The 72089-nt window shown below is 39.0% G+C and overlaps 2 protein-coding genes across 2 annotated transcripts; both read left to right on the forward strand.

The window, feature by feature from the left end:
- Nucleotides 1–10604: 10604 nt before the first annotated feature.
- Nucleotides 10605–35375, forward strand: trpa1b (transient receptor potential cation channel, subfamily A, member 1b; the record flags this gene model as incomplete). Its single annotated transcript, XM_088001644.1, is given in 29 exon segments — nt 10605–10766; nt 10768–10796; nt 11066–11168; nt 21241–21403; nt 21605–21780; nt 23093–23200; nt 23321–23429; nt 23853–23998; nt 24675–24811; nt 25455–25503; nt 26758–26857; nt 26955–27055; nt 27681–27856; nt 29100–29264; nt 29425–29539; nt 29681–29847; nt 29965–30055; nt 30191–30250; nt 30342–30431; nt 30742–30812; nt 30921–31077; nt 31176–31265; nt 31436–31605; nt 31695–31824; nt 31974–32156; nt 33164–33232; nt 33643–33744; nt 33821–33939; nt 34598–35375. Coding segments are annotated over 29 exon segments (3552 nt in total), but the record flags the coding sequence as incomplete, so codon positions are not given.
- Nucleotides 35376–36417: 1042 nt separating this feature from the next.
- msc (musculin (activated B-cell factor-1)) lies at nt 36418–39227 on the forward strand. Its single transcript, XM_088001201.1, has 2 exons — nt 36418–38394; nt 38586–39227. The coding sequence occupies exons 1-2, from the start codon at nt 37981–37983 to the stop codon at nt 38661–38663; spliced, it is 492 nt and encodes a 163-aa protein (XP_087857327.1). The 5' UTR covers nt 36418–37980; the 3' UTR covers nt 38664–39227.
- The last annotated feature ends 32862 nt before the right edge of the window (nt 39228–72089 follow it).

Here is a 72089-nt window from a genome sequence, read left to right on the forward strand (position 1 = left end):
AGCTTAATAATCTCTTCCTCTGTGTCTCGTTGCTCATTATTCTCAAACATTACCATCAGCTGAACTTGTATGCACAAACTTGCAATGCAACTCAGGCTTGTCTAGTGTGTTGATGTTGTTAATCTTCAAAAATCCTTCGCTGCATCCGAAAGTCAGTGATGAGCGACTTCACATTTCAGTCGCCGTTAACCGCTCTCATGTCTGGGGACGTGCTGCGGAGATGGTCAGCTCTACTTACGACTGAGTGTACAGCACGAGTCAGAGTTAACAAGCTTTGTCCATGTCAAACAACTAACCCTGACTCATGATCGGCTTACAAATGCACACCCTGTACTTGAAGTGTCCAAGTAAAAGTAGGAGAGTTGAACAGTTAATGGCCTGGAGGAGAAGCCACTTAAAGTCTTGCTGAAATTTAAAAGGCAGCAGTTTGTAAATGCTAACTTTTACTTGTGGCTAGTCAACGTTAAGTGTTTGACCCTTTCCTGGCCAATTAATCCACAGAAATACTAACCCTCTCAACCATACTTTTTTCATAGGTTTTTATTTGATATACTTACAAAAAGTAGTGCCAAATTGTGGACTAGAAAGAAAACTGCATTGTTTTGCAAGATTTTTTTTTTATAAATAGTGATTTGAAAGATGTGGTACCACTGCTACTCCTCAACACAATCATAAATCCACCTCTGTCACCTCAATAAGCAATCCCTTTCTGCTCACTCATTTCAAAATCTAAAAACTTACAGTAACATAATAAACCTATCTGATGGACTGGCGACATGTCCAGGGTGTACTCTGACAAAAACTGTTTTCCTTATTGCCCATGTCAGACTAAAGGTAGAGATTCAGTGAGTGTTGGTTCTCAGTGTTTGATTGTCTTTCTTTCATTATCTTTTAACATCTGAGCTGAGCGTAATAACCGTCATTACACAACTATAAACAAATCAAGGCATGGGGAGGCAAAGATTAAACAGTAAAATTGTAGAGAGATATTTAACAAATTAAGAAAAACAAAGATGGACGTTGTTAACTGCACCTTAACAGAGGTCCTGTTTAGTGTTTGCCATAAACCACATAATTGATGCAGCGAACAGGAAATAAACACAGCTGAGACAAAACATGATGTTTCTGTTACAATTTGGTATATGTGTGTAGGACTAACTTTGAATCAACCGGAGCACCATCCACACGGTGAAAAATGGGAATATCATGCTTTTGGAAATCTTTTCTCCAATAGAGAAGTTGATTAGATTTAATGGGATGAGCGTTTATAGGAGGACTTAAATTAAGGTTTTCTTTCCAGAAGAAACTGAATATACAGTACATGAAAAATAATGCAGATAATAGAGAGCAGAAACTATATACATGACATGTCAATAACAAAAATTATTAATGCAGTTCAGCTTGAAGAATAGCATTTGAGATAAATGTACTTTTTCTTTAATGCTGGTTGTTCTCTGACTTCAAGCCAAAGTTATTTGTTTTGGGCCTCTGAAACAGATGATGACCCTTCAGGTCACTCCCTGAAGTGTGAAAGCGATGTTAACCATCTGCACAAGGCACAGCGCTGACAGATGGATGAATACTGTTAATGCGGATTATGAACCGACTTGGGAGAAAGTGGTCCTTCAGGTGCATCAAAGGATGTGTTGGGAAAAGCAGCTGCAAGGCACATAGTTCTCTTCGTCAGCCCTGATCCAGTATTTCTGTAAAGGCAATAAAAAGCAGCAATTAAAGCCAATACGAATGAAATCTGCCTCAACAACCTTTCTGGAACAGAACAATTATACAAAGAAAAGAATGTATAAACTCAATTAGAAAACTTAAGAAAATGTATTCTAAAAATAAATAAAGATATTTAAAAACTGCAGAGCATAACGCGCTCCCCAAGTGTGTGAGGCCACGGCCTTACAAACTGAACAGATGGTCCAGCTGGGATGGAACAAAAATGATACTGTCTCTGACAAGCAGTAGTGAGAGTGTGCGTCTTATGATTGTTTTTCTTTTTTCTTTTCTTTTTTTTTTCCCCAATTTGGGCTGTTCGAATCCACACAGATCATCACAGGGTCCAGAATGAAGGATTTAGACCCCCAGGGGGTTCCAGTGGTTTTAATGCCCACAGTAGTCTCCAGATAATGCAGTTGAGTCAATTTTCCATTCTTGCAGAAAGTCAGTTATCTGTTTAGTAAAGCTCACCTTATGTTCTTGTTTCTTGTCCCATTCCTCGATTTGTTACCTGCTTTGTGCTTTTTTTTTTTTTTCTTTTTTTTCCAGAACCTCTGAGGAAATATCCTTGTGTTGTAATTACATCTGAGAGTCCTTTTCTGCACCTCCAGAAATGGAAATGTCTGCCAAACCTTCTTCACAATACAAGTCAAGCTAATTCGGATTGGATGTAGAGTATCTGCAGTCATCAATTTTTAAATCCTGACTAAGGTTCTTTGATGGATTTTGGTCTGAGAAATCATAGCAACAAACGACATACATGCATACATAACAGTAGCATCATTAAAAAAGCACATGGTAGTGAAAACCATTTCGGCTCTGAGTTTCCAGGGTCTTCTTCCTGAAGATGAAAAGTGGTACATAAATTCAGTCCGTTGACATTTTACTTTCTTCTCCATTTATTGCTTTTCTTGCCCAGCCTGTTAGTTTACAAGGATGACCATGTCTTGGTAGTTCATAGTTGCACCATACTCTCTCATTCCATCATTTTCAGATGATGGACTGGACAGTTTTGTGGGAGATGTTCAAAGCTTGCAGCATTGCTTATAAACCTAATGTTGATTGAAACTTTTCCACAACTTTATCCTTAATCTGTCTGCCATGTTTCTTGGTCTTTATGATGTTTGCTCACGGATGTTCTCTAACAAACCTCTGCAGAACCCCCACACACTGGACACAAGCTGTTTAAACTCCTACCTTGAGTTCAGAGCTATGGAATTCTACACAATCAATACCTACACCCTGAGTAATCAGCCACTTTGCTGCAAAACAAATGAAGCATTTTTGGACATCCACAGCCTGCCTTTTTTCCTGTTCTGTTGTTTAAAAAAATGGTTGTACATACATACATATATATATATATATATATATATATATATATATATATATATATATATATATATATATATATATATATATATATATGCACTGAGTGCCTGAAACTGAAGTCATATTCCTTGTTTGTGCTCACAACCTTGGCCAATGAACATAATTCTGAGTTTGTTAGCATTCTACATTTGTTCCCTGCAAATCTATGTGAAAATGTCTGCATTGCCATTCATTCAATAACTGAGAAATGCCTGAAAAGCTTGCTTTGAGCTCTTAATTATGTGCTTAGAAGAAACTTAATCCCCAGTATGACTAAAGAGATTCCCAGTGCAAACACATTTATATTCCAATTTGCATCCCCGTTTGAGAGCTATTTGCATTGTCTGTCGAGCTCGTCGCTGCCAAGCAGAAAAAAATCCCTACGAGGCAGAGACAGTAACTGTTGCACAAGGTTCGATTTGAAAGACAATTTTGTGTTTTTATTGGAATTCAGCGATGAATCAAATAAAAACGCAACCTGCTGAGAGGCTTTCCAACCGGGAATAGAGAGTCTGAAAGGGGAATCTGGCATCAGGCCAGCTGCTCTCTCCCCTCTGGAAGAAACTTTTTTAATAAATGATGGAACACCTATGCAGTGGCACATGTTACTGGGACTTCACACCTCCACACACACACACACACGCACGGACACACACAACATATGCATTTAGTCTGCTGTGAACTTCTGACCGGCAGGTCTGAATTAATGCACTCTGAATATTGCTGTTCTCAGCCACTTTTATGTCCCACTTTTTACTTTTTTTTTTTTTAAATAAATGAGTAAGAGAGGTTTTTTTATGGAAGAAAGACAGTTAATATGACATCTTTCTTCTCTAAAATTCACGTACTCAAATCTCACTGCATAAGAACAGCAGACTTGGACACCAAGCAGTTTGTAAAACGGGGCAAAAGTTTAAAGCTGGACATAAATGAAGGAACAAATAAATAATTGAATGAATGAATAATTCAATAATACTTCTGTCACAAAGCATAAGATATCTTCAGTCACTTTATGTTATTATTGTTAACAGACACAGCTGACGGACAGCTTGTAATCATTTTTTGTGGACTGAGAACTCCACTCTGTTCCCTACCAAGAAATCTTCAGTGTTTACATCCTTTATTTAAAAAGGAACAATATGACACATGTTGCTAATTTTGAAACATTTCCCTATTTAACAAGTGGTACATTGATAAAGCTACACAGTGTACTAAAATAGATATAAATTATTAGTGATTTTTCAATTTTTTGTTGCTGTATAAAAGTAGGTCCTCTGTACAGGGCACTACTGTAGTCCCTTAAGAGCTTTTCTAGTAGTTAAACTGATTTATTACCAAATAAATTGTTCAACAGGATCTGGACATCTTATCTGAACAGATAAGTGCACATACCCCCTTTCTGAATGACATGAAATTCAAAATAAATTATCATTAGATAGTCATTAGACAAATGGCCACATTAGTAAAGTCAACCCCTGAATCTAATTAAGTCACAACACTCGTTTTCTCATCACCCATCCTTCCTCGTCTCCCCTTCATCTGCTTTATGCCGTAATTTACCATCCAGTGCAAACACAACCATATTGTTCTGGCAAATGTTTGTTTGACAAATGCAACCGGGCACTGGCAGCAATTCATGCGTCCCATGAAGCTTGGCAGAAAAAACCCACAATGCTTAAAATGCTTCGTCATGCTGAATCCACACACGTGGCTGTTGTACACATAGCGCTTGGAGAACTTACATCCCTGATGACCTGAAAGAACAATAACTGAGCAAATATTAGCTTTGTGCCATAAATCGTTTGATAGGGCGCCATGTATGAATTATATCTGTATACGTTTATTATGTTGGCTTGTTCATTATTATCTTCCAGGAGAATAAACCTCAAAGATCTCTAATTAAAAAAAGAAAAAAACTGTTTTATTTTCATTTCATAATTTGCCTGCCAGAAATCAGACCCCAGTGTGGAGTTTTAGGTGGGAGAAGGTTATATTTGTTGCAATTCTAAAACATTCAAAACAAATATAAAAAGTAGGTTTTTCTTAAGTTTCCAAGGCCTATATGCCAAGGGTTTTATGGTAATCTTCAGTGTTTTGGGAAACCAATAGTCTTCATGTCTTGTGGGGGAAATATATCTGTAATGTTAATATACATAATAACAAATGTATTTCTTACCAAAGTCCCAGAGCCAAAGATTATTTTTTTCTCATAACACTCTGGATCAAAGTGACAAGGGAAATTGGGCCAAAACTTTTTGAACCTCCACCAATTATCGATGAAGACGTCTCACTGAAAATTGCCACGAGGTGGCATTAGAAGGAAAGTTAGGGAAGCAACACAATCATGAGCATGGCACCAACAAAAATACATAGATGGTACTAAAAATATTTCTCCTGTTTTCTCAGTCTCTGCAGCAAGTGGCCTAGGAGAATACCACAAGCCGCACTGACCCAGTAAAAGTAACGTAAGGGGAGTTTTATTTAAGGGCTTACCTTCAGGTGAGTCAACACAGCAATCCTTCACTCTCCATTTGTCCTTCACTCTCCATTTGTTGATACATGTACTGTCATGTACATGTATCAACATGTACATGATACATGTTGATACATGTATCATGTATCAACATGAACATGATACATGTTCATGTTGATGAACATGTATCATGTTCATCAACATGATACATGTTGATGAACATGTATCATCAACATTTGATACATGTTGATGATACATGTTGTTGCATCAACATGTATCAAATGTTGATGCAACATTTGATACATGTTGCATCAAATGTATTCTGCATTTGATGCAACATGTTTAAGGTTAACTAGAAAGCCAGCTGTGAAGATATTATTGAAGTAAATTAGGATTTTGTTACCACAATTTCAAACTGTCGCTCTGATTAAATCAGCTAGACTTCAATAAATTTAGGCCACAGTTCAGTTTTTATGGACCATACATCTTGTTTATTTTTCAGTTTGTGTTTGAAACGACTGCATTTTCTTCTTCCCCTCTGTTTGGACAAAGCAAATCCCAACACAGAGAGCAACTGAAACTGTAAAAAGCAGAATCGGCCCGAGTCTTCTGGCTAGAGTAAAAACCTTATTTGACCAACATGTTGCTGTTGTTTTCCAGTCCAAATACCAAATGAGATGTTTGTGCCAATTAGGGCTATCTCTTTCCCGCATTAACAATAATAATCTCTCTCAGGATTTGTTGTCATTCATTTTCAGGATGTAAACAAAATGAAATCAAAGCTCAAAATATGCGTGTGACAAACAAAATGCTTGTTCTCTACATATTGAATGAGCAGAATGTGTTTACACATTTTACATATTTCTAAAGTTGTTCAAAAGTACAGAAAATATTAACACGTTCTCTCATTTCTCAGCCTGATTTTTTTTATACATGCTTGTGTCCTATTCATCCTTCATTAAGCATTTTTCTCCTGATTTTTCTGAATCTCTTTAACTGTTTAAAAAAGGAACATTTAAATAAATACTACACATCAATGAATAAAAAGGAAATTAGGATGATCAGCAAACTCAGTGGCCACCCCAATTATTATTATTATTATTTTATTTTATTTTTTGTCTAATCAGAGGAGTGGTGGTGTACCCTGACTGAATGGGATTTATCCAGCAATCAGTGTGTCCTCTAAATGGTTTTGAACCAAAATGTAAATGGAGGGTAAGGGACAACTTTCAGCTTTCTTTGCTTTGTGGGTCTCCTACCTTCGTACTTGATGATTTTTTATCAAATCTAGTACTACCAGCAAGGCAGCTCTTATACACAATTTGTACAGTCTGAGACAGAACTGCTATCAGATACTTATTCTCATGGCAGAAATGCTTGTATAATCCGTAGTTAATGATATACCTTATCTGATAATCCTGTCTGATAAAGATTCCCTGAGCAATATTCCCTAATCCTCCACATCAACAAGGAGGACTTAGAGCTTGACTTTATTGTGTCAAGTCAGGAGAAAAAAAAAACAGCAGCAACAGAACAGGCCTGAGCACAAACGTCTCGAAGAAATAAATAAATGCAAAAGGATATTGTAAGTCAAATGAACCAGCTCACATCCCTATTTAAAATGATATTTTTATTATGGTGTGAAAATATGAAAGTATGTCTTTTCTTAAAAATGTTCCCACATATACAAATGTTGTGAAATTGTATCTGCACAATTTAACGAAAAAAAAAAGAAAGAAGAAATGATGTGGGTAGATGCTATTATATTAAAGCATTCAGTCTTCTTTAGTTCACAAATTCCATAAATAATATTAAATCAGATTTAACTGAAAGTTCAGCTGTTTCTCTCGGATTTTCCTGACTCCTCCACATTTGCATGGCTTAGCTAAAGCCATTGTTTACCGAAAGGTTTTATTGGGTCACGAAAAATTTCACTGTACAATGATGTCTGTCAAGGGAAACAAATGTATGAGAAACACCATGCAGATATACCATGAGACAAAAACTACGAAAAGTGGTAACACCGCATAAACATGTTCCTCAGAAATGAGTGAAAAGACAAGATACAAACTGGTCGGGAAAGCTGACAAGAAGCAGAGAGCAACACTACAAGACCTGGAGAAGTTTCCAACAAGGACTGGTTGTGGGCTACAGGAGACAACAATCTCTCTGTGTTCTCCATATGTCAACGCTAAATGGTATGGAAGATAGGTAGAAATTTTTTCTTCGTAAGAGACATCCAGGTGTGGCTAAATTAACCCAAAACCTTGTAGAAATGTTGTGGTCTGACGAAACTACACTTAAAAGTTGTGGTCACAATTTCCAAATTTTTTGTTTGATACAAAACCCGCCATTCCCGAAAGAACATCGTGCTCAGGGAAATATGGTGGCTTGCGTTTCTTAAGGTGGAACTGAACGTGGATAAATATATTTTAACGCAGCACAGTCATTATATCATTTCTGTCCATCTTAAACCACGTAAGACTGACTCAACGAGAGGAAAATTAAAGTGGGCTGATCAGAGTAAATATGAATCTGACAGTAGGTCTGCAGTGTCACCTGAAGAGGGCAGCAGACTAGAGACGTCAACTTCTGCAAGGCAAAATGGACCTTAAGACGAGACGAGCAGTTGCTAATGAAAACTGAATGCTGAACTTAAATCAAATGGTGCTTCAACAAAGTCTGAGTTTAACAGTGTGAACACTTACACTGTTTTCCCTTGCTATAAATCTACTGGTGTCTCAGTTGTTTTTTCTCCTCTCTCTTTTTAATCATAAATGTCACATTATTTATAGCAAATCTCATTTATAAAAGCTAAGGCGTCTCTCTTGTAAATGAGATCTCGGATCTTAATGAGACAACCTGTGTAAATAAATGAATAAAAAAAGGATATGACGTTTGTTTAATTTTTTTTTTAGATCACAATAATATGGCGTTTAGGTGTGTGCCACAATTATACAAGGAAAAAAAAAAGAAAAGAGCTTTCTCTTTCCTTTCATTTATTAAAAATGTTAGTACAGTCGTTGAAATTTGAACCATAGTGAAATCTGTTTTACCTTTAAACCTAGAAACTTTTAACCAGTTTACATGAAACTTCTTGAAGTCATTTAGTTAAATACTGGAAACTCATGACTAAGCCAGTATCCAGTTTTCAGAAAGCTTCATTAAAACAAATTATAAAAACGTCAAATGTATCACATTCGGTGTCTTACTGCATTGCTGCCAGTCGAATGCCCTATCAGGTTACCTCTCCACTGATATAAGAACATCATGTGAGTGATTTGGTCACACGGGGGCAGAATATTGCCTGCATTAGTCGAGACACATGGAAATGGTTTGCTTCCCACACTATTTAAAGCCTTTTTGTGGTGGTGAAGAGAGCAGCCAGATTGACAAGACCAGCAGCAGCATCACACACGTGCAGTAAGTACCTCCTGTCTCCAAGGATATCTTTCATTTTGTACCAAATGTATTTGATTAGAATGATCTTTAAGATATTGCTGAATATTTTGTTTTTATTTAGAAAAATAGATTTTTATGGGCGTCATCTATTTTTTCTCGGCAATTTGATTAAGAATAATGTGCTGTTGTTATAAATTATATCTAATAAGTGTGCAATCTGAGTACAGAAAAGTTTCTCTCCTTTCTTTGTTAAGGATTATAATCAATTTTTTTATTCCTTTATGGCTGATATTTTTAAATCATTTAGATAATTTGGACTGAGATGATTAGATGTTATGATTGCCTAATAATATATCTATTCTTTTATGGCTTCTAATGTCATTCTACGTTTGACACTCTACTATTGGTCAGTTATTAATCTGTTTAAGACTCCTAGTTGTTGCTTTAGAGTAATAAATGTATTATTATTTATATTTGATTTGTAATTCATTCTCATAAAAAAAGGTCTAAATAGAAAATGCCAAATGAATATGTAAAGAAAAGAAGGAAGAAAAAACAGAAAATAATAACAATTGTTTAAGAAAATCTTAAAAGCAGTTTTATGCCAATGCATATCGACCAGCAAACTTAGCTTTGTAAGGCTGTTAGTTCTTAACGACATAACAAGATACTTTACAGGGAAATCTTTGTTTTCGTGAAGCAATTTGTTTTCTTGTTTTGCTTTAGAAATTGCTCAACCAGTGCCCATTAGTGCACTTCCTGGACACTTGGCTCCTTCAAGCAAATGTGCGACAGGCTCAGTTGCCTGAACCCAATGGCACACATTTACCGCAGCTGCTAGGAAATGATGGGCGCGATCACATTTTCTGGTCTCTTTATCAAATTTACAATATTAGAGAAAATCAAATTGTACAGAGGGTTTTGTTGATTATTACGGAGTCGCCTCTGCTGCAGAGGATGTTCTAGAAAAGATAGTTCGATAGGAGAATCAGCTAGAGTTGCGGTAATGCTTAAGTGCAATGTTAACTCACATACAGTACAATGCTAAAATAGATCCAAAATCACTGTTTAGGACGTTCTGACAATAAATAAGCAAATAGGTTACAGCTGCAAGGTGAAAATAAAAAAAAGGAAACCATCTTAATAGACATTATCATTTCTGTTAATGCATAAACAGCACTTTTACTGTGAGTGCTTCTCGTCGTTGGACCAGAACAACATTTTATTAGAATGCAGGAACTCCCAAAGAGAAGTGATTAAAACTGATGGCTTCTGGTGACCACAGCTCGCTGAGCCTACAGTTAACCATCAAACTTTAATCTAAACTGACTCATTCTGTCAACCCTAATAGAAAAGTCCTTGTTAGAGTCAATGTTCAGGGCTACTGGTCCATGTTAGATTGCCTAAATGTTTGCTGTGAACTGTCACTGACTGTGCAGAAATGTGGCTTTAAATCAGCCGGGCAGCAGAAACAAAACATTTCCACGATGTAACTTTTCAGCCAGACGAAGAAGAAGAAACTCCAATGCCCATGTTATCACATGAAACGGCAGCAGTTTCTGAAAGCAAAGCTTCTGCAATATGTGAAGAGGATTCTTGTGAAATTTTACATAGCAAGAAGTAATTTATGATTTGACCTTTGGATGTGACCGATGGACTTTATGCAACACATTATAAGGTCTCTTTCAATCTTGCTCACCCAGGATCACCCTGTCGGCCACCTGGGACGGATCCAAACGCGCTGCAAAAAAGCTGTGAAGGACATTGTTGTTTTCTACAACTGAAGGGCTTCAGCCTCCAAAATACTCAGTGGATCTGAATGCCTTTCTAGGTAAAGACAAAGTCATATACTTTCCCCTTTTGGCAACACAAGTGGTTGGCTAAGTACATGATCTGAATGTCCCGTCAAAGACCAAATCTTTGTTCGTAGCCATGTTTGGTAAAGCTTTTGCATTTTGTCATAACACTTCACCGAGAGACTACTGTATTGACTTGGTTTTCTGTTTCATGCATTCTGGATGTTTGGATGTTATAAATACACAAGTGTCGCAAATATAACGATGTCATTGCTCTCTCCATTGACAATTCATGTGTCTTCAGCTAAATGATGAACTTCAGCAGAGATGTGGCGCGCCAGACCAGTTGTTACACGTACGTCATAGAGGATGAAGATTCAGCCCTGGCAAGTCTAAATGCAGTCGAGGTGAGGATAGTTTTTCGTCGAAAAACTCTTAACTCCCTTATTCCATACATTGAAACATGAGTCGCAATAAAGGCATCAGACTTTACTTCAATTTTTGCTACACAGACTCGAGACTTGACTCACACTAAAGGTCTAAGACTCTATTCTGATGCTCATAATTGTCGACAAAGTCGATGTTTCTCAAACTCACGTTTTGATTTACTTGATAAACGTAAAAATGATGGTAAACATCTTTATCCATAAATATATTAACAATATAATGAATGTCAATGCTTGGTTACAAGACATAAAGAGGTATAAAGCCTTCTCCCTTCTCAGTTATCACATATTTTTGTTATTACATGAAAGGTCATTTTATACAGTAATAAAATCAGAAAAAAACATTGTAACATCTTAGCAGACCATTCATCTTTATTTATCAATTCAAAAATATAAGCTAATCATATTCTATGATTTATTGACTACAAAAATTAAGTTGTTAAAATAAAGCCTTGTCCTTTTTGCTATTCCCTAACACAGAGGTTCCCAAACTGTGGGGCGCGCCCCCTAGGGGGGGCGCCGTGTCATTGCAGGGGGGGCGCGGGAAGCCGTCTGGATGAAAAAAAAAACAAAAAACATGAACACTGTATGCGCTGGGTTTTTACCTTAGAATGGCCAACTCTCTGTTATTCCTATGTCAATTTGATACAGTAGAGCAGGGGTCCCCAAACTTTTTCCTGCGAGGGCCACATAACTGTTCCCTTTTCTGGTCGGGGGCAGGTCTTAGGTTTTCGAGAAAGAAACCTTAGAAAAGTTTTGTTGAGGGGGGGGGGGGGGGGTTGGATTACTGCCAACGACATATTCGCGTTTGTAGATAGATTTTTACCCAGAATGCAAATGGAAAAAAACCGTGAGCGAAACGGTGACTGGTACTGACTAGCATAGACATAATATAAGGATAGACGCCTCATGCACCGCTCTCGCCTATTGTCGCTGACGAGATTTAGGGCGGCCATCTTGGAGCGGTACTCCACTCCAGTCAGCGTTATGTGTTTAACAGGCACAATGACGTATCAGCGGATTTAATCGATCATAACACACTTTTTTGTTACTGTAAACCATATTCAAACATCTATCAAAGCAACATTTATAAACAATTGTATTTTTTAAGTATGTTTTTAATACATAGTTCATCATATTTAAATATGCTTAGTGGCTATAACAGTAGAATAGGAATGGAATATTCTGATATCGATGTATGAAGAGCATATTACAAAGCACACAGCCGTTCATAATGTATTTAATAAATTATTTAGTAATATCAATATATATTTATATAACTATACAAACACTAATAAATAAAGATTAATAATGGCACAAATAAATAATTAATACTGAATTATATATATAAACGTATATATATATATATATATATATATATATATATATATATTCGGATTTTGGACTCGTCGGCTGAGTCCAAAATCCGACTCGGTTAGCTTTAGTGGCTAACCGTGTGTTAGCCACTAAAGCTAACACACGGTCCAAAATCCGATGTGAGATTCATCCGTGCTGCAGTGAATCCGTCTCTCTTTATAGATATCTCCCTCTTCTTCCTTACATCGTGTCTTTAGGAAACTTTCAAAACAAAAACGGAAGATTTAGGATGTATCTTACTTTTGACAGAGTGAAAGAATATAAATAATAGTCTTTACCACCTGTGTAAACTTTGCCGGTGAATGTTATAACACATAAGTTTTATAATATGTGTTATATTGTTTCATTTCTAATATAGGCCCTTGTGTCAGATAATCTAAGTCAATGTTAGAGAATAATAAATGTTTTTAGATTTACGGAATCTCAGTTAGCCTTCATAGCGGGGCTGAACCCGTATTACACCAAGCACTGTAGCTAATATTAGCTGGTATCTCGCCGGTGGACATAAATACAGTAAAATAATATTCTAATCACAATATATACACAATAATATGTCCATCTTACTTGTGAAATGTTGTCTGTGGAGCCCTCGCATCAATAATCCATCGATCAGAACAACAATATCCCTCAGTGCTGAGGCATCTTCTGCTGTTTTGCTTGAGCAAAGTAGGAGGGTATACCGCTCCAAGATGGCCGCCGTATTTCCTGCGCCGGAGCGGTCCATGAGGCGTCTATGCTTATATTATGTCTATGCTGACTAGTATATATTCCATTGAGGGAAACTAAGTTTCATATCTGCTCAAGAGCCCCCCTGGTGGCTGAAGAAAAATCCACATATATATGAAAAAAAACACTGAATGCTCTCTGGTAGTGTTCAGGGGGCCGGACCAAATGAGGAGGCGGGCCGTAGTTTGGGGACCCCTGCAGTAGAGGCTTCCACACTTCCCATATTTGTGTCCTCTGTCACTTTTATCAGCAGTTAAAACTATTTAATCCGTTGTTAACATGTTGTAACCTGTTTTTCCGAGCCGCCTTTAAACGCAACATGAGCGCTACGACGCTCGCGCTGGGTTTCCACCTGTGAAGGAGACCTGCTGCTGCTGTGCGGAGCTACAGGTGTGTTAGAATCACGGCAGCAAACCAGCAAAACGCAAAGAACTTTTCACAGTTTTTCCCTCCAAACTAACCGACTGAGTTGAGTAAAGCTGTTGGATGCAGGTAATGTTAGCTAAAAGATGACTAGCTAGCTAATATCAATACAGAACCTTTAGCTTAACAAGTACCTTGTAGGCTACCGATGTTGGTGTCTATTTTCAGCTACGTACATTCATTTTGCCCCCCAAAAAGTCGATCCCTCCCCCCCCCACACGTGTCGTTTCAACCAGACAGCCATTTGTAATCCATAGGGGGGGCGCAGAAAATGTTTGGAAACCACTGATTTATACAATGTTTTATCTCAATTTGGCTTGGGTAGTTATTTCATAACCTGGATTAAAATAATTTATAATAAACCCACAGCCTCAGTTATAACAAATAATATTGTATCTGATTCATTTAATCTAGCTGGGAGAACACGTCAAGGGTGTCCCCTCTCATCCCTCCTCTTTGTTCTGGCAATTGAACCATTGGCTATTGCCATAAGGAACAATCAAAACAGGGTGTCAGAATAAAAAGCATTGAATCTAAAATTGGACTATTTGCAGATGACATTATTTTAATGCTGTCTACTGAAGTGCTCAATCCCTCAACTACTTAAAACTATCAATAAGTTTGGTTATATTTCCGGTTATAAACTTAACGAAGCTAAATCTCCATCCTATTTTTAAATCAGGCTGAAAGACACAATCCGCCAATTCACACTGCATTTCAAGGGGCAAAAGACAGCCTTAATTACTGGGCCATTAAAATTACTCCAAAAATAGATGACCTGGTTTGTACTAACTACACACCAGTGATTAATTAAATAATGGAATCACTTGATAGATGGTCTACCTTACCTATATCTATGATTGGCCGTATAAATATACTTAAAATGAATGTACTTCCTAAATTCCTATATCTTTTGCAGGCTATACCCCTTAATCCTCCTGACGGTTTTTTTTAAACTAAAATTAAAAAAAAACCTTAACAACTTCATTTGGAACAACAGACTAAACTCAGCTCTTAATGCATCCTGCTGGTTTTCACCAACTGTTCTGTTGTGGGTAAATATAGAAAATATAAACACCACTCCCTTGCCCCTAAATTTATATCTATACTCAAGGAAATACAAAGAGTTACTAAAAAACACTTCAAACCCATTTGTTAAAAACACTATCCGAGTATGGTACGATGTACATAAATTCAAAAATGAAAAACCAATATTATCCCAATTTTCCCCGATCTGGGGCAATATGTCATTTGAACCAGGCAGGAAAGATATGGGTTTTAAAACATGACATGTTAAAGGCTTATGCAAAATCGCAGACTTATTTGATAAAGGGATTGGGATCAGCATTGAAGATTTGAAACAGAAATTCAACATCCCAAATATATATTTTTTTAATTTCTGCAAATTAGAAGTTTTGTCTTGAGTATTCAAAAATCTCTAACATTACCTACTCTTACTTCTGTAGAAAAATTGGCAACGAATTATCATTTGAAGATGTGCCTAATATCACACTTCGATAATAGCATCAAAGAGAGCTCCCAGAAATCCATCCATTTTCTTTACACCCTTGTCCCTTAGAGGGGCCAGGAGAGGTGCTGGTGCCTATCTCCAGCTAACGTTCCAGGCGAGAGGCAGGGTACACCCTGGACAGGTTGCCAGTCTGTTGCAGGGCCACACAGAGACAGACAGGACAAACAAACAACCACACACACACTCACACCTAGGGACAATTTGGAGAGGCCAATTAACCTGACAGTCATGTTTTTGGACTGTGGGAGGAAACCGGAGTACCCGGAGAAAACCCACGCATGCACAGGGAGAACATGCAAACTCCTTGCAGAAAGACCGGGACTGGGAATCAAACACAGAACCTTCTTGCTGCAAGGCAACAGTGCTACAACTGCCCGCTCCCAGACATCCTCAGAACCCAAAAGAAAGGCATAGTCTGAAGATCTAAAATGTAATATATCAGTCGAGGAATGGCAGAGGGCCTGTCTGAAGGCACAGACACAATCCATCAATACTCAATCCAAGTTAATCCAATACAATTGGTTGATGAGAACATATGTTTCCCCAACTTTACTAAATAAATTTCATTCCAACATTCATAAATGTGGAGATAGAGGCAATTTATCTCAAAGAATGTCTCGGGACTTTCTTTGGGAATGTCCCAAGAACTGTGGCTTCACCTCACATTTAACATGGGGACGATGACTAAATTGAGTGGACTAAGTCTTGCTCAAGTTATCAAGTTAAGATAACGAACAACAATAATTTCTATCGCGACGCTTAGGCTGATATTTAGCCCTGGCCTCACAAGTACTGCAGGCGGCATATTTTGATTTATTCAGAGCTCGAACACCGTAAATATCCTCTTCCTTCGCCCTTTTTTGCAGCACAGATGTTAAAGTTTGGTAATCGGGCCTCCTCTTTCCAGAGCAAACGTCCTCAGCCGGGGACGTTTGCTCTGGGGCCCGGTCTTCCAATGCCGCTTTTGACAGTGCGGAGGTTGAGCTTTTAGTCTCAACGGCCTCCTTTGCACCACTAACTTCTCCAGCCGGGGACAGATCTGTCTGAAAACTCATTTCAGACAGAGTCGTCCGATATGAGGTTTCAGACAGAGCTGTCTGAAATGAGTTTTCAGACCGATCACTCAGATCGGTCTGAAAACTCCCACAATGGTCTGACTCAACGCAAACTTTCCCAGCCGGGGAAGTTTGCTGAGAGTTTTGGCTTTTCGGGGAAGTATGTTTAACAATCGGAGAAGGGTTGAAGAGGTAGGCATCGAACTCGTCATACTCAATGGACTCATCCTTGTAACTAGCGGTGTCAAAAGTTACCTCAGGAAGTATCTTATTAAAAATCTTCCTTACCCCTGTGGTGATCAAATATCCAGCACTAAAAGTTAGGGGGAAAAACACGGTGGCTACGATCTGTTCCATATGTAAAATCGTTAAAAAAACACAGAGCTACGTAACAAAGAGATGCTTGGATATAACCTCCTGTTTTGAGATCCAAGCATTCATAACCTCAGATGTTCTTTGATCTATGTCATAGATGAGGTCATAGCTACACTGAGTCACTGCAGTTCTGGGGGAATGTCTTGCTTCTTATCGTTGCTATGGAAACGGTCAAGTCAGTTCTGCATGACTCAAACTATTAACCCTTTGCAACTGCGTCACTTAATCGTTCGAGGCGCCATGACGGACTTCAGAAGAGTATATTTCAGGAGGCTAGGGATTAAAACAGGGATTTTAATGGTTAAATATTAAGTTTAGATTGAAGATGGTATATTAAAACCATTCATTTAAGTGGGATTTTTCATCATTCTATCAGGTTTAAAATTTTGAATCATACTTGACTTAAAAATAATTTAAAAGTAAAATCAAATGTAACTTACAAACATTTGCTGTTGCTGTTGTTGTAAATTGCGACAATAAATTTTGCCTGCTTGGAGAAGAGCTACAAAGAAATAATTTTGGTTTAATAATTTTACATGTTAGCATAAAAATAGAATAAAGAATGATCCCAAAGAAATGATGCTGCCGCTCCATATTTGATGGGTTGTAAACGACCCACTCGAACACATTTGTTCTGTACGGTGCGGAAACATAAACAATAGACAGAACGTAATGTCTTCCAGCTTTTTCTGTGTAACTAAGAGCTTGACACCAACAGCAGCACAGCGTCAGCAGCCCACATTGCTGATAGCCGGGAAGGAGATAAACGAGTCCATTTCTATGCTTTCCTGTAAGCTGGTTATGAGTCCGTTGGTTTTTCACTTTTCTTGTATTTTAACTATTAAACCAACTGGTAAACAATTACCAGTTACAATTAAACAATGTGGGGTTGTAGGCAGTGAGAAAGACGCTCGTAGGCCCAGGCAGACATTTTAGAAGATATTTAATGACTAATCCAGCACAGGTATCCAGAAACACGGGAAACACAGGAAGCACCAAGGAGACCAGATGTGCAGCAACGAGAGACGTATTGACATTAGACAAGGACATACAAATATAAGAAAATAATTCACTTAACTGTTGATACCCTGATGTTGGGTTAGTTTCTGTGAGCTGTGCGGTAACCAATATATATATATATATATATAAAAAAATCATGACCTTTCTGTATCCATGATTTGCAAAATTAGGTTGACTTTGCAGTCTAGTCTTTTCTGTCAGAATAACAATCTGCATGCTTTTCTACCTTTACAATATTCTCAGATAAAAAGAGACTGTATCGGCTGTTGCAGCTCGATCTCTGTCTGTATTTTGAGTGCAAAAGAGTTGGGATTTTCGAAAATAATGAGCATATCTTGGCTACAAGCTGCAGAATGATCAGCAACGCAATAATGTCATGTTAAAGTTGACAATGGAGCTAAGTAGGCATAGTTTCACTGAAGGCTGTTGCTCCATCAGAAATGTCTTTAGAAACAAAAGTCTGTCCTGTCAAAACCAGGGTAGAGACAAAATATCTATGACCGTCAGCGAAAATGGAGCCTGCAGCATCAACATTATTAGTGATTGAGTTAAGCCGGAGACAATCACAGTAGTAATGTAGATCGTGTCATTCTGACGAAAACAGTGTGTTATTTTATCACTCTTAAAAACCACTAAGTTTTGGAGCATAGCATTGGGTTCAATGTGGTGTTGAATAGACAGCTCTTTATCAGGAAATACTATTTCTATAATGATTCTGGACAAAAAAAAGTCCTAATTGGGATATTTTTAGAGACCATTGCAATACTCTTGGTGATTCTATAACTTGACATAAGTCACCAAAAGAATTTCTAGAGCAAGATTATTAACTCCATTTTATGATATTAATAAAACCAACAGTGGTGAAGATCGGACTTGGTGGGAAATATTTGTGGACGTAAGCGGCACATTGACCTATTTAAACTGTGTAAGGTGAGTAGACGGCAGCATGAAGAGACGGTCAGCTTACGACTCTATTCAACATTGTATTCTCATTGAATACACAGTTTTAGTCAAAATCTGAACTCCGGTTTTAAACATGACACTATGATCGCTTCTTGTGACGAAGGCGATTCTTTCCTGTGTCAGCTGATTGGGCCCTAGATAGCTGTTACCTGTGTTTTTTCTTTTGGCTCGGCGTGCTCAGAGGAGCTATTCCAGTTGGACTCACATTGGAGGGTTTATGAGCATAAATAGTCTGTGTAAATCTTGCATCAATATCTCAACCAGGATGAGGTCCAGACGTGGACATTTTGCGTTTTTAAACCATCCAAAGATGGAACGATGTGCTTTGGACATTAAAGTCCAAGAGGGCTTGAGGTTAAGGTCATGAAATGCTGGCCAGATGTTTTCTTGAAGCAGTAAAGCCAGGCCAAACCATAATACTACACCCACCATTATGCATGAACGTTCATGATTGTGTCTTTTCAGTTGAGTTAGAAATGCTTAAACCTTTCAAACAATTTGAAGATGAATATTAAAACAATTCAAGGTGGTCAAAGTACAAAAGCCTCCATCATTTCAACAGTGAAGTCTGTGACAGATTTTCTTGGTCTTCAACTTGGCTCTTGGATGTCTTTCAATCAAAGCAAAACTGATCCAACCATCTCCAATCTTAACACAAAGCTTTAAGGAAAGCCAGATCACCCCATTAATGTCGTCGTCACACACTGTTAGGGTAATCTGGTTTTGCCGGAAAGCTTTTCTGGTCTGGAAGACTAATCTGGATGGATAAAAGGATGAATGCAGAAATTACTAGACAGCTGTGAACAAATGTTTGTCCGGGGTGGCCAGCATGCTGGACAATGGTTCATGTTTTATGAGTCCAGAGATCGACAACTTCAGGATACTTGGCTACAGATCTTCCACCATCTGGCTCTCTCTCTGTCTGCTTTCCTGTCTGAAAACTGAATAAAGGCCACTAGTCCCACAAAGCAGCATATTAAAAAACCCATCTAATTTAATGAATGGTTTGAAGACAGCAGTTATTTGTTTTCCATGTTAGCTAGACATCACATCCACAACAGTTCATTATATAAAGCAGAGGTTCCCAAACTGTGGGGCGCGCCCCCTAGGGGGGGCGCCGTGTCATTGCAGGGGGGGGGGGGGGCGGGAAGCCGTCTGGATGAAAAAAAAAAACAAAACAAAACATGAACACTGTATTTGCTGGGTTTTTACCTTAGAATGGCCAACTCTGTTATTCCTATGTCAATTTGATACAGTAGAGGCTTCCACACTTCCCATATTAGCTAAAAGATGACTAGCTAATATCAATACAGAACCTTTAGCTTAACAAGTACCTTGTAGGCTACCGATGTTGGTGTCTATTTTCAGCTATGTACATTCATTTTGCCCCCAAAAAAGTCGACCCCCCCCCCCCACACACACACACGCGTCGCTTCAACCAGACAGCCATTTGTAATCCATAGGGGGGGCGCAGAAAATGTTTGGAAACCACTAGGGGGGCGCAGAAGAAAAAGTTTGGGAACCACTGCCCTGACACTTATTTCTCATGATTTTCCCTCAGTGAATAGATTATAAATCTGCCATGTTTTTTGTCCCCAATTGGCTACAATCTTCTCTAACACAGAGAACTGAGCAAACAAATGGTTTGATCTCTCTGCTGTAAAAAGCCCCAGTTGCATGCCTCATCCTGTTGATTCTCAGCTATTATTTAGATTGCTGTGATTATTAAATGTGGACTTCAATAATTAATTAGTGCTGTATTTTTTTTCCAGCTTGAACAAAAAGTTCTTTCTTGTTTGTGGTGTTACAGACTTTTGATGTATTTTGTGAGTGTTTCACTTTTTAGATTCAATAAAGCACAAACTCGTGTTTCTTCATGAAAGCTCTCATTTGTGCAATTAGAACCGACTGAGAATACGGGAAATAAGAACTGCAAACCAGTATTGCACTTTCTTGAAACGCAAATATTTTGCTTGCAGATGATACCCAATTATTTTTATTTTTTTTTTGTCCTTTTAATTATTTAGTTGAAGCATTGTTTTTGCAAAAGTAGTTTCATAATTCATCAGTCGACAACTACGCAGGATGTTTTTCTATTCCATGCAGGGGCCAAAAATCTGTCTACTGGCTCAAGTAAAAGTTGTGCGATTTTTTTACGGTCATCACCAAGCTTGTTGTGTAACGGTTTGATGCTGTCAAACATTCTTCTTGACCAAATTGCTCATTAGAGAAACCTTAAGGTTTTTGTTGAAGACATTAGCAATTTTCTCTTATTGGATCAAACAATCAATTTCCCCAAAGGGAGCAAATCATTGAAATTGCTAAAATTCCCAAGAAAATAAGCAATGAATAAGAAAGAATGTTTTCAAAGACAAACGGCTTCTTTTCTCTGTCAGTACCTACGTATTTAGCTCAGATTGCACCAAAAAGTCAGCTTCAAGAAATTAAAGCCTAGGGCCAAATATGAAGAAAAAAAAAAAGCACCCGATACACAAACCAAGCGCCCACAGTGTGGATCAGTATCATGATCATGTTATATATTGCAATCAATATTTCTGTGCAGTTGGCAGAGAAGGGGGACCTGACGCTTCTAGAGAACCTGGTGAGGAAGAGCCCAGAGGTCCTCTGTGAGAAAGATGAATGCGGAGCTAGTCCCCTCCATCATGCTGCTGCAGGGGGCCACGTCTCCCTCATTCGATTTATCACCTCTGTCATAGATCCACAAGGTAAGCGTGATTCAGTTGTATAGTGCGCTGCTTCTTGCTCAATAGGAATGATCATAATCCTGTCTTTGGGTACTTTGAGTAAATGTTTTTCTTTTTTTTTTTCCTACTGTCGGTAATATGACGCATCATAAAGAGATCAGGATTTAGAAACATTTGCATAAATGTCTGTGTTTTCGCTTGTGTTTGCGTGTCGTGTCACAGAGCTGAACAGCTGTGACGACCAGGGCAACGTCCCTCTGCACTGGGCCGTGGAGAGGAACAAAGCAGAGAGCTGCAGGGCCCTCATGGACCTGGGAGCCAACCCCAACATCCTCAACAATGCTCTCCTGTCCCCCCTGCACCTGGCGGTCAGCCTCGGACACAACAGCCTGCTGGGGGTGAGAAGGCTGAGAGTGCACAGTTAATGTCGCAGTCTAACTTTTTGTTGTTTTTGCATTCCTGACATTTCTCACTTTACAACTCACACATATTTTATTTTTAGTGGCTGAGAAATCAAAACCCATCTTTTTAACTTTATTTCAATTTATACATTGTTATTTTAATTTGCATGTCACCCTTCAACTATTGAACAAGTGTTAGAATCTTTGGTAACACTTTATTTGAAGGGCTGTGTATAAGACTGTCAAAAACATGACATAACACCTGTCATGAACATAAAGTAGTCTTTATGAATGTCTATGACAGTTGTCATGAAGTGTCATTCGGTAAATAATGGCACTTTTAATGTTAAGTTGCTCTAAAAGTTGCATTGAAAGTCTATTAAAAATGAAAACTTTGCATTAAATTGTCATAATTTACAAAATCATGCAAAGTTGGCACTTTTAATGGACTTTTAATGCAACTTTTAGAGCAACTTTGCATTAAAAGTGTCATTATTTACCAAATGACACTTCATGACAACAGTCATAGACATTCATAAAGACTCGTTCATGTTCATGAAAGTGTCATGTCAGTCTTATTCACACCCCTTCAAATAAAGTGTTACTGAATCTTTTTTTTTTTTTTTTTTTAGTTGTAGAATAAACAAGTGGATCTCACTTATTGATTTGTGCAGCCCAGAAAACAACTGGTTTAACACTTTTACTTAGGCGCTATTTGAGTAGGAAATGCTCTAAAATAAACATGAGTCATATTTTTAAGATTTTTATTTATCATTTTTGTAAATAAAAATAACTTTTGTACTTTCTACTTACGATCTAATTACGTATAAGTACTTTCTACATATACATTGCTTTGTGTTGATTTACCACATAATATCGCAGCGAAACTAATCAAGGTCTGTGGTTAAAATGTGATGGACTGGGAAGAAATTTAAGAGGTATGAGTACTTGCATGATGCATCATATCCCCAAATGGCCAAATCAACTTTCTTGGGTCCTAAACTTAGCAATGTAACATTTTATTCATTTTAAGTCAAAATAAAAGAGTACTTTTATTAAGATATATCACATTTTCTCATACATTTTAAAAAGCCTAGCTACTTTAATCTATCTATATATTCCAATAAGAAATACACAGGTGATGGTCAATGCAGTCTTTGGCTCTTCTCCACAACCTGACACAGCATAGTGCAGAATGAAGGACATAGGTGTATTGGTAGGACACAAAATAATATAAAAGATTGCATGACACTCTGTTTTTTTTTGTTTTTTTGTTGTTGTTGTTGTTTTAAATCCCTGCCCCTTTTAGATGCTTTTATCCTACAGTGTGACAAACTGCAACCTGCAAGGAGACCTTGGTAACACCCCACTAATATTGGCCTGCTCTCTCAACAACTGTGAAGCTCTGAACATACTGGTATGTTCTGTTTTCCATTAACCACCATTATAGCATGTCAACAGAACTGTGCCTTATTGGAACACCATGACAGATCTGTCTCCAACAAAACACGGTCTCTTTTTGTCCTTCTTTTTAAAGCTAAAGCACGGGGCCATGCTCTGCACACAGAACAAGCTAGGCCATTTCGCCATGCATGCTGCTGCCTTCGCGGGAGCGAAGAAAGCCATGGAAGTCATTCTGAAGGCTGGTACGAGAATTAAATAACACATGTCGACAAAATCCAGAAGTGCTGACAGTAACAAACGTTTCTTGCAAGGCCAAATGGCAAATTAGGTTGATAGATAACAAGAGCTCACCTTGCCATGGGAGCCTCCGGAGACATTTTCAGGAAAAATGCTTCGTATATTCAGTCCCTCGGAGTGATTCAGTACTCGCGGGAAGATTGTTTGCCAAATGTGAGTTTGTTGGAGGAAGTTTACTTCCAGTACAAAATATTTATGAGGTTTCTAATAGTTTTTGTATTAACAGTTTGGATTGCTTGGATTGTAGCAGACAATTCATTTGGATGAACGTATTACTTCCACCTTTAACATGAAAACAAAACAAAGTATGTTCGCAGTATACCCTCAACCCTCAGTACAAAGCAACTCTTGATTAAATTCATTGGCAGGAGAAGAGAACGGCCACAATGCAGTGTCCCACATCAACTACCTAGACAAGTCCAAGAGCAGCCCTCTCCATCTGGCCGTGCGTGGGGGGAATTTCGAAACCATCCGTCTCTGCATCACCACTGGGGCCAAAATAGACCAGCAACAGGTCTGTGATCAACAGGTCTGTGACCAACAGACCAGATAGTATTGAAATGTCAAGAATGGTCTGCATAAAGTTGCACTTTACATAAAGCGTGTAAACCATCAATCAAAACGCAGATGTTCATTTGGTTGTCACCACAGCTTTTCATATATACGAGGATGACATTTTCATAAGCACATCACAAATGGTCCAATTCGTCTTCAGTCTGTCAATTGCATGCTTTGTTAGATTTGCATTTGTTTTGCTTAGTTTTTTAATCTACAACCAATTTGCCTACACCTGTACATTATTTTACTGGCAATTATGCTAGGACAAGTCAGTCTCATCCCTCTCATCCGGGACTGCTTGTTATGTCTAGTTCAGGTTTAGTGCCCAGAGCCACGGCAGCGATGGAGGGCATAGTAATAGCTTCAGTTGGCTAAATTGATACAAATTACCTCCACTTACACTATGGAGCTGAGTTGGGCAATCAGCACCCCCTCTTTTGTCAGTCCTAGTTATCTCATGAAAGGCTTGCACTAAAGTCAGCCAGTACGTGCAGGACATGCATTAGGGAGGCATAAAGTATGCGCAAAAAAAATGTTTGTTTGACTTCTTATTCCTGCAGATACGTGTTGCATTAATGCATTGTTCGTTCCTAAGTCTGCGTGCGGTAACGCAGTGATATTTTGTGGTTTAGAATGATCGCTGCACGCCTCTTCATTTGGCCTGCACTCAGGGTGCTATAGAGGTGGTGAAGCTGATGCTGTCCACTGTGGACCAAGTGGAAGATGTTATCAACCTGACTGATGGGGCTTGCCAGACCCCTCTGCATAGGTGGGTGTTCTCCTGTCATCCCAGCCAGAATTAATGTCAACAGTTTGCCTTTGTTGGGCTCTCCTCAGATGCTTGATCTATTTCCCCAGAGTGTTATTTGTTAATTAGACTTGAGGAAAACGTTAATGACATTGAACACGTGGGCTGCTATAATCTATCTATCTATCTATCTATCTATCTATCTATCTATCTATCTATCTATCTATCTATCTATCTATCTATCTATCTACAGAATGTATGTCAAAGGTCTTCATTGATGTCTAATCTGTGACCCTACTGGAGCAGCTATGTTCCCTGCTGTCCTCAGATTCAGGGTTTATAGAAATGGGGATTAACAAGTATTTTTCCATCAGTCAAACAGTTGTAAAAAAAAAAAAAAAAAAAAAAAAAAAAAAAAAAATTCATCTACTTTAGCCGAGGCACGTGCAGAATCCAACCAAACTGCAAGGCATTTGTGATTGACGTGCGTCATCTGAGGGCACAACTGCGATCCAGGAGATAAAAGGCGAGATGACAAAGGGAAATCTAGTTATGTCACACCCTGAGTTAGATCACTCTTATTCAACACTGGCCACCATGACTAAGGTTGCCAGCTCTTGCAGCTGTGCTTGTTGGTTTACAGCAACTGTGTTTGCTTTTCCAGGGCTACAATATTTGACCACGCGGAGCTGGCGGAGCACCTGATTTCTTTGGTAAATAAAGCGCCACACAACACACATTCTGAACTCGGGTGAGGAATCATGTGATTAACCTTTCTTCTCTTTGAAAGCTGTTGCTGCACTTTGGCTTTTAATTTGGTGTCACGAGAGCAGTCGAGCCAAATTACAAGTTAATTATTTCATCAATTTAATCGCTTACTTTGTGTGCTTCCCCATGTTTGTTATTGAGCAATTATGTTCACTCTAAAGTCACCACAGGGCTGAGTTCAAGGTGCTGCTGAGCAACACTTGTCCACCATCTGTTGCACATGTACACTCTTTTATTAGACATTAATTGCTAGGAGAGCGGAAACACCCGAGTTTATTAACGTAAGCTCATTTTGTCGTAAAACAAAAGGACAGGAAATCAACCTGAGCCCGTTTAGCTCTAGAAATATATATTTCCGAGATGTAGCCAATATGAGATGAGGTCAGTCTCTGCTTGGTAGCTCAGATATTAAAGTGCAAAATCATTGGATAAAATGGACACCCACAATAGCAAAGTGACTGTTTGCCATATTTTAAAACTAATGTCACACTGAATACACCATTTCCACCATGAAACACACCGGTGGCAGCGTCGTCCAAGGTGCACTGCCTCCAGATGTGTGTGGCTTGAAATACTTTATTCTCTTGCAGATGTTTATGATTTATTCTTATTTGTGCAATTTCAGCTTTTCTGTTCTATTTTTTTTTATATGTTTAACGTAGTCTGGAAGCAAGGGTAATCCAGCGGTTTTTGAACTGCAACTCCATTTATATCTTTAAGCCAAACCCCTTTTATGTGACCAGCTGACCTCTCCACGCTGTATCTAAATATGCTGTTAATGTCCCTTCACACCACAGGAATGGGAAGGATTCCAGCAAAGAAAGCTGCATGTTTTAGGAAAAATGCCTCGAGATATGGAGAGAACATTGCACTGTACGAACTGAGTTGTTAGTAATCTAATCCTTCCCCTTGTGTTACTATGAAACAAAAGATTTTTGGAAAGAGAGGGCCTGCTAAATGCAACTCTTCCCTTGTGCATCTGCAGCAGAGCAAACATATCCAGAACTCATTCAAATGAGCTCTAGTAATAGATGCAGCTGCAAATGATTCATCTTCAAAAGGCAGAAGAGTTATAACTGTAACGTTGCTTCATTTAATACATATTCATTCGTATCCACGTTTCTTTTGAAAGGTCTTCAGAAGTAACTGCAGTGAAAATGAGTCCAAAACGTTAATTCTTTTGTGTTCTCACTTCCCAGGGTTCTGATCTGAACAGCACCGACTGTAAAGGAAACACCCCTTTGTTGTTGGCAACCAGTTGTGGAGCATGGAAAACTGTAGCTCTGCTGCTGTCCAAAGGTGAAATAAAATGCCGCTCACATTTACCAGAAGCACTTAAGATTTCCGATAATGTTGACTTGGAATAGGTTGTAAGTATATGCTCATATCTTTTAAGGGGCCAATGTGAATGTGAAAGACAAATGTGGCTGTAACTTTCTTCACCTGGCCATCCTGCAGCCTAAGGGTCTGAAAAACCTCCCAGAAGAAGTGCTACAGGTACCCAAAAATGGTTGCTCCAAAAAAAAAAATAAAATAAAAAAAAAATCACAGCGTAGGAAGACATCACCGTATTGGAATCTAATTAAGGCACTGTCTGTAATCAATTTATATTGAGCCCTAAAGCGAAACATTATTTCTAATGTTATAAATTTCATTGAATGAGCAGTATTTTTTCACAGATTTCACAATGAGCATTTATTACAATATGAAACAGGAATTTATAATAATGGGAGAAGTTTGATGCATCTGATCTCAAACAAATTGACTCACAAATGATAATATCTCTCAGCCTTCCTTGAAAATCTTACTCTGATAACAAGGGAATTTCAAGAAAGGAAATTTCTTGAAATTTCCTTTCAAGAAAATTGAAAGGAAATTTCAATTTGTGTTTGCCTTTTAGAATTTCAGTAAGTACTGTGGCAAAATTTGTTAAAAAAAAAAAAATGCCCCAAATCATGGAAAAGCTGATAATTCAAATTCACTAAATAGTCTGAAATGCTGCAGTCAATTTCAGCACAACCTTTGTTTGTTTTATAGCACTTTCATTACCATTACCAACATACTTTTTGAATAGGACTTGAGCGTTATTAGTCCAACATGTCTATGATGTCTCCGACTTTAGCATAGCAGCGTGAAAGCTTTGCTGAACTGCGAAGATAACGAGGGCTGCACGCCACTGCACTACGCCTGCAGACTGGGTATCCATGACTCAGTGAAGAACATGCTGGGCCTCTCGGGTCAAGTTGGCCTTGCATGCAAGTCCAAAGACAAGAAGTCTGCTCTTCACTTTGCTGCACAGTAAGAAAAAAACACCGACTTAACTGGAGTTTGATTCAAAGTTGTTTAGTCTTTCTTTGAAAATGTATCCTGTTGCCTTGAGTTTCTACCGAAGCCAATAGTGGCTCAGACCTTTACAATTGTGAATCGAGTCCATCACATATTATGAAAGTGATTGTGTTATTGAAGATCCATCCAACTATGACTTTAAGTGATAAAACAGAGATTTCTACTAGGTCTCTACAATTAAACAAAAGGTAGACAGGTAATAAATTCATGTGTCAACTCAACTAAAAATGTCACCAGATCTTTTAATCCAGTGAGTTATTTTGTTTTTGTTTTTTGTTTTTAAATCGTAACCTTTTTGCAAAGATTAATTGCAGCACCACACGATGATTCTTCACAAACCTGAAGGTGCTGTCACAAGAACAGAATTCAATTACCTAGAAATGAGAGTAAATGCAATAAATGTTGTGAAAGAACGAACATGAGGCATTTATTCACATTGATTTTTCAATCACTCACACCTGCTTAATTAGAACTCGAGGGGGCAAAAGAAAACCACGTTATGATGTCATCCTTATAAATCTTTGTGAAACCCCGTTTTAAACGCTGCTCAATTTATTGTGCTGATGCAAAGTCCTGCTGACCTTCTTACAAATTTCAGGAGCGCAGAAGAATATTTGTTAACAACACAGCGGAGCAATTTTCAGAGCTTTAAGGATGGCTGGCTCCGACTTTCACTGTAGTATTTTGACTGCAGATTGAAGCCTTGTTTGAAGAATGCCGGGGTGCTTTGGGGGATAATTAAAATCATATCCATATGATCGTCTCACTTTTTCACGTAAACATGTTAGGTACACCATGTTTAAACTTTTTTTTTTTTTTTTCTTGCATTTTTATTCAGAGCGTGTGGCACTTTGACTAGACACCTTCTGTCTAAGATGAAAACGTACAGATGGGATAATCAGTTAGGGCTATATTGGTTTTTAAAGGTGTATGTACTGAACTGTGAAGGTAGTGATATAGTGAAGTTTGAAATAAAAATGTTGATTTTGGAACACATTCCTTAAGCAAGTAAGTCTTTGTGAATTTTAATCCAAGATAAAATCTTTCGATGATGCTCCTAAATCAGCATGTTTTGTTGTTTGAAACGAGATGTTTTACTCTCCATTGTGCTTTACGTCATAATGTCAGACAGTCACCATACGTGTTACGGCATATTAGTGTTTCCGCCTCCCTCCCTCCTCCTTATTTCTTTAAGATATGGGCGCATCAACACCTGCCACAGGTTGCTGGAGTCCATCACAGACTCTCGTCTGCTAAACGAAGGTGACGAGCGAGGCCTGACGCCGCTCCACTTGGCTTCCAAGGGTGGGCACACCAAGGTGGTTCAGCTGTTGCTGCGCAAAGGAGCTCTCTTTCACAGGTTCGACCCAAATGCTGGATCGTTGCGTTTACAGACAGCGTGCAAAGCATTTGAAATGACTAAAAACACGCGATCATGTCGATACTGATATTTTAAGACAAGTCGATACGTTAAGCAAGTAAATTTATGGCATACAAGCCCGTGAACATTTGTTTTTCAGTGATTACAAAGGCTGGAGTTGTCTACACCATGCCGCCTCTGAAGGATACACACAAACTATGGATATTCTGCTCTCTGCGAATCCCAAGTTATTGGATAAAACCGATGAGGATGGGGTATAAATTAATGTTGTTTTTTGTTTTTGTTTTTTTTTTTAGAAACAAATCTGCCTTTTCTTTGACAACAGTTTTACCAGGCTGTACAGTTAGCTCTGTTATCAAGCGTGTAATCATTTTGTTGTCACACTGACATGCCAGAACACTGCACTCCATATCGCTGCGAGATCTGGACATGTGGCTGCTGTCAGAATGATGCTGGTCAGAGGGGCTGAGCTTGTTCTGAACAAGAATGACACTTCCTTTCTTCACGAAGCGCTGCAGAACGGGAGAAAAGAAGTGGTCAACGCTGTGATTGACAGCGAAAGGCAAGTCATCAAAAAAAAAAAGTCTTGATCTTAAAGAAATAGGTAGTCTTGTTCAAATTTGTGATCGTTCTAAATATAGAAACATTAAGACTCAACTATACGCTTTTACTCTTGCAGGATTGAGGAGGCTTTGCGACTGTTTGTTCCCGGTTCCACCCAACGATGCCCCATTCTTGACATGATTGAATTTCTGCCTGAGGGCTGCAAGGTTTTACAAATAAAAAAAAAAACTTTCATCATGAATTATAAATAAGTTCTTTATGCCATTTTCTGCTACGTGACTTGTTGTGACTAAGATTGGAGATCAAATTTAAAGTTCTGTCACTGTGACTCGTTCCTACAGCATCTGCTTGACCGCTGCGTGAAGGAGTCTGATGATGACCACAACAGCCCTGACTACCATGTAATTTATCTGCAACATGCACTATGAATACATCAGCCCGAACATCATTAAAGTAAAAAACAAACAAACTAGTTTTCTGTATATTGTGTAGATTGAATATGATTTCAGATGGCTGCAGGCTCCCATTTCGCAGAAGCTGATTGAGCAGGGCTACGCTCCCAAGCCTCTAGCCGCAGTCAATGTAAGTTTCCTCGATCACTACTATGTGAGTGATCACGATTGAAGTCAAGTGTCAAGTTGATATCAAGAAATGTTAGCACCCGTTCATAAGCAATTTGGCTAAATATGTGTCGACTGGTAAAAATCTAGAAACTTCTGCACCTGGTTCTTGGTCTTAAAAATCTCTTATATCGCATGTTGTATCATCATTTTGCTGCTGAGGAAGAAGGGTTAAATAAATGTAACTTGACCACAGCCGTACTTACTGAGAGCAGCAATTTAAATCTTTTCTACGTTAAAAAATAAAAACCTTTTATTCACAATTTCTGCAGGCGATGGTGCAATATAACCGCATCGAGCTCCTCAACCACCCAGTCTGCAAAAAGTATCTGGGAATGAAATGGTGTGTATGAAACAGTTTAGGGACTGAACTTTATTTCACTTCTCATAGTGCTTTTGTCGTATTTCATTTCAAAAAGTTTTTTTTTGTTTTTTTTTCCACTCTCCACAGGGTTGCCTACGGGAGCAAAGCTCATGTGCTCAACATGTTTCTGTACCTGTTAGGGCTGCTGCCCTTAACAAACCTGATAGTGACCCTTCGACCCTCTGTAAACACCACCGAGACAGGCGAACTCGACATCGTCATGGTTCCCACTTCATTCTCAGAGGTATCATGAAGTGGCCTGTAGCGTAAGCTAAGCTATTCAAATAATAAATGTGTAGTGATCTAACACCACTTGTTTCAATCTTTTTTTTTTTTTCCTAGCAAAGTATGTTCTTGTCCTTCTGCATGGTGATGGTCTTGATCACTAACGTCTATTCTATTGGAAAAGAAGTGGTGCAGATATCACAGCAGGTTGGAGTTACACTGTTACTCATATATCATTAAACTATGAAAGAAAATTATTCCATAAACATAATTCTCTACTAACCCTAGCAGCAGTTTTGATAGATGAATGTGAACTAAAACATATCACATTTACTGTTTACTTTGCATGTCACCATAATCCATTGCTACCCCCAAAGCGTTGGAGTTACTTCAGGGACGGGTCGAACCAGATCGACTGGATGTCGGCTATCAGCTCTCTTTTGTTCGTCGTTCCCCTCATGGTCAACGCAGAAGGTTCTTGGCACTGGCAAGCAGGCGTAGTGGCCATTTTAAACTCCTGGATTGGGTTTCTCCTTTATCTCCAGAGGCACGTTGACTCCGACTCTAGCACTGCATGTATTTTACCGTCACGTCTTTCTAGTGTTGTTGAAGTTGGACAATTTCCCCGTGCTTCAGGTTTGAGGGTGTTGGCATTTATGTCGTGATGTTTGGGGAGATCATGAGGACATTGCTCCGTATCGTGATGCTGTTTGTGTATCTGATGTTGGCGTTCAGCTTGGCGTTCCACGCTCTGATGCTCAACCAGGTAAGTGAGAGCACAAACACAAATAAACCTTAGCAAGTGCATACATCTATATATATATATAGTACATATTCTGTGCATGCTATGACATAATTTTTTGGTTTTTGTGTTATGATCTACATATACACATTGTCACTTTGCTCTGTCAACAGAAAGAGTTTAACAGTGTGCCGCTCTCCGTGATTCAAACCTTTGTGATGATGGTCGGAGAGTTGAACTACCAGAACAACTTCCTGGATGCTTACTTGAACAACGAGCTTCCATTTGGTTTCTTGACGTACGGCATTTTCGTGAACTTTGTTCTGCTCATGCCAATCCTCTTGGTGAACCTGATGGTAAGCGTGCTAGCATTTTTTATTTATTAGTTTTTTTTATTGCACCTGGGAAATGTTGTTTATTTCATATGCCCAAAATGTGCTTCAAAACATAAGTTATCAAACTGTTAGGATTTAAGATATAAAATTAGTCCAACAATTTGAATGCATTCTTTACGATGTGCATTTTATTCTATATTTACTAGGGGAAATTTTATAGGTTTAAGAGCTTTGAAACAACTGAATACATTTGTTGAATTGCAAACATTTTTATATGTGCATAATTAACTAAACTAACTGGATCCTAATATGTTATTATTATTTATCATAAGTAATATAAAAAATTACTGAAGTAGCAATAATTTGTTTAAATTTAAGTAGAATGGTCATACTTTTTTTTTTTTTAGAAGTGTAGCCTGGTAGAAAGTTTTACTTGTGGTGCTTCTGAAACTGGTTAAGGAATTGTAGAAAGCTTATAAAATACATTTTAACACGGAGCATGGTGACAAAACTTTTCCTGATAATCATAGCTGAGATATTTGCACTTGTTCATCCCACAGATAATAGTGCCCTGGGCAGTGAGCCATAACAGCCTCATCAAAAGCCTCCTTGCAATACGTAAATCTTTCTTATTGATGCCTATAAAATTGCTTACAAGCTAACTATCTAACAGTGAAGGACAAATACTACCCCATAAATACAGTATTTATATAATGGATGGGGTTTATTATGTAAATAAATAAAAAATCGTGATCGCTGCTTTGCTTTTTTTGTGGCAATTTTGGCAAAAATGTTTTTGACAATGAGTAGAGTTCCCACTGTTTAGTGTTTTGTGACCCACAAATCTGTGCTTACTTTAACTTTAACAAACTTTTCCTCCTTTTTCAGAATATGTCCCATTTATATGCGTTGCATTGTGTTTTTTGGAGTATGCCTCATGTAAATCTTTTTCACTAAATTGACAGTGCTTACAGCACGTTATGCTTCTATACACCGTTTGACGCTCCGTTGGTGGCTCTGCCTTGCAGATTGGTTTAGCAGTCGGAGACATCGCTGAAGTTCAAAGAAACGCTTCCCTGAAACGAATAGCGATGCAGGTAAGTTTGGAGATGGACCCTCCTGACAATGTTTAATGTGCTGCAGCTTTTTACAGCTTACTCTGATTTTGGACTGTCATGACTGTGCATTAAAGCCACCAGGATTGTAAAATCAAGTGCACAGTTGATGTAACAACTTATTGTTATTGAGGTCTTTTTTTTTTTTTTTTTAATAAGTTTGGGATCAAGTCCAAGTAACGTTATAAGAAGCGGGAGATGATGAATTGTGTGCTATCAAATTGTGTTTACTACAAAGTAAACTATTAATATCCTGCTCTGCCATGCCTAAAACAGACTCGGCAATGAGGCAGTGCTATAAAACAATCAGTGTGGCAGATGTGTCTCAGAATGATTAACTGCGTTTGTTTAGTTTTCTAATGTGGAGTTTATGTTTCCCCTTCTGATCTAAGATTGATCTCCACACATCCCTCGAAGACAAGCTCCCTTACTGGTTTATGAAGCGAGTGGACAAACCCTCAGTCACCATCTACCCCAATCGCAAGTGCTCCAGGGTGTGTGCCGTGCCTACGTTTGTAATAAAATCATGTCAGTTTCCGCTTTTATATGAAAATTCACTCTTTCTCGCAGCACTTCCTAAAACAAATGATCTCTGGGGAGGATGAAAGAAGCGAAGTCTGGACTCGTCTGCAGTCCAAAACGCAGAGCTGCACGTTTGTGGAGAATGAGCTCAAAAAGCAGAAGACCAGGTGAGACACCTACAAGTAGCTGACCACGAGTAATTCATTTCTTTAATTGCCTAAAAGCTTAAAAGCATGATTTACCTCGGGATGCCAAAGAAAGTTTGAAATAATCATCATAAATACAGGACACAGTAATCCATCGCAAAATATAGTATAGCACTGAAAGGTGGTAATGCTATGAGGTGCAACACACTTAATTTTGTTATGTCTGAGCGTCCCCTAGTGGTGAATAATTGTAGTATTTAATGTAAAAAAATACACTCACAGTGCCTTGTGAACATATTTATAGGTTTTCCACTTTTTCCCTAATCTTTATTGTATTTTCATTGTATTTTTTTTTTTTTTTTACAAAATCCCAAAGCAATGCATAGTTTTGCAGTTCAGGGAAAAATATGTCCGTGTTTTATTCTTTTATTCTGAAATGTATTGCATGTATGCCTGATAATTCTGTATACATCCTCCTTTTGCCACACCCTCAAGTGTTTAGTTATGTCAAACGTTGCACTACTCAATACTGAAATTTTGCCACATTCTTAATCTTATTCTCAAAACACCTCAATCTCAGTCAGATTGGACGGAGACATACATTTTTAACAGACCCCCACCCAGACAGTTGCTGCCTTCGACAGTTTTCCGTTTTCATTTGCTTCGTCGTTTTTGGCAGGATGAAGGAAATGTCAGGCATGTTGGAGAAGCAGCACTCTCTGCTCAAGCTCATCATCCAGAAGATGGAAATCTCCTCTGAGGCCGAGGAGTCCGACGGTCCCGTGGCAGTCAAAGGCAGCATGTGGCCCAGCTTGGGTCATGGCAAAGCAAGGGGCCGCAGCACGTCCCGCTGGGTGCCGCTGATTAAGGCCATCGAGGCCAACCGCAAATAGGAGAGACCTACACAGCATGAACTTTTCTGATTTGCACAGTGAATTTCCACTAATACATAGGTGTAGTTGTCATTTTAACATGTAAAACTATGTGTGTGACTGTAATTGCTCAAATCAAGATCAAGTCCTCAATTGCAATATTTGCTCTCTGAAAGACGGAAGGAAAGGAAGGAAATATTGGATAAGTCAGGATGGAAATGAATGTAATCTTGTGTTTATTGTTGCTGTCTCTATGTAATGCTTTAATGCAGTGGTTCCCAAATCCGGTTCTCAAGTATCCCTGACCTGCATGTTTTAGACGTTTCTCTGTTCTGGCACACCTGATTCAAATGACCGCATGACCTCTTTTCAGCCACTAATTGTTGCAGAAGTCTGTTAAGTCAGCCAGCCACTAATTTAAGTCAGGTGTTCGAAAGTAAGAATACACCTGAAACATGCAGGGCAGGGCTGACTTGAAGAGCATGTTTGGAAACCACTGCTCTATATGCCTCATCTACTCTCACAAAATATATTTCTTAATTTCTGTCACTACTCCCAAATAAAGCATAACATTACCCTGCATAACACGGCTGCAAATAATTCTAAAAGTTTTCATCTAAGCACGTACGATACCGCATGAACAGTGTAAGGAATGAATACATCAGACATCTGACTTTTTTTTTTTGCTTTTTTCGCCTCGAGTCCAGTGCTGCAAACTTCTTTGGTGAAGATCATGGGAACCACGAGACGCAAACAGAGTTCAGGCTCTGACATCATGAGCCTGCACCTGTCCCTCTGCTTCTCGCAGCGGACCTCTGGTGGAGGTCAAGCCCCCGTCAAAGTCTCTGCTGATGGAAAAATACCTACTCCGCCTTTAGGTCCACTTTAAAGTGTTATTTATTACCACTGGCCTTGGATTTAATTATCCCCAGGGCAAGTAGAGCAACCATAAAGCCATCAATTACATCAAAGTTTAGGGTAATATTTTTTCCCGTTTTACTCTAGGAAGTGTGTGCATAGAATGACCAATGAGTGCAGTGTTTTATCTCCGCCTGTTCTCCCTCTGACAGTGAATGAAGCACCAGGATGAATGATGTCGTATGTCATACAGCTGATGCCTTTTTTGTGTCCGTCACAAAAAACAAAAAACAAAAAAAAAGATGACGGCTCACCAGATGATCGGTAAATCCGACAGCAGAATCCCTTAGCTTGCACCTTCATAGGTGTCAGTCAGGCCGTCCGCCTCGCTGACGGATGCGGTGATAGAGGATGGGGTTGGCAGACCGCCCGAAACTCTCACTATGATTCCGGCATAACTCAATATCTCAACGTCATGACTCACCCAAGGATATGCTAAGAGCAGGAATCCCTGCAAGGTCTGGTCGATCGCTGGTCTGTTGGAAAGCTGCGTGGAAAAGCACATGTGCAAGGAATGAGTCCCTGCTTCAGGGAACATCGTTAGACTTAGAAAAGAAGGAAGACCGAGTCACAAAACTGTCAATTACTTTTAAAATGACTGACATGCTTCATAAGATTAAACATTTAAGTTGATGGGAAAGCTCTGTCAGGTTGACTGGAGGGTGCCTGTAAATGTTACTTTTTCAAAGTTTCGAATTTTGCCACCGATTCATTTGACATCAATGCGCTTGAATCGAAATCGTTCCATCGCAGCTCAGTTGTGATCAAAGTCAGTAATGCAGTGGAAGAGGAATCTTTGTCCTATAGTGGCAAGTTTTTTTTTTTTTGGAACCTCTAAAAGTTTTCCTCGCTGTCTTTCTCTCTACTTAACTCCATCCATCTTCTCTTCACCTCTGCTCCTTTTGTCCTTGCTGAATAAAACACATCCCCACAACACGTTTCTCCATCTGCACCACCCAGCAATTTTCACTGTGGGAGGGAGGAGGGGGAGTGTGTTCAAGATTATTTGGATTTTTAGATTCCTGCCACATATAGGCATTACGGAGCAGCCCCGAAATATCATCCCGTCTAAGGGAGCACCTTCTTTTCTTGCAATCTGCACCAATTGCATCTGGCGTTTCACAGAACTGCCTTTTGACAAGTGGTTTCTTCTTGCTACTTTTTAAGCACGATATATATGGAGGTGTTGTGACAAATATGAAGGCATGTTCCACAAAGCCAGACACAAACATATCAGTTGCACGTAGATCATTCTTGGCTAAATCTTTTTTCACGTCTTTTTTTCTAGTTGACATAAAGCACATTTTGTTAAACATTCTAAAAAAAAAAAAGAATAAAAACATGGTTTGTTCCTCAAATCCGTCACCTTTTCCCGGTCAGTCAGTCGCTTCGGTAGCAGGTTTTTAACGGTGCCCTCTTCGCTTCCCCAACAGGTGTTTCTCTTTTTCTCTCCACACCAAATCTTTAAGCTGATTGTTACACGAGATCCTTTTGAGGACGCAAAAAACAAACACATAATCGCCGCACGTTCAGCAGTTAAAAAAAGAAACGCTGCTACATGTGAAAGAAGATGGGGCCTCTTTGCATCTGCCACACCCTTGTCATGCCAGCACTCCAGATGTCATGGGAACCTCCAACAGCTGGGGCTGGTGCACAAGGGCTGCGTGTGAAAGGCCGCTCCATCTGCAGAAACCCAATCCCTCTGTGAAACCAGCAAAGGATTAGGTGCTTTTGATAAGCTCCCTAAGACATTTCTATTAAAGCACATCTGTAGGAGCAACAAACTGCAAGGACATTTACTATGTGTGTGCAGCAGCCGCATTTCTAGTGGGAAGGTTGCAACCTCCTGCACAATACACCGGGGGATCCTGTGTTGCTTTGGTAACATCAATCCCCAGACAGTGACCAGGGATTACCCAAAAGCAGCCATTAATTCACAGTGCTTAACCAAATTATTCGGCTGGAGATGTGCAAGTCAACTGTTTAACAGTTTCCACAAAGAGACAGAGTTGCAATCTCACTGGGGTCATGGACGTTTGGAGAAAAGGGGAGGAGAAATGCAAAGAGGCCAAGCGCACGACACTTAAATTTGAGGGGTCTACATTCAGTTTTTGAAATGTAACTCATTACTTTGTAAGTCCATTGAATGCTGGCCTTCTGGGCCCCCTGCAGCTACATCGTAACTACATGGATTTTTAAACTGACAAGGATCCAATCAGACTTTTTGTTTTTCGTCTTTAACAAAAAGAAACTGCTGCACTTTTAAAAAGCCATGTCAACAGGCTCGACTCCAAGTGATCCCGAGGACGACGAGATATTCCACGGAAGTGTCTCTGCAAGCATGAGGAAAAGCACCCGCCTCAGTGCCAGGCGATATTTGGACAAAGATCTGGAAGACGAGGGTGTGGAGAGGAGGATGCAGCAGGACCACAGCAGGCTCTCCAAGGCACACCAGAAGGAGTCGAGGCAGTCTCAGAGGAACGCCGCCAACGCTCGGGAGAGGGCGAGGATGAGAGTGCTGAGCAAAGCTTTCTCTAGACTGAAAACGAGCCTGCCCTGGGTTCCCGCAGACACCAAATTGTCAAAACTGGACACGCTGCGTCTCGCGTCCAGCTACATCTGTCACCTCAGACAGATCCTGCAGGAGGACCGGCTGGAGGACAGCTTTGCACATCCAGTCAGTCTGGTATGAAACTTCTCCAACAGCCGTGCTTGGTAAAAATCAAAAATATATAAAAAAAAAAAATACTTTAATGGGAAATAAATAATCATGACCACATCTGTCTCATGTTAAGGCTTAGACGTTTTTTTGATCATTTTTTGAGAGTAAGATTTGATCTAATTTCTTCTGTTATTGTTCTGTGTGGATTGTTTCAGACGTGGCCCTTCATGTCGACAGGAAGATCAGAGGAGGACATTTCATCCGCTGTAAGACTTTGTGGCACTACAGCGTAGTCCGTCCCTTCTCACCTAAAAAAAGCATCTCCAGAACTGACTCTGAGATTTGCTTTCATGTTCACCTGTCTGCATATTATGGTTTTGTAGTTAAACAACTCTTGACTAGGAACTGCAATGTTTTATTGCGTACATGTGTTGTGTTCAGGCCTGCTTTGTTTATTAGCCTTTAGGTGTTTTGGAATTGTATTTGAATTTGATTTTTTTCAGTTTTTGTGATGATATTGGTCTGTTTGCTGAATCAGAGTATCGTTAAATAGCATGGGTTTGATTTAACATCAGTAAACAAACAGGTTTATGGTAAATACACAAAGCTTATGTAGTGCTATTCAAATCTTATTGACATCTTATAACATTTTAGCAATAACTTATGGTACACAATTTGTCCTATTTTCACAAATACATTCAAATCCAAGCCTATTTTGTTACTGTGGATTTACATTGGTGTAATAATAAATAGAGGGAAAAAAAACACTAATGGATTTTATTATTTCTTTATTTGCTTCATAAGAGACAGATTTTGTGTTTTAAGTGCTAAGGCATTTTGATTTCAGTAATTAATTATCAGCTGATTGTGCAAATTGATAAAGCTCTCAGCCTCCACTAACATAACGTAACAGCAGCCGGTTGTGAAAGTGTTTGGTTTGAATCATTTCCTTTATCATGACGTGTTTCTGCTTCACATCATAAGTCACTGAAAATCCCATCTGAGAAAAAACAAAAAAACAAAAAAACTTTGAGCTACACCTTTACGGTAATAAAACACTATTGTGCATTTGGGCTCACAATAGATTTGTATGGATTTGAAAACAATCTGAAAACAAAAAAGGCCTCCATTAGTCTTTATATAAAGAGTTGTATTTATAGTCACCTGCAGTATTTCCAGCCACCCCAGTGTAGCCTTCTTTCAGCCAGCTCCTCTGCAATGCAAAGCAACATTTGAGGATGGCTCAGCTCAGCTCAGCGCTCCACTGCCTACAGCTTCAAACAGCTGAGAGAAAACTCTTGCTCACCTGATTGGTGACAGAGTTCACAGTTGTCCCCTGTTGGACTTTGTGCTGGTGCTCTGATGGACTGACGATTTGTCCAGCACAGTTTACAGCCATTGCCTGTAAACTGTGTGGTTACAAACTGATGGACTGGTATCATACACCAATCTCCCGCTGTTATTTCTTTGGTCCTGTATCCCAAACTTTTCACAGTTTTATTTTTCTGTCAGTTTTAGCCTTTTTAGAGCTGAAAAGACGTCTGCACCTGTCCCAAGGCCCTTCCTTAAAGACTTAGAAACAATTCTGATCCCCAGGCTCAGCAACGACTTTGTTGGGATTGATTTTGGAATAAGGTTCGTCTGTGTGTAGAAATACTTTCAGCTGTTTTTGTTAACCTGTTTTCTTTGGCATATTTGTGTACTTCTTTTTTTGTTTGTTTGTTTGTTTACAGATATGGTTCATTCCTGAAAATTATGAACATTTTTAAATAAAGTCTATGAATTTTTCTTTAATTCATAGACTTCAGCGGTAAATGACAATAAACACAGAAAAAGCCTACGATAAAATGAGAAGGACAAATGTGTCTGCCACTTCTGACGTTCTTAATATTCTGTAATACGCCATATCGGGTGCAAACATTCTTTTATTTCTCACATAACTTCTAGAAAATGTTTAAAATAGTGACTGCTAGTTAAATATCAGGAAATACATCTTTAGCTATCTTGAGGAGCACATGTGGTGTTTTCTCATTTGTTTGTTTTCAAAATCTGTCTGGACCTCACATCTCATCTACCAGCAGGGGTCTTGAGAACTTGGACCATGTAGACGTTCAAAATTCAGTCAAAACAAAGTTAAAGGATAAAAACATCCTGTAGGTTTGAGTTGGAAGAAGGTGAAGGTCAGTGGCAGAGCATCGTGTTCAGTCAGCCAAACTTGCAATTCCCAAATGTGCAAACTTGCACTCAACAGCCTCCACTCTTCGTAGACAGAATGGATACTAGTGATCTCTTGATGCTGCAGCTCTTTCATCTGGTTAAACCCCACAACGATGGGAGCACAGATGGATCGAGATCTTTTCCGAGGCGGTCTACTGGGACGCCCGGACAAAAAAACTGTTTCAACACAGAAACAGGGAGAAGAGAGGATGAGTTTTCATCAGGTTAGTGCAGAGCTGCAGCTGTTGCCATCTTGGTGAGTTTCCCAGATCCTTAAACCGTTCTCCTGGGACACACCGGTCACTGCTGGACCCAAGCAGCTAATGAGCTGCCTTCTCACACTCGGCCGTCCTCTGTTCTTGGACCGTTCCCTGCAGTTGGCGGCCGAAAATGTAAAAGTGACTTCTAAATGCCTGATGTGCAACTTGACTGCACCGAAAATGAGCTCCCATTAATCAAATCTGGCAAGATGTCAACAGAACTCGGAGTCTAGCGGAGTTAGCATTTCTGTCACACATGATGTGCATTTTCAAAGGATAAAGGTTTTTTTTTTTAACAAATTATTTTCTAAAAATACATTTTCATGACAAGGAGGATGCATGGTGAAGGATACTAAAACAAAGTTGCGTTCTACATTAAATTGAAAGGCGTATTGAGGTTCATGTCTTTGACGCTACAAGGCTGCCACCTAGTGGTGACAAACAATGTCAAAATACATAATAAGGTTATTTGGAAAGGTTTTAGAAGACGTAAATGTAATTTACAAACATTAATTCGGAATGACATCTCTTCCTCGTGTTGTTTTTGGATTTATGCAACCCTGGTGGCCTCTTGCACCCAACATTGATACCTGATTCCTCCACACACTTTTTAGACCAGAAAAAAAAAAAAAAAGGTCTCTAATTCAGTCTAATAACCACAAGATGACATCAGCTAGAAAAGTGCTTAAAGAATAAAAATGCCTCCTTGAAAATATCCAGTTTGTCCATCTGGACTTTACAAGAGAACAGCAAACATCTAACACTGAAAGGTGGGAGAAAATTCACCAGGATGGATTCACATCAAGCATGCCATCTCTTTCAAAATATCACTGAGAAATGTTGGTCCACTCACAAGAGAGAGTTCCTTTTTGAAAGCATTTTGTCTTGTTTTGGGGTCGTGGCTGGAGTTTGGTTATAAACGTCTTCTGGACTTATACGCAGCCTGTTTCAAATTTAAAATGTCCTCTGAGTTCGTAACCTTCTACATTTTTTGGTTTCACACGACCTGATGGTGATACAACACAGTGAAATGTCGATCCTTGTGATTTTATGCCAATCTTACCATTTTATTACGGGAGGATAATCAGAGAAATGGGAACCAGTGTGACGATTACGAAACGAGTGGGAGAAAGAGTATGCCACCGAAAAAAAGCGCAGATTGTGTTCGATGAAGCTGAGTTCTTCTGTTGTGTTTCAGTATTGATGAAGACTAATATCCTAAAGCAAGAAAGGCTGCAATGCATTTTTTTTTTTTTTTTTGCCAAAGCGTCAATTTTGATCCCTAACATTTGTGCAAAAGACACATCAGCAATTAATCAAAAATGTTCCAACATTGAAACACATTTTTAGCAGAGTAGAAAAAGAATTGAAAAAAAAAAAAAAAAAAAAAACTACACGTACTCGCAGTAACATAAACCGCTGAGAACACAAAGGAACAAAATCAGGAGAGCAATGATGAGCAACAACCAGAGGGAGGACAAAATAGCAATAAAGAAGAAAAGCATCAACAAAACAGGACAATTTGTCTAATCTAGGAGGCATTTATACTAGAGGAGTTTATTACATGATGGTTGGGGCGGGAGTGATTGATTACTGATGAGTAACAGGCAAGATGGAGGAGCAGGCTCGAGGCATCCGAGGACAACTAATAAAAGGGAACGACTAAATACAGGGACAGCTACAGAATACAGCAAGAAGACACAGGAGACACTCAGAAACTACAACCAACACAAAACTGACTCAAAATGTGAACACTTGGATACAACAATAATTGATAGAAAAACAACAACAACAACCCCACTCCCTACTACCTCCCACCCCCTTCGAAAGACTATGATATCACAAAGGCAGACAGAACAGTTAATAAATACAATGTTTTAATTAACTTTCTTTCTTCTCAGGTTTAGGTTTATTTTACTGCAGTGTCATTCAGATAGCTGAACTCTGCAGCTGCCATATTTATTGGAAAACCTGGTATGAATGTGTGTTATCTTGTCTTTTTCATTTTTAGAAGAAATGAATAGACGTGGGCATCTGTACGTCATATGAATATTGCATTTCTTGCAAACATTCATCCGTCCTATGTCTATACCGGCTACCGCATTTTTTTTTCATATCGGTTCTAGGGGAAACATTTCAGTACAGGATAGCTTTATCATAGACAGCTGCACGTTTCAAATGATGTCTACTTTGAGGAGAAATGGAGAAACACAAATTATCTCCTAATTTAGTTGGATTATATTTATCAGTATTTAAGAAAAACACCTTTAGACAAATGTTTCACAGTGATAGTTCGTGCAGAATCTTTACCAGACAGCACTGAGTTATGTTACTGATACATTATTAGACTTCAGAGAACTATAATTTTCTTGTCCAGCAGAGGTCAGTATTTACTCACGTTTGTCAACATGATAGCGGCGTTCTATTTGCTCGGAATTAGGACGCATCATACGAAGTTATGCTTTCCACAAAACTTTCAGAGCCAATCCAAAACGTTTATGTTTTTTTTTGTTGTTGTTGTTTTTAACCACAAAGTAATTCCGAGCAAATGCATTTCTAAGTCATCGGTTTGAAAAGATCTGGCACAGCTCCACTGTTTTCATACATCAAAAACATTTTTCATTTGAAAGATAATTTCCATGAACAGGAAGGTACTTTGTGTCCAGTGTCAACATGAGAAGTTCAGCGAGGCTCCCTTTGTAGCTACACCCAGGAAAGCACCGAGTTTGCTCCCTGAAACTTGAAGGAATCCACCCGAAGTGCTCTGACTAATCCTAGAACGCTTTGCTACTTCTTATCAACTCTAACTTGACCAGGATTATTAAAATTTCATACGTTTCAGTCATATTTATTTGATGGACACGTTGCTTTTTTTGGGGGGGAATATATACTTTTTTCAGACAGTGACATTTTAACCTCTAATCTCTGATCTCACAAAACTAATAAGATTTATTTGTAAAGTTTGCAAGCACTAATGTCCTATGAAATCAGGACCCAGAGCAACAAAGACAATTGAAAACGAACCTGAGACAGAAAAAAAAACAAAAAAAAAAAAACTTTTGTAATAATTTTGGAGCATGTGCATAGACCTAAGAGTGACATATTTGTAATCACTGGGCGTTTGCCAATGCAACACAAGATTTTGTCCACTGTATCTGCAGATTGACAAAAATATAAACAACGCTCCAAGATAATTCATCTCTATGGAATAAGTGGAACAGTTGCTATGGGACATTGGTTGTAATTCTTTTAAATTATTATTGTATATCTTGTGTTTTCTTTTTAGCTGCAGACAAAATGATCTCCAGTGTTTTCTTTCCAAGATTTTCTTTGCTGAAGTGTAAACAAAGTGTAAACTGTTGGGAATTAAACTGAAAATCTGAAGCAAATACACTGTACACAATATTTGTGTAAAAAGGGACGGTTTTGTTGGCCAAGTGATCTGCTCCTCATGTAGAAGACACTCTCCTCTACACAGATGATTTGGTTGCAGCGAGTGACTGACGATCTTGCTCTCAGGGGAGGACTGGCGCTCTTTGTGTCGTGATGAGCTGAGTTCTATGAAAAGAAGACATAAAAAAAAAGAGACCAGGGAAAAGACTGGAAGGGAGATGTGAAAAGATGGAGGGATAAGAAAAGGTAGGAAAGCTTGACGAAACAGCGTCCGCATCAGCCTTGCGGGCATTCCTCCGTCTTGTCCACCATTGTCTGAGTATAACTTGGCGGGAGGACAGAGAACAGAATATCAGTCCTGAGCTGCTTGGGTGGAGTCCTGATTCGTGCTTTGCTGCCAATAAGAGCCAAGAGGAAATAGATATTTGTGTTTGCTCTCAGGGTGTCATCCAGACAGCCCGGGCCTTGTTTACAAGAACTGGGCGGTGGCTGCAGCTCATTATCGCCTCCTAACCTTTCTGTGTCTCTAACGATGAAATTCACACCACAAGGTTGCTTCTCCGGACTTGTTTTGGATGCTCACTTACTTTCACCTCAGAGGGATTGATCGGAACTGTACATTGCAGGCGGTTCAGATCTTACTTGCAGAAAGTAGTCTTACTTGCTTGACTGCTTCATTGAGTAGAAATTGGGATCATTAGTAAGCAAAGACTGACTTGGACTCTTATCATCAAATGAGTTCAAACTCAAAAATATCATAATATTTTATGCAAAAACAATTTCATGAGCCTTTAAGCTGTTGTCTCGTTTGTATTGGGGTAGTAAGCTTCACAAAACCTGATCGTTGTTAACAGGGGAAGTGGAGGTCAGAAGTGGTGCATCACAAAAGATTGTCCCAGTTGAAACGCCTAACAAGAATGGTACATGTAAAATATTTCTGATCATAATAACTGTATTAAATTCAAATTTAATTTGAAAATAATCTTTTTCTATACTATCCAGAACCACTGAGCTCCAAAATACTTTCATTTTTTGCCACATTTCATAATTTACACCATCCTCATAGCTTTTTTAAAGATATAGACTTTATGAAAGTGATTTTTGGTAGGTCAGTAATCCTAGAACAATTAAAACACACTGGAGAGGGAACGTTACATCAGATCAGTGAAAATGATCCCACTCCAGCAGTATTTGCTTCACCCAGGAAGAGCATTGGTGGCGCATCATCTCCTCCCACCATTTGCCATCTAAATAGTCTTTGGCTTTATTGTAAATAACCGTCAAATCCAAACAAGACAAACAATTTAAAGATTCACAAATCAGCGTCCACATGATCGTAGAAGTCAACTTTGTCCTTGGATCCACTTGGGAAGAGCCACTAGCTTTAACCTCTAACCTTTACGAACAACTACTTCTATTACACTGGATTAATATGAAATGAAGATGCCAGGAGAGGCACTTGTTTCAAGTGAGATGCTCCTTGTAACATTAAGAAGAAAAAAAACTCACTAAAAAGATCCTGAACTATCCCTTTATGGTGTTATCTATGCATACATTTGTTATGAAAAAGACAAAAAAAAAAAAAAATGAGAGAAAATGTTTGTAGCTTGAATGGGGAATGGATTTGATCGAGGCTGATGTGTAATCCTAATGAGGTCAGGAGAATCTGTTTTGAGACAAGGACTTTTTGAGCAAAACCCTCTTAACCCGTCTGAACAGTTTCACACAGATGGACTTGGTCTCGTCCGGCGCCTTCCCCCTCCGGTGCCGTATTCTCCCCAAGTTCATCTTCTGACATTACAAAGACGACCACATCTTGACAATGGAGATGATATTTTCCTCCACAATGGCTCCCAGTATCCGCTCAGGGCGAAGCTCAGAAAAGCAGCGCGGGTTTTCCCATCCCCGTCAGACGGCAGCCCAGCCCAATGGAGAAATGATTCCCCTGGTTGCTCTAAGGCCCGACCTGTCAGCAGTCCAGAGGGATTAGCCATTCACAGCCAACGTATTGTTCTCTGGGCCACAATGGGTTACGTGGGGCCCAATCCTTTGTCATCAAGTCTGTTGTGAACTTTTGCTGGGGCAACAACAGTGTAACACACCTGCAAAGTACGGATTAGACCTTTTTTTTCCCCACATTCTCCTACCTGTTCTCTCGTGTCGTCTTCTTTTACTACCACTGGGGAAGTTCCCTGTGGCGACGATGTCCACATTAAAAAGGAAACTTTGTGTAAATGAACGACTGTTTGCTCAAGTGGTTCCTATTCGCTGTCACGTTATTTGTTTTTATTTTCATCCACGTATCTCGCTGAATCTTTGGCTCTTATTGAAACCATGTACGTGTTTTGAACGTTTGCACGAGTCCAAATTAATGTCAGGAAGGATATCTTTTCACGTCATCTGTCTTATTTTGACATCCCCGGGTCACCTTTAACCTCCAAGAGAAAATATTCAGTCAAGGCTCTTCGGTTGCCACGACGAAGCAACTAAATCCCAAATCCAACCTTTTTCTCTAAGAGGCCTGAACTTTCCGTGACCACAACCCGAAATCAAAGGGATTTCATGCTTATCACGCAGAACGTGACGTCTTAAACGAAAAGTTTTAGAGGAAGGAAAAAAAAAATTTATTGAGATCCCTTCTTGTTTATTGCAACTGAAGACACCTTTTGTTTGCACAGGTGCAAAACAGGAAAAAAGCCTTTTTCCATTAGTTTGGTAATGTAGAGTACCATTTTTCTGTAATTTGTTTCCGATCACATACATTTAAAATTTTTAATGTAAATATTAGGAGTGTGTCAGCTGGGTTTTTTTTTTTTTTTTTTTTTTTTAGAAGGAGTGAACCTGCTTTTTGAATAATTTAGTTTTCTTGATTTATCAAAAAAAAAAAAATCACATTTGAGATATAAAGACATCATAACTGAAAGGCAGCTATGAATACAAATATGCAAAAATTATAAGAGGCGGTCCAAAAACAGTTTGAGTATCAAAATACCCCGACTCGCAATCATTCACATAAAATTTCTAATTATTAGTCGGAGGTTTTCAGTCAGGCGTGATATTTCAGGATTAGTTTTATGACGCATCCACAGTCAGCTCAGTGGAGAGGGGATTACCATTACAGCTCATGATGGTCTCTTTGGGCGAACCTTCGGGTCACTATCATACATAACACACGTCTGACAGCAACACTTGGCCAGTTAACACTGTGTGATGGATTACCTGTGCGTGTAAGCCTTGGAGAGTGTCTGCGCAGACTTGCATGCGTGTGTGTGTGTGTGTGTGTGTGTGTTCATGAGACAAACGTGTCTCAAAGCAAATGTGGGTGTGCACGTATGTGTGCCACCACCACCACCACCCCACCCCAGAGAGAGCCTCCATGGCTGGATGGTGTATCAGATGGCACGTTAATTACTCAGCCTTCAAAAAGGGGGCTGTCCTGTGGCAGGAGTGAGTGGAGGACTGATGGCTGTGTGGTGGTCGGAGAGGTTGCCCGTGGGGAAAAGACAGGGAGATGAAGGGCACATGTGGACGTCTAGATGCTCGACATGCAGCCACGGAGTGCGCAGGTGTACAGCCTGGCTACCTCGCTGGAAATGAAAACGAGCAGACGGATGCAAGCTCTAGTTGAATTTTACGTAGAAAGTTTTGTCTCTTCTAATTGACAGTGTAATTTATACAAGCGTAAGTCCAAGAAAAGCATGTCTTAAATAAGCTTAAGAAGTCGATAAAAGTTTTATTACGCTGATCTTTTCTGTACAGATAACAGCATAGATTGCATGCGTTGCATATATGTAGATTTCCATATCTTCACTGCTCTGTTTTTATGTGGAAGTGACGAGTTGAATGGCAAAAGTCAACTACATGAATGAAATTCCCCCCCCAAAAATTTTTTTGGAATTTATGGTTTTTACTAAACAAAATTAGTGATTTTTTTTTTCAAGGCACTTCCATCAAATTGATTGATTTCTGAAATCAGTTTCTACTCTGGTTTATATTGACTCAAACACCCAGGTACAATAACAAATATTTGCTATTTGACATATTCTTAAAATACATGTTATTCATTTAATGGAAGTACAAAATTAAATTGTGTATAGTTCATAACAAGCGTATAGTTGCATTCAAAATCTCTCAATCCAGAGTCCTACCAAAACATACAATTAAGTAATTAAATCCAATATTGTCCATACTTAGGGCAGATTTAGGTTTTGAAGTATATTTTTCATTTCAACAGCATACTTCTTCTGACTTAATGTAATATTAACATTTTGGACTAGTCCAGCAAGGGTCTAGACTAGTCTGAGAAAGATTTGATTATTTCTAATTCCACCAGAAATTTTTTAAAACTAATTTGTGATGAGGTTTTGAATAACTGCTTTTATCAATTTTGTCTTAAACAGTGCGAATAAAAGCAGATATATTCAGTGCTTATAATTCAAGAGATTCCTATCTCACTTTAAATCAGACAACAAACTTATTGGTTAAAATATTTTTAAAATTCTGAGCATAACAAAATATGCTCAACAACAATTTGCTGGATTGGAAATTTGTCTTTACATTTGCTCCATGTAACATCTGTTACATAAGCTTTGCAAACTAACATGTCTGATTATAAAGAGACAGTTACTTTAATGGCTAATATATGATAATCTACAAAAAATGTTTTTAGGAATCTTTGTTCAAATTCAAGTAATCAATAGCAGTCAACCCCATTTTAATAATTTTACAATCATAGTTCTTCTGTTTTTGTGCATAGATCAGGACAGCAATCATTTCATACATTTGTCAGAGGTTTTCTGAAACACTCCATAACCATGAACACTTAAATATTTTGTTAAACATTTATGCAAAAGTTGTTTTTTTAAAATGAGTTGAAACAATCAGGTTACAAAGATCTTTACTTTTTGGTTCTCGCATTGGAGTGAAAACGAGTGAAACATAAAAAAAAAAAACATGACATCAAACTGAGAATTTCTGCAGTTTTGAATGTGTCCAAATGTGATTTTGTATCATTCCCCCCTCCAACCCCCCCAAGCTTTGGAGAGCAGTGAAGATGGACAATGGCCTTTGACCTCACCTGAATCCAACCATCCCCTCTGGCTTTCAGCCTGCCAACCCGTCACATGCATACACAAAGCGTCGAGTTCCCAAAGGCCTCTCAGACCCCCTTCTTCTGTGTGTCAGATCAAAGCTCACTGGGGGTTGAGAGGGACCTGACCCGTGGGAGAGGTGGAGGATCCTGCTGTTTGGCTAGTCGGCGGTGTGGAAAGAGACAAACAGGCAGCTTCAAGGACAGCCAAAGATCCCCGTCACCCCACCCACCCGGGATCCCAAAACCCACAGAGGGTTCTCAAGGCCACGCATGGCAGAGAAGTCTTTTTCTTCTGCCGAGGTGTGTAGACACAAACGCGCATGCAAGATACGCAGTGTGTGTTATACTGTTTGTCTGCTTTGCTTGAGAAGAGAGGCTTTCTCTCTCTCCCTCCATCACTACATCGCAGATGCTTTAACACACCCGGGGGTCCTGCCCTTCACATCACTTTGATTGACACAGTGACAATTGTCTTCATATTACTCCTACTTCTTACTCCACTCGTTATTTTATGCTCACAAAAATTGCCATCCAGTTGCTTGGACGTCCTGATGTAGAGGAACTTTGAAGTATGTGTTTTGGTCATGTTGAGGTTACATTATTAAAATCATTTGGTTGACCAAAAATATTCATATCCTTTGGATTGCGACATGTCACAACCAAGTACTTAACTTGGATATTATGGGACAGACCAAGAAGACATCTACGTAAACTGACTGGGGCATGATAACTCGTGCATATCAGGAGGGAAGCATCTTCTTGAAAGTAAGCCATACCAAGTCCCGTCCCCAGTTTCAAACATGTGGAGAAAGGTGCTCTGGTAATATAAGACCAAAACTACATGCAAGATGATAGCTGTTCCAGAAAAGGAATGTGGCACATCACCCAGAATACGACATCCTATCAGGATGCTGAGACATTCATCAGAGTTGAAGGAAAAATAGATAAAGCTAAGAATAGGGCGCACCTAGATGAACCTTCCAGAAGGACAATGAGCCAAAACACATAACCAGAGCTACAACATTATAGTCTAGATTAAAGTGTGGTCCTGTGTTAAAATGCTCCCCATTTAAGTCTGACTGAAATTTGAACATTTTCAAGAAAAGGAGTGTGAACAATTTTCCATCTCAGGAAGTGGGAATCCAGTGAAGACGTACCTCACAACAACGAGGTAGTTATAGAAAGTTCTCATTCTGGGAGTCTTGATCTTGCTTGTGCTAGTCAGTAACATAAAATCACACATTGTGGAAATAACTGAAGGTGCATTTCGAGGTGCTTTATGAGAAACACGATTTTATCCCTGCAGGTACAACTTGTGTATGGTTTTGACCTCATTATGTATCTTTTCTTAAGCAGGCAGCTCCATTTTGCTGGTGGAGTTGATTGAACTGTATGATAATGAAGACAGGCCTCAAATTCATGTGGGTGTGTAATTACTCTAATCATCTAATAATTACGTTGTATTCATAAGGACCGGATGCTTAATGATCCATTTACTCACTTTATCTGCACTTGATTAGATCTAATCACACTTCAGCAACGCAGGGTTGTTTTTATAACAATTACTTCACCCGCTAAATCTTCTTGCACTGAAATCTAAAGACTCTGTAGGCTTGTTTGCCTCCATATTACGAAAGGAGAAAACTAAATAATATCTAAAGTCAACAATCATGGGCTTGAATTTCACAGTCTCTCTTAGCCAGGGATCATAAATTATAGATTTCCACCATGAAATTTCCTTTGAAATCCCAGAGACACCTGATGCTTGTTTGAGCTACTTCATGCGTCGCGCACCGTCCTCCTCCGCGTTTTTATTAAGCCCCCTGCAACACCAGACCCCACGCTCCCCTCTCCCCTCTGTGCGCCTCTGGTGTGCAACAAAAAAAGACCCGTTCGTGGACTTTCTATTACATCTCGGGGCCCTCCTTGTTGGTTTACAAGGTGACAAAGCTCGCCGCGGTGTCTCTGTGCAGCTGGCATCACCAGTAAACGAGGGGCTCCCATGTGGACTATCTGCATGGCGCTCATGTTATCTCCAGCGAGGGCATTTAAAGCTCTATGTCTTTTCCACATGTCCCAGACTAGTTTAATTACCCCGGCTTTGTCTCAGCTGGAACCGTTGAACGCCCACCCGCTCGTCTGACTGTGTGGGAACCGAGACGGAGGAGGACAGGGTCTAGGAAAGCTGCTTAATGCTAATTTGCTGGAATTAGTGTATGTCATATGTGAATATTGGGAGTGTTACAAGATCAAAAGCAATAAAACGCCCTGCTTTCATGCTATAAATATTTAAAGACGATCTATAATGTGTGTGACATTTCCCTTACTCTTGAGCCAATTTAAACGACATGCAAGGTCAAGCCATTATTGTTTCTTTAAGTTATATTTAATCATAACAAGTAGGTTCAGACTCAAGTTTTGAAAGATTTTTGAATGAATGATCGGTGAGGTTCTTATTCCCTAAACTGAAAAACATTTCTGCCCTGGCAGGGGGATTTCATCACACTCTGGCGTCCAGCAAACAAAGAAAGGATCTTTTGACGGTCTAAAATAATAATAAAAAAAGAAATCAACGTTCAAAATAATTGAGCAACGTGGTTATGTGATATGGAAATGATAATATTTGTCAGTGAAAGTTGAGTTGGTTCCACAGTCTGCACTTTTGTTGCTAAGCTATTGTTGCGACACCGAGATACAAAACCCAGATACAGAACAGTGAAAAAGTATTTGACGCCTGATTTCAGCGATAACACATTTATATGACATTTATATGAGTACTTGAGTAAATACAAAGCCACTGGTCAAAAAATTATTTTATTTGTCAAGAGGAAAAATCTGTGTACCTAGCCTGTGCGGAAACAGATACCCCCATTGTAAAGTCGTTAATTAACCACATTTGTTGACAGGCGGGGTGTCGTTCCCCGAGCTACACCTGGGTCACATAATGCCAGACTTATAGAATCAAAAAAATATTTTAAAAGAACTTGTCTCACAACATGAAGTAGACTAAAGGGTCTCAAATGGCAACACAGCATGTCTTGGTTGAAAGAAATTCAAGAACAGATGAGAAACAAGGTCATTGGCATGTTTCGGTCTGGAAAGGGTGTCAAGACACTTTTAAGGGTTTGAGATGCCAGGGAAGGCATGATCCAAAAATTAAGAAAACATGGGAACATGGTGAACCAAGAGTGCACTCACTGATGACTTGTCGAGGAGGTCACAGGATCTAAGAACAACATGGAGTGAACTTCAGGGCTCATGTGCCTCAGTCAAGTTTCAGTGGGAGAGTTCAAGACCAAAATCACTACTGACTCGCAGGAGCATTGAGGCTAGTCTATCATTTGCCCCAATGATCCTCAAAGGTTTTTGGTAGTATTCCATAGCTAACAACACAAAAGTGTTTTATTTATTTATTTATTTTTTTTGTGAAGATGTCCTGTTCCACAGTTAATTATGGAGGTGTTCATAGGTCCGTGATGTTGACCTTAAATACATTTGGCTCATGCGAAAGTGCAATGACCCAAAGTTCACCAGAAAGTCAGTCCTCGAATGAGTAAAAAATGTAAGAGAAGGACCATTCTTAAATATTTTAATATTCTAGAATTGCCTCCAACAAGTTTTCTTCCATGACTGTCCTGCATTTAGCTCCATACTTTCAGCTCAGACCAGCTTCTCTGTCTCTGCAGGATGTGGCAATTGCTCTGACCATGGTTTCCTCAGGATCATGCGCAATGTTTGTTTTACATCAAATAACATTTTGTATATAGACAAAAACATCAGCCGTGGTCTTAAATGACCAGAGCACGTTATTCCAAATGCTTTCTGTGTTCTTTATAGGGTATTGAGGCACACAACAAATAGGATTAGACCTTTCTGGCTTTTTTTAAAGAATGATTAAAGATGGTTGAGTACAAATACATGTTGGAACTGTACAAAATTTGTAAACATATCTACTATTATTCTTTCAATTCACATTTATATGCTATTTTATCACATGAAATACCAATAAATTACTATAAAATTTCAATTCACAATGTGACAAAAAGGTGAAAAACCTCAAGGGTTGTAAAGACTTTTGCAAAACACTGTAATTTAGGAAACAGAACAGCACAAAAATATTCATCCATCTACACGTGTCAATCCATACATACCTTAACTTTGCATACTATCAGAGCCAGGAGGAAGGGTTCATTAATGTCAATCATCCTTGCACACATGCTGCTCAATGTGCTGAAGGTGGAGAAACAACTTACAGTTACAGGAAAACTGTCTATGTGCCATCAACCATGCTAACTAGCCTGAGCATTCATGGCAGGATCAGCTGTGATGAACCAGCTGTAGTGTAGCAGAGAGAAACGGGGGAGGATGTGAGCAGTGCCACACAAGCCTGATTGACAGTGCTAAGACCCTCCTCCTGGCTCTGATTGGTTGTTTCTGACCGAGCTGTGCATTTCTGCAGATGACAGCAGGACCATAGGGGTAAGGCAGAGGAGGTCGATTTTTCACAAATTATCTGTCTTACCTTGTCACGAAATAGTGGGTGCGTTCACACTGCAGCCTGAAGTGACTCAATTCCGATTTTTTGGCAATTCCAATTTTTTTGCCAGGGCCGTTCTGGAGTCTGAACGGGCAAACGACCTGAAAGTGTCCCGCATGCGCAGTAGAGGGCGCCATAGCAGCGTTCTTAGTGTTCTGCCAACCGCCATAAAAAGAAGAAGTGCTCAGTGTTTGCGGAAGTAAACATGGAGGCTAATGGTGGAGCTTAGCTTACATATTTGAAGTTGTTGTCCGGCCGGAGCAGCATATTAACAATTTAATCCTCATATAATCCGTCATGGTTGTTGTTTTTCTTCCCATTTGCGCTTATCAGGATGCAGAATAGTGAGATTTGTTGAGAATCAGTGACGTTCAGTTCGGATGAATGCGACCTGGACGTTAGGTCGCATATGGGTCACATTCGAAAAAGAATCCGACCTGTGCTGTTCACACTGCCATGAAAAGATCGGATACAGGTCGCAGGCATTACGTCAAAAAAATCGGAATTGAGTCACTTCAGGCTGCAGTGTGAACGGACCCAGTGACAGTTTCAACAAAAAAAAAAAAAAAAATATATATATATATATATATATATATATATATATATATATATATATAGTTATTTTTGACTATATATATATATATATATATATATATATATATAGTCAATAAGCAACACTCAGTGCAAACTATGAACAGGTCAGCAGTGCATTGCGGAGACACGTCACCATGCACACAAAGACACAATTAGATTTTTCAATAGACCCCCTATGAAATATTTTGGGCTGTGCATGAGAAAAGAGATCAAGCAAAGACCAGTTGAGATTCAAACCCAGGGACCTGCTGAAAATAGTCTGCTCCATCCCTGTGCTCATTTAACATCACACTTTTGAGTTTGTCATTGGCAAAGTCAAAAGTACCACTTTTTTAAAACACATAATCTAAATTCTGTATAACTTTGAAATTAGAAATAAAAAAGTTTATAATTGAATGAATAAAATGCGATTTACCCTTGCAAGAACTACTCACTCTTGTGTGTAAAATTTTCTCTGGCCTTGAGCCATGTAAAAAAAAAAAGAGAGAGAGCCACTGATAGGATCAGCTGACCTTTTCACTCCTGTCTTTCCTCACCCCAGCCATCCCCCCCCGACACTTCCTCCATTTCCTCCTGGCACCATCGGCACAGGGTGGCACCCAAGAGCTGCCTGGGCCGGTGCACAGAGGAGGTTAGGGTTACAGCGACCAGAGGCAGCGGCTCACATGTTTTAACAATTTCCTCCGTCCTCTGTGAAATTATGCAAATATTTTAGTCCAGTTTCCTTGAGTCTGGAACGCCAATTAGGAGTGTCTGTTTGGTTTTCAGGACAGCTGCTGCAGAGACTTGGAGACAGGCAGGTCTTGCCTTGTGCTGGAGGTGAAGGGCTCCCACCAAGCAGGCCTGGACCCAGATGTACGACATGCAGATACAGAGGCTGCGCACAAGGAGGCTCTGCTCGTTTTGTAGGGGGAGGTTAAAATGAGCCAAGCACTGGGATTAAGAGGTTAAAAATAAGTCCGTGAGGAGGAACAGAGATGCTGGAAGGAAGGAATATTAGAAAAGCAGATTGGTGACAAAATGAAAGTAGGAAAAGGAATATAGGAGTTTGAAAAAGAACAACTGGAAGAATTTGGCACAGAAAAAGAGGAATAAATGCAGCTCCGTGCAAAAGCAATCAAGCCTCTTGAACTTTAAGTTAGAAAATCAAACCACTATGAACAGGAGTACATACCACGCTTGTGAAGTCAAAGGATGCATAGCTTTTTTTAAAAAAAAAATTCATAAATAACAAATATAATAAAGTGTGTTGTGTATTTAGTCGCTCTGAGTCCAACATGATGTGGGGTTGTTTTTCTTTAGCAGGAACGAGGAGGGTTGTTAGAGTTTGGTTTACATCCATGCGTTGGACTAGTTCGGTGTCCACACCTGAATGCAAACGGGAATCTGTTGGAAGACTTGGAAATGAATGCTTGTAAACACTTTCTATCTAACTAAACTCAGCTTGAGCTATTTTGCAAACAAGAATGTGCAAAAACCGCAGTTGTTAGATTTACAAAGCTAATGGAGGCAACCCCTGAAAGATGTGCAGCTTTAACTTCAGCAAATGGCAGTTGAGCACTGGCCTCCTGTTCTTCCTCTACTTTACAGTTATGCAGTACTTGGTGTTGGTCTACCACATAAAATTCATATGAAATACAACACACATTTTTAGAAGCTTAAACTTGACAAAATGTGGAAACATTAATTCAGCCTCGTCAGTCTACACTGGTAATTTTGCAGCTGTTTTTGCAACAATGAAGCACCAATAAAATCAAACAAAACTTATGGAGTTTATGACTGCCAGATTCCTAACATCTCTTGACGTGTCAGGTTGGAGTCCTGACTGTGCTGAAGAATTTGATCCAAGGGATTGCACTGTCTCTGTAAAAAAAAAAAAAGTACAGAGCACATGAAGGGGGGAATGGATGAGGTCACGGCACTAAAGCATGGTCCTCAGTTCAAAGGTGTGGAGGAACGCGAGTTCTGAGTAGAGATTCATCTTTGTTAGGAGAAAACCTCTTGAAAGCAAGGCATGTAATCGCACTATTGGGCGTGACAGGTCTTACCATTATTAAACGGTATTACTGAGGGAAATAGGAGAAAGGGGTCAAATTTGATGATGTGAACCTGCACCGATGCTGGTGACAGACACGAGGCTTGTTTTGATGAACTTATCCATCATTATAAATAATAGCCTGCAGGCAGGTGTCACTTTGAGAAACGATCCTAAAGTGTTTGTTGAAAATTCTTAAAGTAGATCTGAAAAGACTCCAACTTTCTCCAACTAATTCTCAGGTTTTGAGGATTCAGGCCATTTCTTTGGGCTGATTATAACCCCTCAAAGAATAGAGCATGAATCAGATGGACAGATATGATTTGTCCTTGACCAAGGAGGACAGTAGGATTTGTTGTCTGTGACTGTTTTTCCATGAATACCTTCGTGGGGTATCCCGCCTTCTCTGCCCAGGCATATGACCAAAAATGAAGTTATTTAATTCTCAATTTTTTCACAAATCCAAAACCCAAAAATCCGTTTGAACCAGTGTAGCATATTTAAGTTCATTTGACCTATTGACTGTGTGCATTGTGCTTCTGAGACTTCTGTCAGTTTAAGATCCTGCTGAATTGCACTATTGGACGTGACAGACCGCGCCATTATTAAGCGGTATTACTGAGGGAAATGGGAGAAATGGGTCAGATTTGTTGATGTGAATCTGCACCGATCTTTTTATGTCTTTTATGCCAAAATACATAAAAAGATATTGTTTTCAGTGGTTTAATTCTTAAACTGTGCTATTACAACTTTCTTTTTAGTGTTTCAAGTTTGGTCAGTTTTGGCATGTTAGATTTTGAACTATGTGATAGAAAACTTAAGTGCAGAGTCTTAGACATGATCGTTCGAAGAGGTCTCTAATTTAGCACTAATTCAGAATCTTGAATCAGACGTATCCTTCAGCATCTTTAGCGGGCTGTCATATACAACCATATACTCTCACAATACTTCACTATAATACAGGAGTGTGGGAACACAATACTAAAATATCAAAGTCGATATCGATACTAGGAAAAGATCTCAAAATCCGACACCATTTTCTGTCCCGTAAAACACTTGAGCTCAAACATAGTGATATTTACTTTTCCGTACTCTGACTTATATGGTAATGTAATCAGTACAGACCTTGTTACAATGGTCCAAAAAGATGGAAAGTCATGGCAACACAAAAATAATCACTATTTTATTGTACTGTGATTAAATTTTAGCCTTGTTTACTTTGACTACGGTAATTCTCAAGCGAAATGAGACATAAACGTGAATCGACGTAAGCTCATAAAGAAATATCCAGCTCTCCTTATGTGAGTTATTAAATTGTTAAGAAGTCTGTTTTGACTTTGTTGTTTTCAGATACACTCGATGCTGGGCTGTAGTTGCCACGAAATAATACATCTTGTGTTCTTTAGTACAGTGTACTTTTCCATGACATTCTAGTTGTTATTGTAACATAATGCATGGTTTTGTTGCTATGGTGTTTTTTTTTTTTTTTTTGGTTTTCTATTTTTTTCTATTTTCTATTTTCTGTTCTCTTTATTATTCTTTCTCTTTAAGCCTGTTCCCCACATTTCTCCCTTTCTTTTTCCCCGTTTTCTTTTCCATCTCAGTGTCCATTACACTTGAAATAAACCCAAAGCAATGTAATAATAATGTTTTATATATTTCATGTATGTCAATGATAGCCATGAAGCTCCACTCTTGAAAATAAATCTATTGGGCTTCACAATGTCACTGAGTAAATGAAAAGACATAATCTAAATTCAGTAGAGATCAGTATAAATACATCAGAAAATATGAACGTAGAAATTGGTGAAATTAGATATAATTGGGCACAATAACAACCACTAGATGATGGCAAAGTGCTGCCAAACAATCCTTGGTATGTACAGAATACGGATCACTTTGGGTGTGTCTTAGTTTGGAACAAATTCACAATAATGCTGTACAAAAAGTTGCACAATTCACCAATACAAAAAAAAATAAAAAATAAAAATTCTGTCATATCTTGCTGTTATTACAACATGGCTGATACAGCCTGCTGGCTAATAAGTTACTGACTCTCCAGACCTTGTTTAACTCAATCAATCTGAAAATCAGCCAATTCCTTTACCTTGATATCTATCTTGTTCCCTTAAACACACATTTAAAGTTTTGTGATTAAATGTATTTTATCATATAAAAAAAATACTGTTAATTTGACAAACCTAAAACTTCTTTATTCAGTTCGGTAAGAGTGAAGAAGTCAGAGTTCAGACGTGATTGCCACCTCACAAAAAAAAACAAAAAAACTAAAAAGTCAAGATAAAACTCACATGCTCAAGTTATTCAAAATTAATAAGCCTTAAATTGAAGTCGCAAGGTGTCCAAAGAGTTGCTTGTCAAAACAACCTACTGTGTATATTCAGATTCCACAAATCACCAGAGATGGCATGATGTTTTGTTTTACAAGAATAAGGCATATTTCTTCATCTCAAGGGAGTCTCGAGTGTCAAAGCAAGGAAGCAAATGTATCCGACAGAAAAAATCTGTTGGAACTTGTTGCAATATAGCCTACTATAAACATATTAAGGTCATTACTGATTCAGTTATAGATTTTTTTTTTTACAAAAGAAACTGATAATCTGGAGCATATTATAGACCTAGCTGACACATTTTATTTTAACTCAGCTTTTTAAAGACCAAAAGAAGAATTGTGTTCAAATTAAAAAAAAATAAAAAGGCCTCCTTCATTCAGAGCAGACAGTTAAACTATTTCTAAACCATTGCAATGTGACATTTATGTAAATTTTTCATGATGGAGACACATGTTCAGCAAATAAACAAAAAATACTGATCACTGGCTGGAGGTCAGAGTGTAGGCGTTTCTTTATTTACCACTATGCCACTGGAAGTGCTCAACGTCTTAGAAAAAAAAAAAAAAGGAAAAGAAAAAAAAAAAACTCCTTTTCCTCTCCGTTCCATATTCAGAGTTTTATTTACTCCTCATCCGGAGGGGAGAGTGTTGATAAATGACGGCACTGCGCCCTGGGACTCTCCTGTTTAAGGAGCGGTGGGGCGATTTATGGACGAGCTCTCACAGGCCTCACTGTGATTAATCGACGCCGTCCTTCGCGGACACAGGCGGGGTTGGGGAGGGGGGAGCCGGCCAACCCTCCACTGTTTGGATAGGCAGATAACATCAAAGGGGCCTGCTGCTTGTGTTAAGAAAATACTGCATTCTGGGTCAGCGCAAATGAATCCAGGAGGAGCCTGAAACTGTTTTTAATGGCATTCCCATCGATATATTATCACTGTGCTGAATTGGGAGTCCAGAGGTCGTCAAATGACGTTTTACAAATGGTACTGTTGCCTCAGCCACTTTCTTTAGGCCATGACTGACTTTGATCAGTTAGATGTTTATATGAGGCCTCGTCTGTGTATGGGGAATGCACGCGTTTGTGGGATGAAAAATTAATAGATGTTGCAAAATAAAAAAAAAGAACTTTGAACGGGAGGTTCTGCTGAAAGTTAGAAGCAGTTACACGGTGCGGTGTAACAGTAAAGCGGGCGCTCCATGTATGAATGCTATGACGTTGGAACATTTGCTGCATGTCTTTCAGCCTTCTCTCTCTGCCCGTTTCTGCTTTGGTGGCTATCAACAAAGGCCACTCATGCCAAAGAAATCTCCAAAAGATAAAGTTAGAAGCATGTAGAGGCTCCTTATAGTCTACAGTTTTCCTGGTGTCTTGATTAAGATAAAAAAATAAAAAAAAAGAAAACATATCAAATTTCCAAAAGTATCCTAAATAATTGGTTTTTCTTACCTAAGCTGTATTTTTGAGTCCTGTAGTTCCTACTCTGGTTGGAACTTTGTTTTGTTTCAATTTGCCAAAGTTCACAAATGTTCCCCTAATGAGCTGTCCAAGGTGTTAGCCTGTGAGATATTTACCTGGCCTTCTGCTCTCCTTCACACCTGCACCATTGATCATTGGTCACATTGAAGAGCTGGGTGCTCCAGGGCTCACACCGCTGTTCTTTTGATCTCTCTTCACAATGACCTGCTCATCATCAGACCTTGAGTCCTTCCTTCTCTTCTTTGGACAAAAAATTAAACAGATTTCTTATGCTTACTGCATTCGTCCACATGCAGATTTAAAGCACCTTGTAAAAACATTCTTAGCCGTTTTGCCTCTTTATATTGTATCACATTACAACCACAACCTGCAGTGAACTTTATCAAGACGTTATGTGTACGATTATCATAAAGTAAGAGATAATTGTCAAATAGATATGTGGCATTCTTATGTGTTCACCCCCCTGAGTCAATACTTGCTCCAAATTTAGGTCTGGGCTTTGATTAGACCAGAGGTTCCCAAACTGTGGGGCGCGCCCCCTAGGGGGGTGCCGGGCCATTGCAGGGGGGGCGTGGGAAGCCGTTTGGATGAAAAAAACAAACAAAAAAGAAAAAAGCATGAACGTTGTATGCGCTGGGTTTTTACCTTAGAATGGCCAACTCTCTGTTATTGCTCTGTCAATTTGATGCAGTAGGGTCTTCTGCACTTCCCATATCTGTGTCCTCTGTCACTTTTATCCAGTGGTGGAGAAAGTACCCAAAAAATGTACTTAAGTAAAAGTACAAATACACAGACAAAAATGTACTCAAGTAAAAGTAAAAGTACCACATTAACATTTTACTTAAGTAAAAGTAAAAAAGTACTGGCTTTTAAAAATACTTAAGTATTCAAAGTAAAAGTACTTGCTGAATGCATTACCTAATCGCTAATATCATTAAGTGTACCGATCGTATTTAATTTTAATACATTAAAAATGTGCCATTTTAATGAACAATGCCACAGATGAAGCATGTTTTAATTGTGTTTACTCTCTGTAACACAGAAATAGTTTGGAAACCACTGGGGGGACCCAGGAGAAAAAGCTTGGGAATCACTGGATTAGACCAATTTAAATTGTGAAAATTTATTTTCACAAATTTCTAAACTTTATTTATTAGGATCTCCATTAGTTTCCACCAAAGTGTCCAACTGATAAAACACAAAAGTATTCTTATAGCACAAGACTATTTTGACAATAAAATATAATATCCACAACATCCTAGTGTGTAGTAGTCCAGTGAAATTGATCTAAGGTGAATAATGCAAACAGAATATATATATATATATATATATATATATATATATATATATATATATATATATATATATATATATATAAATAAATATATATATATATATATATATATTTTTTTTTTTTTTTTTTTTTTTTTTAATATAGGCCAAACAATTCAGTTTCACTCTTTGCTGTTTTTCTCAAACCACTGGGTGTTTTTATTTTTAAATAAATTCTTTGAAAATGATTTACCAAAACGGGAAATTTTCGTTGTCAAAGTAACAAGGTATTGAATACAAATGCACACCACTTTATTAAAATAAAATCTTCCATAAATCCTTTCTGTTCTCTTTTAAACCATGCATTATTTTGTGCCGATTAAAAAATAAACCAAATCCAGTGTGTTCAGGACTGTGATTTAAGAAAATGTGAAAAATTCTAAATATAGATGAGTGGGCTATAAATACTTTGTCCAGGCAATGTAGCATTTCCTAGCTAATAAGGTGAAAATTTAGCCTGAGATAGACAGATTGATTTAATTAACCTCAATGCACTCTGTACATTACTTTGGTGTTTTCTGCAAAGGTATGCAAGAAAGTAAAGCAATCCTGGACAAATTCCCTTTTTTCCTTATCTCATTTACACATCAAATAGTCCGTCTCCTTTCCCATTGTGAGAACACCCTGCTCCCTAAAGTCAACTGGGAATCATTGGGCGAATTTCCGCTCTCTATTTTCTACTCCCAACTGCTTCCTGGAGATCCTAAAAGGATGTCAATTTAACTGAATTCAGACTGAGCTGAATGGAGCACTGTTACCTGTCCGCTGGGGTAGAACCTCTGTGGTGGCTGCCCTTTCCCATGCTTCCACCACAAGACCTCGACCACTGCCAGACAGAGGGGACACCTGTTCCCTCAGAGACGTTGGCCAGCATCTGAAATCTTAGTGTAGCCCCCCGACTATTGAAAGTGGGCAGTGCGATAAGGCCGCCTCGCCGTGATGGGGTGGAGGAAATCTGAGGAGAGAGCAGGAAAGGGGATGCCTGCACCAGATGAATCTGGTGCAATTTGCCAAAACACTGTGCCTCCCTATGCAAGTCCACTACCCACACTTGCAATAGAATCGCCATTGTGTGCAATGAGTATCCACTTATCTATTCTTTATCGTAATGCAGGGATTTAATAGCCTGCCTGTGCTGCTGTAAAGGACAAAGTTTGGTTCAAATGGAAAGAGGTGAAGTTCCTGTAGCTCCCAAGTCAGAATCTAGTATGTTTGTAGAAAAGAAAAGAAAACTTTAGCCTCTTTTTAATGTTCCTTGTGTCTCTAAATCAGAAATTCTTTTATGTTCTTTGAACTATTTGGGTGTTTTTGGCTCCTCTCTGCTTGCACTCAACTCCTCCAGAAACAAAGGAGTGCAGGTCATTTCAGACCCTACAGTGCATACAGATGAAACACTGACTATGAGAACTTTTCAAACATATGGATAAATCAGTAAAAGAGTGAGATATTTCAAGGTTTTGCTTATACTAACATCGTAAAGTTGTTTTCTGGTCCTGGAGGAAAACTGGTACTATGGTGATATGTAAGGTATAGCAAGGTGTGGCAAGAGTTTGTTCAGGATCTTCCAGCAGTAGGATCTTTACACCAGTTTCACGTAACACAAAATCAGCCGTTTTGTGTTACGTTTGAACATAAAATCCTAATAAAATACGTAGAACGCTTGCAGTTGCAACCCGGCACAATGTTGAAACTTGCGAGGGCGTGAACGCAAGTTGCATGTTGTCCGTTCTGAGAATAAAGCTTAAGGTCACAGTCTTACTTGACAAACTACAGTATTCTTTTCAACTCTCATCAAACTTGTTGAGGCAGTGGAGGCAAGGATGAGCTGTCCTCACCTCTCCCACTGACCTGAGCAAGCTTGAGATGCTTTCCATCAGAGCCATCCTTACTGCCGGACGAGCAGAGGAGTGATTTACAGGCCATTGTTTCAAGAGACAAATGCAACGTGACATGCTGAGAATCTTCAATTCTGGGAAGGACACATGAGGGAGAATAAAGTCCTCACACACACAGAGAGAGAGAGACTGTGAGACAGGAGAAGAGAGAGCTGCGGTGAATTCGGCAGAGGCCATTAGCCTCTACCCCTCTTGCAGGAGAGCCCAAGCAATGATGGTCGCTCTCCTGGAGAAATAGATGGAGTGGAGCACTGGAGGGGGCTCTAATAGGATAACTCCCCCATTAACCCTGGGGAACAGCCTTTCAGAGATGCTATCGCAGTGAGCACACGTCTCCCCGATGCTCGCCCGTGTCGCCATGCAAAACATAAAGGGGCAGCACCTGTCTGAGGGCTAATCAGAGCAACATATTGCCTAAGTCAAATTTAATGAGGATAGAGTAAAATTAGCTCTGCTTTTAAACTTTGTTATTATAAACAAAGAGCCAAAGCTGCAGAGGTGGTAATTGGCTGCAGGCGTGCGCTTCATTTCTGGGCTGACGTCACTCTAATATTCGCGATATGTTTACAGTTCAAACATCTGCCTGGAGTGGCTGAGCACTTATGGAATTTCGCTCCTAACAGGCAAAACGTGCACTTGTTTTCTTAAAGTAAACACCATCTCCATGGCGAGCGTGTTGTGTGGAAAAGGTAACTGACAGTGCCACCGCGTGCCCCCAAGTCGAATCATGACGCAATCGGCCTCTAATTTGGTGTGTTTACTCTCCGTTCGCTCCTCTTGTGAGAAAGAGGCAAATCTGATTGCGCAGAGTGGAGGAGAAAATGAGGGGAAGACTGAAACTGTTCAATCCAATTTGCTGAACTGGTGCGGTACCTAAAACACAGGCTTTCGTGAGCAAAATAACACGATAATGGCTACATGTCTTTAAAGACCTTGCAAATCCAGACAGGTTGCTTTGCCTCTTCAGCAGCGTACCTGCTTTCATTGGATAATTCCAGCACTTAATGCATGAAGAATGAGAGCGTCCGGACGCTGAGTGGATAACCATATGCTGTCACAGTAGAACAGACGCGCCTCATATTGAGAGCTCTGTTGACCTGGGAATTGTGTGGGAGGCGCAGAGCAGGGGCGGAGAGGGGGCACAGGGGACTTGTGAGAGTTTTGCGAGGTACAAATCAAGGATTTAACTACTCCGGCAACCCTGTGCAGCTCACAAGGTGCAGGCCAGCGTTGGGTTGGTGTTTTTTGATTGGTGGCTCACAAAATCCTGACGTTTACAGAGCCTTCGGAAAAGTATTCACATCCCTTGACGTTTTTCGTGTTGTTTGGTTGCAAACACAAAATTCAGTGTATATTTTACTGAAGTTTTAAAAGTGCATCATTGCAAAATGGAAGGACTTCACTTTTTTGTTTTTTTTGTTAACAAAAGTAAGTCTTGCCTATGTCTATTTCTAAAATAAGTGAGATTATTTAGATTGAATGGAAACTATCAGTTTTAAGGTCTTCCAACTAATTCTTAGTTGAATTTACAGTAACTCTAAACTTAAATTAGACCATTCTAACACATGAATCTGTTTCTATCTAAAAACAACTCTATAGTATATTTAGAGCTTTTCTCCTGCTGGAAGGTGAGCCTCCATCAGTCAATTCCACAGTTGCCTAAACCAAGTTTGTTGGATTACCATGGATTTAGCAGTGTCAATCTCCTTATCAACTCTGGCCAGCTTTCCAGTCTCTTTTGAGAAAAAGCAACCTTAAAGGTATGATCCCTTCACACACGGTATTGATGGTCAAAATATAAAATTTTGGTCTCATCTGACATTTTTCACAGCTTAAAAGTTCTTGACAAGTAGCTGTCCAGTCAACAAATTAGCCTAGCTGAGCTGTGCAATTTCAAAGGTCCTCTTGACTACTTCTTTCATTCATGCTCTTCTTGTCTGGCCTGTGAGTTTAGGTATGCAGCTGGGATATACTCGTTCCATTATTTTGATTATGAGTTAAACACCACTCTGTGATACGTTTATATCTAGGAATATAAGTTTACAACCTTACCCAGCTTTAAATGCTACAACTTGTTTTGTTCCTTGGTCGTGAAAAAGTTGTTTGTCTACTAATATTCCCTAACAAACCTCGTAGGCCTTCACAGAACAGCTGTGTTTATATTGAGATCATACTGCACACAGATGGACTCTCTTTACAAAGTCGATGACTTCTCAAAGCAATTTATCTCTCTTAAATGCATTTGGGGCTATCAGAGTAAAGAGGTTTGAATACAAAAACAATCAATTTTTCAGATTTTTACTTGCGAAACCAACCATGCAGCAACTTACGTCCATTGTTTTGTTTGTTTTGATGTATCAAAAAAAAAAAATCCCAAGAAAATCTACTGAGATTTTTTGTTGTAATGAGACAAAATATAGATCAGTTCAGTGGGGTCTGAACATTTTTTTAAGGGACTGTATGCTACACAAAAAAGTCAGAGAAAGCATGTGAGGAAGGAAGATCTAAGAAAAACTTCAACGCAAAAAGAGATTTTGCAGCTCTGTTATGGTTCTTTATTGGGCCACACATGAAATCAAAGGCAGATGTCCGCTCTCCGTTTGACCAAACCACATCAGCTGTCGCTCCCCTTGTTTGCTCCAGTCTCCCCAATTATTTCTCTCAAGGAGGACGAACCAAAAACCAACCATCAGTAAACACACAGGCTCCGCTCAGATTCCATGAATGTCAAGCTGCACAGACAAGAAGTCAGCCAGCCTCTGTTTTCATGATGGGGGAAACCCCAAGCTGGTTCCGACACAGAGCTATCACGCTAGTTTGGGGGAAGTGTTATTATGGTTAAACATGCCAGAAGCTCTGCCTCATCACGAAACAAACCCACCCGTTTGTCAAACAACTGGTGGATCCTCTAAGAGGCACATCCCTCGCACTTTTATGAGTCTTTCTTATGACCAGATGCTGCTGTAGTGAATGTATCCTAGCAATAACTCAGTTCTTTGGTATACAGAACGGGGAAGAAGGGAGGCACTCACTGAGACAGACTTACAAAAGAAATAGTTTAGATCAAATGCAATTCTACAAAACCTGTCTTAATATTTTGTGTTTATGTCATTGTATTCAGCCAGTGATCTTTTAAAATGGTGCCCAATCAGTTTTATTTTCCAACGTCGGAGACAACTTCTGTACTGATTACAATGAGTTGTGGGTATTTCCTGCCTCTAAGCCTCGCATATGGATCGAGTAAGGCAGTGGCTAAGGGGACTACCGTTTCTCTCCACAACATCCCTCTTTCTTTTTTGTGCTCTTTTTTTTTCTTGCAGGAAAGGAAAACACTATTGTAATTTCTGGCTGTGCTGTCAAAATACTAAGCTGGGCTCTGGCTCAACATCTGCACACATGTAGCCAGGAAAATCTCAAGAGGGAAGCGTGGCTGAATGCTGTTTAATCCCAGGCATGATCGCCATTTCAGCCACACCTATTGCTGACCTGCGACTCTGAGGCGAGTTTTTATGTCACATTGTTCCTCACTTAGAGATACAGTACCCTGCAAAATGTTCTTACTCCTTTAGCTTATTTTCACATTTCGTCGTGTTGTAACTACAAACCTTTGCATGGTCTATTGGGACTTTATACGATTATGATTATATATGATGTAATTATTTTTAAAATGCAAAGATCTGAAAGGTGTAGTGTGCATTCAGCTCACTTTTAACATGAAACCCCAAAAGAAAATACAGTACAACTAACTGCTTTAAAGAGTCACCAAATTTGGAAACACAGTTCGCCTGTGTGAGATTTAATCTCAGTATTATGCCGTTCTGTTAAGGTTTCTTAGAGAACACTAGTGAGCAAACAGCAACACACCTCTCATGTAGATAAAAAATAATCCGGAGAACACCATGAGGAAAACAAGATGATTGACAGGCTAATTGCAAGACAAGACAATATAACTATTTGGGACGACCAGTGAGATGTCATAGGGTAGGTAAGAGGTGCTCTAAGATGTTAGGACATTTATAAGAAAGGCAAGTAGCTTGGTGTGTCATCTGGAAAGCAAGTAAGGAAACTTGGTGATGGCATAATGAAGTCTAAGAATAACTCCAAGACGACTGAGGAGAGTAGAAAATAGTACATGTAGATGTGAGTATATAGTAAAGGTTGATGACCTGTATGCTATGCTAGGTTGGAGAGGGAACAGGGAGAGAATTATTTGTGTAGCTTGGCGAGGTAAAAGGATAGAGGTGGAAAGGATCTGCAGCAGGTTAGGTTGATTAAGGATAGGGATTGAAATGTACTGCCAGTGCCAAGTGTGAGATGGAAAGATGGAAGGAGTACTTTGAAGCGCTGATGAATGAGAATAACAATAGAGAACATAGAGTAAAAGAGCTTGCTATTGTGGATCAGGAAGTAGCTAAAATTAGTTAGGATAATGAGGGGAAAGCGTTGAAGGAATGAAGAAGAGAAAGGCAGTCGGTCCTTATGACGTACCAGTGGAAGTATGAACGTTTCTGAGAGAGGTGGCAGTAGAGTTTTTGACAAGGTTGTTCAACAAGATCTTGAAGAGTCTCTGAGGAATGGAGGACAAATTTTCCGTTAGCAATTTTAAGAACAGAGATAATAAATTATATCTGTAGTTGCGGCAAAAGGTAGTTCTAAAAAGTACAGAGAGGCTGAAAACAAAATGCACACTGCGATATTCAGACTGTTTTTCTTATGGCGAAAGACAAATGTCTCAAAAACACGAGGAGATACATCCGTTTTTAAGGAAAACATCTTACTAGGATCAGTTCAAAAAGCTAATGTGGACCTCAAAAAAAATCTGTGCGTATAAAATTAAGACTAAAATCCTCATGAAACATAACCTTTCGGAGAAAAGGCCACGTTAGCGACAAGATGCACATAAATGCTTTTAAAGGCGTAACCAGGATGTCAGGTGTAATGTTTGATATGTTTAACATTTTCATCAGTTGGAAAATAATTCCTCAAAATCTACAAGTGATTGTATTAAAGCCACACATATGTAAGACAAACCTTCCCGATAATGATGTTGGTTTAAAGGAAAGGAGTGAGATTTCAGAAGTTGGTTGCAGATGGCACATCAGCGGAATCACATTAAGTCCAAGAAGAGCCAGTAAGGTAACCCCTGCATAGTATTCCTTATGACTTTTTTAACCTTAAAACAAATTATTTCGTCCATTTCCACTGGAAGGTGAAGAGACATTGGTAAAATGATCATTTTAAAAATGGTAACATATCTTTTTGGAGTACGGAAAACGGGTCTATGATATGGCATTCTCCACATTTATTGGTAAATATCTGTGAAAAGTCTTAAACTAAGTTATTTTTTGAACCAGTGGCAGTAGCAGTAGCACATTTTCACACACGATTGTATAACAGGGGTTTCTTAACAACAGGCAAAGAAAATGTTTGTTTTTTCCAGTCTTGTTTGAATTATTATTATTTATTTTTTTTACTTTGTAAACTGTTGTGACTATAAATCTGGTCACATTTAGGTAAGTTTCTATTTTATTGAAGTCACTTCCTCTACATGTTCTGACATAGTAAAATGGCTTCTCTAGAGGACTCCAAAGCATTTTACACTACATTCAGTCATTCACACATTCACTGACAAGCTGATGCTGATCAACTACATGCCAAAATGACAAAGGGCATGATTAGGCCCTCTGACCACCACCAACAGGGAAACCAGGTTGGCCAAGGGTACAACTACCAAAAAGTATCAAGACAGAAGGACATGGGCTTCAAACTTACAACCCGCTGGTTTGAGGACAAACTCCCACATCCTGAGCCACCGTCACCACCCATATTGAGCAATATGTTCTCTTTTCTTTCTTTAAGAGTGGTTATTAGGAATAGGCTGATACGTTTACAATTCAGCTTCTCGGTGAAGTAGAACAGGAAATATGCAATGGTAATCCAGTGGATTCAAGAAAAGCCAATAATGACCAAAACAATTCTAATACTGGTTTAAATCCTGACCATTGCCATGACATCCACAAAGTACCATAATATATCCACAATCCTTTAAGAAAGCTATTATGCTATAATAAATATGATGATGTTAAAATATTGCAAGTATTGCCTTTAAACCAGCCAACAAAAATGGCAAGATTTGAATGCGAAAAGGTTTGGATTATTGAGAGAAGATATAAAAGAAATGACAATCATCAAGTGTTTAATGAGGCTACAGAAGAAAAAAAAGAAATATGAAAAAAATGAAAAGTCAGATACCCCTCATTTTATATTATCTTTCTGCTTTTGAAGACTGGGTAGAAAAGGCCATCTGTGTCACATCAAAAACCATCCCTGAGATAATTCAAATTATTATTTTTATTATTATGGATTTGTGTTTTTTTTTTCAAGTTCCTCATCAGCTTTAGAAAGTAAAGTATACGTCACAGCTGAATTTATAAGAATTGTTAGAGGTGCCACTAATTTGGAACCCATAGATTTTCTTGAATACAATATTTGCTTAATTATTACAATGATTAAGAAAATGTATTCATATTAAAAGTCGAAATGTCCTTAAATTTAATCCAGTAAAAATATAAATTGGTGCATAGGCTTTGCCTTGGGGTGCTAATTAACATGGAGGGCATTGTAAGGGCAGTGCCAGCTCTGGAAGGTTAAAGCCTAAACAGTAATAGTAATAAAAAATGAATGTGTGCTATTTTTTATCATTTCATTTTGAAAAAATAAATCCACTAAAAACAGAACCAATCCATTTAGGGGAACTTCTCCTGGCTGTAGATTTTGGGATTCGATACCCATGCTTCAATGTTTACATTAAACATATTTTGTAGAGTTAACTGCTCATTATTTCAAGCTCCACTTGCAAACTGTGACCATAATTTTTCCTAACCATAACCGCTGATAGTGGACACACTGAAGTGCATTTTTCTACATACCTACAGCCGTATTTTATTTGGCAACCGGACAGGCCTTCACCTCAAGGCCATATCACAAACCAGAGCAATGAATCAAAGTAATTTGGTTGTTACTTATACTTTTATATTCAGGGTTCTGGCAAGTCAAGCACATACATGCCGACTAATGGCAGTCACTTATTATTGTTGGAAAAGTGGGCCAAGGCTTATTGAAAACCTTTATTTGTCATTAAAAAATTTCAACCAAAATGATTCTCTAAATTACTGATTAGAGGCAGCTTGGAAACAAAAATCTTCCAAAAGACATTCTGGAGACCCTTATTACAACAACCATTGATAAATTATCAGATTCCTGTTTTTTTTTTTTGTTTGTTTGTTTTTTAAATCATGCATCGAAGTTGTGACAATGCGTGAATCCCTCGCTGATGTACGCGAAGTGCACAAAATGTTCCATGGTCCATATCACGTTTTAAAAGTGACTTTGCTCTTTTCATGTCTCTCTCTCTCTCTCTTGCTTGCTCTTGTGTCCTGTGGCAAACAAAAGAGATAGTGTGACAACTCCTAAATTACTGGAGCAGGGAATATGATTGATTGACTTGTTGTTGGCCTGCCGAACCTCTGGAATGCACCGTGTGTGAACTGTGCATCAAACAAACACGCTGGTAGATTGCTCCTCAAGTTACCTGCCTGGCACGCTAGCTGTTATAAATCTTAGCATATAAGGAAAAAAGGCACAAATGAATCTTTTTAAGTCTAGACTATCCAGTGCATTGTAAAAGTATTCACGTTCATTTTTCTCTGTTCCAACTACAAATGTATCTTTTTGGGATTTTATGCGAATGTATCCATCTACCCTCTTTTTTCTGATACCCCTAAATTAAATTCAGTGCCACCGATGGCTTTTTGAAGTCACCAAACGAGTCAATACTGCAGATTACGTCACGTGTAATTTAATCGGAGTAAAAGTACAGCTGTTCTCTGAAGGCCTCGGAGGTTTCAACAAACATAATCATGTATGTGACAGAACACGCTGGGTAGCTCCGGGATGAAGAAGAGTAAGGTTGTGTTCTGTCATAAGGCAATATCCTCGTCATCTTAAGATAGAACGAGTACGGCAAAACTACAAACTTGTCAAGCCATGCCTGTCCACCTCCACTGACAGGTCAGGTAAAAAAAAAAAATAAATAAAGCATAAAGAAGAGTAACAGCCTAGAGCCCTTGGAGAAACTGCAGGGATCCACTTTTCAGGTTAGATTGTATAATTATTATACAATCCACCAGTCTGGCTTTTAGTAGGAGGAAAAAGTCAACGGTTAATGACGGCCATAAAGTTTTAAGGTTTGCCACAAGCTATGTTGGAGAATCAGCAAATGTGTAAAAGAAGGTGCACTCATTAGATGAAACTCAAAATTTAACATACCCCCGCAGTGGCAGAAAACTAAGACGGATCATTCAAAACCTCAGCGCAGTCCTGAAAGAAAACCTGGTACAGGAAGCAAAGTTGAGATTATGTTGGAGGTTCATCTTCCAGCATGACTGTCTCCTTCAGGACTAAAGCCACACTTTTCAAATATTTAACAGTAAAAAGGTTGTTGTAGTTTATGTATTCATGTTCTCTTTATTTTA

This window comes from Poecilia mexicana, unplaced genomic scaffold, assembly GCF_051168715.1.
Source record: "Poecilia mexicana isolate PSO_F unplaced genomic scaffold, ASM5116871v1 scaffold_20, whole genome shotgun sequence".
Classification (NCBI taxonomy): Eukaryota; Metazoa; Chordata; class Actinopteri; order Cyprinodontiformes; family Poeciliidae; genus Poecilia; species Poecilia mexicana.

What these genes read in the sequence shown, in the direction of transcription:
- msc (XM_088001201.1), top strand. Translation starts at nt 37,981, where the DNA reads ATGTCAACAGGCTCGACTCCAAGTGATCCCGAGGACGACGAGATATTC. An exon ending in TTGCACATCCAGTCAGTCTG is followed by an intron (nt 38,395 to 38,585) that starts GTATGAAACTTC and finishes GGATTGTTTCAG; the next exon opens with ACGTGGCCCTTCATGTCGAC.